The 60,944-nt window shown below is 31.4% G+C and overlaps 4 protein-coding genes and 2 long non-coding RNA genes across 16 annotated transcripts; 5 read left to right on the top strand and 1 right to left on the bottom strand.

Annotated features, from left to right (window-relative positions):
- The first annotated feature begins 2,089 nt into the window (after positions 1–2,089).
- On the top strand, positions 2,090–4,349 carry LOC107935859 (cyclin-U2-2). Of its 7 annotated transcripts, none has more exons than XM_041074336.1 (4): positions 2,116–2,643; positions 2,735–2,926; positions 3,091–3,136; positions 4,184–4,349. In XM_041074336.1, the coding sequence occupies exons 1-3, from the start codon at positions 2,231–2,233 to the stop codon at positions 3,119–3,121; spliced, it is 636 nt and encodes a 211-aa protein (XP_040930270.1). In that variant the 5' UTR covers positions 2,116–2,230; the 3' UTR covers positions 3,122–3,136; positions 4,184–4,349. The 7 variants fall into 7 exon arrangements, 5 of the variants coding, with proteins under 5 accessions (XP_016723976.1, XP_040930271.1, XP_016723977.1 ...); XM_016868489.2 differs by having other exon boundaries at positions 3,091–3,167; XM_041074337.1 differs by lacking the exon at positions 4,184–4,349 and having other exon boundaries at positions 2,101–2,628; positions 3,091–3,186.
- A 5,658-nt stretch (positions 4,350–10,007) lies between these two features.
- LOC107935861 (uncharacterized) lies at positions 10,008–11,303 on the top strand. Its single transcript, XR_001694290.2, has 2 exons — positions 10,008–10,590; positions 10,927–11,303. It is a non-coding gene; the product is annotated as an uncharacterized lncRNA (long non-coding RNA).
- Positions 11,304–13,810: 2,507 nt separating this feature from the next.
- On the bottom strand, positions 13,811–29,106 carry LOC107935866 (uncharacterized). Of its 2 annotated transcripts, XR_005899402.1 has the most exons (5): positions 28,929–29,106; positions 28,489–28,840; positions 21,426–21,498; positions 20,175–20,232; positions 13,811–13,895 (listed from the first exon to the last, which is right to left on the bottom strand). It is a non-coding gene; the product is annotated as an uncharacterized lncRNA (long non-coding RNA). The 2 variants fall into 2 exon arrangements; XR_001694293.2 differs by lacking the exon at positions 13,811–13,895 and having other exon boundaries at positions 15,813–20,232.
- Positions 29,107–34,400: 5,294 nt separating this feature from the next.
- On the top strand, positions 34,401–35,770 carry LOC107935868 (putative expansin-B2). Its single transcript, XM_016868496.1, has 4 exons — positions 34,401–34,645; positions 34,743–34,855; positions 34,941–35,128; positions 35,275–35,770. The coding sequence occupies exons 1-4, from the start codon at positions 34,459–34,461 to the stop codon at positions 35,606–35,608; spliced, it is 822 nt and encodes a 273-aa protein (XP_016723985.1). The 5' UTR covers positions 34,401–34,458; the 3' UTR covers positions 35,609–35,770.
- A 2,410-nt stretch (positions 35,771–38,180) lies between these two features.
- On the top strand, positions 38,181–39,086 carry LOC107935870 (tetraspanin-7). The gene is made up of 2 exons (XM_016868497.2): positions 38,181–38,705; positions 38,796–39,086. The coding sequence occupies exons 1-2, from the start codon at positions 38,181–38,183 to the stop codon at positions 39,084–39,086; spliced, it is 816 nt and encodes a 271-aa protein (XP_016723986.2).
- Positions 39,087–40,855: 1,769 nt separating this feature from the next.
- Positions 40,856–46,077, top strand: LOC107886019 (putative nuclease HARBI1). Of its 4 annotated transcripts, XM_041074335.1 has the most exons (5): positions 40,870–41,065; positions 41,152–41,213; positions 43,511–44,230; positions 44,997–45,327; positions 45,406–46,077. In XM_041074335.1, exons 4-5 carry the CDS (start codon positions 45,052–45,054, stop codon positions 45,892–45,894), a joined length of 765 nt encoding a protein of 254 aa, XP_040930269.1. In that variant the 5' UTR covers positions 40,870–41,065; positions 41,152–41,213; positions 43,511–44,230; positions 44,997–45,051; the 3' UTR covers positions 45,895–46,077. The 4 variants fall into 4 exon arrangements, 3 of the variants coding, with proteins under 3 accessions (XP_040930267.1, XP_040930269.1, XP_040930268.1); XM_041074333.1 differs by lacking the exons at positions 44,997–45,327; positions 45,406–46,077 and adding an exon at positions 44,315–44,813 and having other exon boundaries at positions 40,856–41,065; XM_041074334.1 differs by lacking the exon at positions 43,511–44,230 and having other exon boundaries at positions 40,871–41,065.
- Positions 46,078–60,944: the final 14,867 nt, after the last annotated feature.

The following is a 60,944-nucleotide window of genomic DNA, read 5'->3' as shown; positions in this document are numbered from 1 at the left end:
ATGCCCCCATTGGGTTGAGGATATGGTATTAATAAAGCCCAAATTCTGTTTATACATAGAGGTTAAAAGTCGGCTGAAATCATTGTGGCCGTTGTAGCACAACTTGGGTAGGCTATCATAGTCATGCAAGGAGCCTTTAGGTTTGAAAAAAGTTCTGTTTCTAATAAATGATCCGTTTGTTAGCATGTCGATAACCAGGGTTTACCCTTAAAAGAAAAATCGAAGTTTATATTATATTGATGTAATTCTCCTTCTAACATTAATAAAATATCGAAGTTTAAACTATATAGATGTAATACTCTCTCTTCAAATTTGTAAAACAAGATAGTGATACAACAAAAATTGTGGGGGGAATTTATTTGCAACAAAACTGTGGCCCAGGCCAGATTTTCGAGTCAGAATTTTGATACTGTTTTTGAGTGAAGAATGGGATGGGTCAGTGACTGTCCCTTCCAAGTAAATAAATTCTAAGTAGAATTTGATAAAAATCCACAAGAGAAATGAATGGACTGGGGTTTATGGTACTTGGATTTATTTTTTGGGGACAAAGGACTTCGAAATTTACAGTTAACCACAAATTTTGGTAAGATTTATTTATTTTTGGTGGAGCAGACGCTACACCCCAGAATCCCTCACTAAATATTAAAGATTAAAATATAAACCCAAACTTATATGAGATTGTTAATAACTCTGTCCAATGGTGATTAATCATAATGTTGAAATGTTTTAGCGTTTCGCCACTTGCATTGGTACTAATGGTTATAATACTTCCTTTTAAGGGTATTATCATCATTCAGATGCACTGATTTATATGTCAAAGACATTATTATCCTTAAGATAGCAGTTGCGGGATAAGTTGAATTTAGTGTCGGTGTGGTTCAAGTAAGATGCAAATCAAGTGGAGATTCTAATCTCAGATCATGCACGTGGTACAAGTAGAAAGCTAAGATTTTGATGTCATTTGGTAGAGGAGTCAAATATCTAACATAAACACACAAGAAATTGAATAGGACACTGGAGGCTTTTGTGGTTTTCAGAAGACACGAATCTCAAGGCCAGTACAAGTACATCTACAACTATAAATGCCGTCTAGTACTTCTTATGGGTCCAAACGAACCTACTCACCTCTTTCAATGCCCATCCTTTCCCTTCAACCCGCTGTCGGCTGCCTCTTTTTTTATTCCACCACTGGATATATATGTTCCAGATTACACAAAATTGGGTTGTTTTTTTAATGTGGAAAAAAGCTTAGCTGCTTTGTCTCTACTTTCAACTCCGCCTTTGCTCGGAGGAATCACTCAAATATTTAGCAAACTTGTACTGATAGAAGCTTGGCTTCCACCCACCTTCCAATTGATTTTTGATTAAATTTAAATTTAAATTGGATCTTATTATTAAACAAGTTAATTATTTCGATATTATTTTTTTTCCATAAAAGTTGTTATATTCGCCCAAAAAAGACATGTATCAAATTTATTATGTTAATTTTTTTTTGGTAAAACACTAACTATTTAAATTAACTCAGTTAAGACTCTTTGTTAAAAGATAAATGAGTCTACTTATCATCTAGTGCTCCAAGCAATGATGAAGTTAGAGTAAAACAACCTACAACACGAGCAATGCCACGCAACACATAACATAATGGCAACCAACTTGCAATAATAATATTCATTTAGTATATGATATTTAACCTCTATTTTATTAACACAATCATCCGATCTGTCACATGACATTAAATAAAGGATAACTCACTATATAAGTTCATGTACACAAGATAAAGGGGTCTATCCAAGTTAATCCTCTTCCTCCTTACTCTTTTTTCATCCTTTTCATTCGGCGTTCTACCTTACACGAGTGAAATACACCTTTTCTTTTTTTATCAATATTTAATATCAATAAGATTCAAACTTAAAACTTAAAAAAAAAACAAATTCATCCGGCTTTCTACCCTACACGAGTGAATGTGACTTACACCTTCTTCTTTTTTTTATCAGTATTTGATATTAATAAAATTCAAACTTAAAACTTTATTTGAGACATATCGAGGTGTTGCTTAAATTATAATACCATTTCTCTCTTACTTTATTCACTACCCCATCTTTCTTTACATTACCAACTCAACGGCTGCCCCCTATTATAAATACTCATTAAACATCACACAGCCTGGGTATCCCTTCATTTTCCTCCTCTTTAGATTTCACGCTTATTATTTTCGTAACATTTTGAACTCATGGAAATGACTGCATCTTCCCTTACAATCTCTCCAAGAAAGCTTCGATCCGATCTCTACTCTTACTCCTATCAGAATGATGCAAAAACCCCACTGGTGATGTCAGTCCTGGCTTCTCTTATTGAGAGAACAATGGCAAGAAACGAAAGGATAGCCAAGAACTGTAAATGGGCATTGGCAAAAGATTGCAATAGCAGAGTTTTCGAGTGCCAGGAGACACCAGACATGACGATTCAATCCTACCTAGAAAGAATCTTCCGTTACACCAAAGCCGGACCATCCGTTTATGTGGTGGCATATGTATATATGGATCGGTTTCGCCAAGCAAATCCAGGGTTCCGGATTAATGCTAGGAACGTACATAGGCTCCTCATTACCATCATCATGGTGGCTTCCAAGTATGTTGAAGACATGTGAGTATAGTTGTAGTCTAGTTTCCCCCTTCCCATTATCTTCAAAGTATGCGTAGAGTATTAATCTAATAGTATTGGTACTGTTTGGTAGGAATTACAGAAATTCGTACTTTGCACGAGTAGGAGGGTTGACGACCAAGGAACTGAACAAGTTGGAGGTTGAATTTTTGTTCATGATGGGTTTCAAACTGCATGTAAATGTGACAGTGTTCGAGAGCTACTGCAGTCACTTGGAGAGGGAAGTGAGCATTGGAGGAGGATACCACATTGAGAGGACTCTAAGGTGTGCTGAAGATATCAAATCCAAACAAGTTGAACAAAAAAGATACAACTCCATTGCTCGCATTTTGTTGTAATTAATAGGGTTGCTTTTTTATTGTTTTGTTTTGCTTTTGCTTTATTATGTGTACACATTTGATGTATAAATATGTGATTGTTTTGTTTCAGCTTTGAAGTTGGGGCCAGTACAGAGGAGTGATGTATAAACCATATTGTATGTCTTCTGCTTAAGAAATGGAATACAAGTAATATATTATTTGTTAATACTATTCCCATGTTTTCCATTTTTGCTCAAATAATTTACATATATTAAAAAAAAAGAAAAAAGCTTTGGTACAATATCAAAATTTCAATTAATTTTGAAAAGCTTTTAATACAAAAACATGAATATAGATTTAAAGTTGTTAAGGCCAGTTGAGCTCTCATCATCATCCGAGTTAGTTGAAACTTGTGTTTAGAACATTGATTTTATGTAACAAAGTTATTCTTCATTTAAAGCAAAAATGAAGGCCTACATCAGTCTTTGAAATTATGAATAATCTAAAGTTTTCACCAATTATTTTCTATGCTTTAACATTATCGATTGTGGGTCAGTTTACATATAAAGAAGTGGGCGTTATTAATTCAAGGTGCCCGTCAAGTGGGCCACTGGGGAACTAAATAATGCTAGCTATCATTAAGATGCTGCAGTAGGTGAAAAGGTTTAGTCCTCTAAGTCTAACCATGATCATGTACCAACTTGATTCCCCAAAAGAAATGATTTATTCTTAATTTTAGTTTTTATTCTTTTTTGCATTCTTAAATTTTAATTTTAACCTAAAAATAACAATTAAATTCATTTGATCAGAATTTGTTAGTATCCTCACATTATGAATAAGTTGTGAATTTAATCCATATTAATTTATAATTTAATATATTTTAATCTATATACTTTTCAAAATTTAAGCCGCTAAATCATAATTAAAATGACTTAATTTCTTATAAATATTATGTGAAAATAACAAATTAACATAAAATTACACATATAATAATATATTTTTTTATAAAATTTTAAAAATATTAAAATTTAATTAATATCATTTAAATCAAAATTAAAATTTTAAAATTTTAAATATAAAAATTAAATCCACAACCCAATTTGTACATTTTATTTCCTTATTGTTGGATGGTAGGGTAGGCTAAAACAAAAAGGGTGTCATTTCCATTAGGAAAGAAACTCATCTTATTTCCTAACTAATGATATAATTATCTTATCACCCAGAGATAGAGGGACGGTAGGTGGAAGCTTGGCTTGGTGGAAGACGACAATGACATGAGTTTAAAAGAAAGGCGGCAATGTCTCCACTCTCTACACTATAGTCGAGGGTAGCTTACGAGTCTTTTCCACTACTTTATATTAATGGGCACAACATAAATGTATTTCTTTATATTTTTTTCGTTGTTAATTTTTTTTATTTCACAAATTTTAAGATTTCATCGTTAAAAAGTTTAAAAAAAAATTATTTTTGTTTAAAAATATAAGTTGAATTAATTAAATTGTAAAAATTTTCTATAAAAATTTAAAATTCTAGTTAGATTATCCATGATATATAATTGATTAAATTGATAAATTTTAATAGAAAATTAAGAAATTTAAATTGAAAGAGTAAGAAAATAATTTATACAAATAGAGACTAATAGCACGTTTTAACCTAATTTTTTTTATTATTTTATTTCTTACAACTAAGGTTGTCCCTTGTCCTTAATTATAAATTTTTAACACTTATCAATGTGTAAGTTGTTTTGTACATCTCAGAGAGGGAGTAAATTATTATAAGTAAAATAATGGAGTATGGGATGAAAGATTTAGTTTTTTTCAGAGTACTTTTTAACTGGAAATAGGTTTATTTATTAATTTATATTTTATAGGCTTGTGAAAGGATGAAAGGAAAAAGCAAAGAGGATGGAGGAGGAGGGAGAAAGGTTCATCAATTAAAGTTTGCTTTAAAATGATTAATTCAATCAATTCTCAGTTTGAATTTCATAACTTATTTAGAATCCAATCTAACCGCTGGACTTAACTCAAATTTATATCAAACACACAAACCTTAATAGGGAAAAAAAATCGATTGACCAACTTAATATGATGAATTGTTAGTCAATAATACTTAATCAATTGGATATAAGGGAAGAGGAAAGTTTATTGGGCATACTTGATGTTGAAAGATGGGCTAAGTGTGTGACGTTGAACAGTAATACTAATATAATCTTTTGCGCATTTGTTGGTCCTTTGGCCCTTTGCTTTAAATACCAAAGTGAAAGGCTAAATATTTACGAACCTTTGAGGCCCTAAAAGGTTCCTGTTTGGAGTTGAATGATGCAGCATACCAAGGATCCTCACCCCATTATTGAGCTCCAATCTAGGGTATAAATGTGCGATTTTTGAGTTTAATGGAACAAGCCCTTGTGCCATTAAATTCTGTCTCTTCTTCATCACTGTTTTCATTCTTAGTGTTTACTTTTTCATTTTAGTTTTGTTTCTTGATTCTCATGGTTATATGGTGTTCCAAGATTTTAAGTTTTGTAAAAGAGAAAATAGTTAGAGATTTTTCTTATTTGAGTCTATTCTAATTCCACTCGAAAATGGTCAAGATTATATGTGATTATCAAATATTGAAAGATATTGTTGAGGGAAGACTTAACTTATTTTAAATAAGTTTTTAACATGTTGTCTATTTAGAGCTGACAAACCCCTTAATTGATCACTAGATCAAGTGGTACTTTGCCTCCCCTTTAATGACCTAAATCCTATATAGGTTGGGGGATTCAAACCCTATACCATAGCCAAATGACCACCATTTCTTTTGGTTGGTCTAATCCAATCTCGCTCTATGGCCTTACGCTCCAAGTGGCCTTTTCAAGCACTTAAGATCTCGTAAAGTTGGAAAATAAAATCTCGGCTCAACTCAAGGACAATATTGATAGGGGTCAACCAATTATGAATAAATGACATTTTAAAAATTATTTTGAAAAGTTTGCCTCTTGGCACTCTCTCGACTGTCTATTGGCACGTCCTTGGCTTTTTGGTTATTTATGTTGATTTTTATGTTTTTTGTAACACCCCTTAACCATATCCCGTAGTCAAAACAGGATTACAGAGTATTATCGGTCACTATAGTTCAATTACGACTAATAAAGAAAGAAAATACAATTCAGTTCATAAAATATATCTTAAAGTTCCTTTAATGAGCCTTCGAGACTTAAAATGTATGTAAAAAAACCAAACCAGGACTCAATCTGAAGCTTATAAAATTTTTCATAAAATTCTTAAAATTTCCCCTTAATGAACTATACCACACGGCCGTGTGGCCACACCGTGTGGCTCACACGGCCTAGACATGCCCGTGTCTTCTACCCGTGGAGCTCTCTGACTTTTTCCTATGAACAAATTAATTTCACACGGTCAAGACACACGCTTGTGTGCTCAGCCCGTGTGGCAATCTGTTTTGTAGCATTTTAGGTGCAGGGGACACACGACCTAACAACATACCCATGTGCAAGCCATGTGTCTTACACGGTTCAGTCACATGCCCGTGTGCCAGGCCGTGTGGACTCAAAATTATCGTTAAACTTCAAGTTTACCAACCCTGCAATTCAACAACATCAAACAATCCAAAAACCAATTATTCAATCATTTTGAATCATATTTGAATCTAACCAAATCATGACCAACTAGACATTTTATGAACCTATGTAATGGATCTTTTTAAATAATTCACATACATTATCAATTAGTTCAAATTTATTTCAATTAAGTCTATTCATACAATATATCATTACCAAACTTAATTCTACTTATTTCATCATTATAATGACGGTACTAAATGATACAAATAAACATCCTAGGTACATGCCATTACCAACAATTAACATATTTCACCTTATTGAGTTCGAGATCGACCTGGGATGCTGATTTGACGGTCTGTCTTTAACCTAACCTGCGCACGGAAACAAATCATACGCTGAGTGTGAACTCAGTGGTATCTCTATAATCCGAACACTTAATAATATTAAAATGCAACATTTACATAAAAATCATATATCCTTCACAGTTATATAATTATTCAATACATAGATAAATTCCTTGTAACTAATTCAATTCTTATTATCTATTAATCCGAAATAGGTTTTCACAATAAATTCACAAACCATTGAACAATAATACTCTTCATTCATATTCAATTCAAAGATACTTAATTCATGTGTCTTTTTCATACTTCAGTTTACTGTTCAATATCAATAAATATTATTCAACGATTCAATTATCAATCAATATTCTGTGTTTATCCATTCTAGTAACAGTCAGTATTCTCAATATTAATCACTTTATCAATATTATTCAGTAACGATCAATTGTTCAGTGACAATCAATTATTCAGTACCAGTCAATTATTCAGTAACTGTCAGTATCATTTAATTGTTCAGTACAGTAATTTACCCCTTATTAACATACTCAGACCTAGACGGATACACGGAACCAACCTACATACCAGGATAGCATACAGTGTTTCATCGGCTGGAGCCGAAATACATCGTAATGGTAACAGTAACAATAGTAACAGTAACGGTACACAGAGTACCTCATCGGAACGAATCCGGAACAGTAACAGTAGTCGACACTTATCGTGTCTCATTGACACAAAGTCGGAATATCCGTGAACACTTCTAATCCTATGGCATGCCAACTATATCCGACTTAGCCCGATACTGTTAATAGGGTATTTAACCAATTTTCGGTTTTCAATCAATATGTATATATTTCAATTAATCACATAATTTAATAAATCAATACAATTCAATATAATTCAATTCACTTTTCATTAATATATAATCAAATTCCACAAAAAACACATTCATTATTATTTCACCACATTTTCAAGTCAATTCATTTCAATAATAAACACAATACCAATAATTCACATTTTAATTATTTACCATAACATTCATTCAAAATATAACAATTAATAATAAAATTCACTCTTTAATTCCAATCAATATTTATTACTATTCAAATATTTACCTTTAAATACTTACTATACTTATCAAGTAATAAATTCAACATTTAAGTATTAAGTTCAGATTCTAGAAATACAAATCGTAATTTCCGAGCTATCTGTAACACCTCTAACCCGTATCCATCGCTGGAATGGGGTTACGAGGCATTACCGATCATAAAACAATTCAGAACAGACTTTCTTTACAAGGTTAATCATCTAGTAAATTTTTTTATAAAGCAACTAACATGCTTCTGTCGAAACCATTTTATTTTTGAAAACAAACAATGGGGATCGACGTTTTAAAACCAAAATGTGAAGTTGCCACCAATCTTTTCGTTTAGGTGTGATTGGAGCACCTAATAAAACATTTAAATTAATTTTGGTCTACGCAAGTTCAAAAATGGGTTCGGGAGCCGGTTGCGCATGAGGAAGGGTTAGCACCGTCACTATGCCCAAAATTGGTACCAGATTGATCAAGTGTTGTCCTTAGGTATAGGGAGAATTTTTTTTTTGAAACATGACTTCTTTTTAAAACATTAGAGTAGCTCAAACTGGTAGTCAAAATTCTCTCGCTTTGAAAGTATGCAGTATCATATCTAGCACGATTGGACACGATCCTTTATACCTTCAAAAATACAATTGATTTTTGACTTTCAAGAGCTTGTTCGCCAAAAAAATATAAAATGATATCCAAATACCTGGTTCGACGAAAAATCATACCTAGCACGGTAGGGCACGATTCCCCGAATTCCTAAATATCGGATTTTGCCTTGTTTTAAAATCTTTGAGTAATAAGGAAAATTAAGAGTTAGCTTAAAACACCTTTATTTGTTTTAAAATGAGATGGAACATTTGAGGTATTACAAGGAAACATTTGTAAAAAGAAATGAATAAACATGAGATAATGTGCACAAATAAAGTACAATAAACCACAACTAATAAATTCAACAATTAAGTACAATTATTTTAAGTGAAATGTAACCAAATTCTTAATTATGGATGGAGAACAATTGATAAAACAATGACTAAATAATATACAACAACAATAAATATGGCACAATATAAAACAATCCACAAAGCATGTACAAAATAAAATGGAAATTAGAAGTCAATGTAGTATAAGACGATCTCAAAATAATGATGAATTAAGGAATACATAATATACATAATACATAAGTTGACATATTTGCATAAAAACTAGGGATATATAATTATTGAAATAGATATTATAGAATGAAAGTTTGAATCAAATTATATGCAAAATATTTTAGACACAAATCCATTTAAAAATTGATAATGTACATGGTAACTTAAATAAAATATAATATGAAAGAATAATAAAATACATGATAAGATATAATACACATAACGGATTCACGAAACATGCATATATAAATAAATTTAAGAATAATTATTTGTGAAAATAGTATGAAATTAATAATGCTTATAAAATTAAGTTAGCTTATAAATTATATATGTACCATTATACTTAAAAACATTTAAAAGAGATACTAAATAAAATACTAAGATAATATAATATAGAGAAGCATTTCAAAATAATAATTTTATAAACACAAAAATGAATTTCCCAACTAACCTTACATACATAATTAAATGAATTTTAAAACAATAAGTATTTTAAATAAGAAACCATTAAAATAATATATGTACAAATATACATAAAAATATTTCAAAAAAAATCTTATATAAATTATTAAAATAATATAATGTAAAATAGCTTCAAAATAATGATTATATAAAGTGAAGAACATAATTTAACATATATACATATATGAAGAACTAAATGAATTCTCAAAATCATAATGAACAGAAGACTTGATTTAAATAATATAGGTACCAAGATAACAAATTTTGAGTTAAATACTATGCAAAATAAAAAAGCTACAACCTAATTACAAATAAAAATATAGAAAAGAAATATTAACATAGATCAAATAAAAATAAATAAATGAATTTTAAATAATATGCATCATAAATTAAAATCTCAATTAAATTAATACATGTACAAACGTTGAATGTATGGTAGGCTATACAAATAAAACTAAATTAAAATTGAGTTAAAATACGAAGGAAAATTTAAAAATAAACTATTAGAATCAAAATAGGGACTCATGCGCCATGCTTGAAAATGTATAAGGACCAGAACTGGAAATAATCCACGTTTCAAAACGCTGAGCTTAGCCGTGGATCAAATCGCAATAGCATACAAATTCCCAGACGAAATTAAAAAAATAAGTGTAGCACAGGTTGGATCCAATTGAAGATTGGTTTAAGAGAGAAGGATCAGACATGGAAATTTCCCATTGGAGACAAAAAAGGGTGCAGATCCGACTTTTGAATCGGGTTTACACGCGGACCTTCCCTTTTCAAACGGCGCCGTTTTTTACAAAGGTTTTAATGCTTTTTTCCCTTCTTTTTTTTCAGATGCAGCCATCCTTTTAACCCAAACTAACAGCCCCAAAAATCAATTTGCTAGAGTTTCCTGCATCCGCCGAAGCCACCATTTCATTTGGTGGTCGATGGCATACCAGCGGTGATAGATGATGCCTTTGGATCCCCTTCCAACTTCGATCTCAACGAAGTGAACAGAGATCAATGGCCGATTCGCAAGGTAAGACTTGCTTTTCCCTCCTCTTTGTTTTAAAATGCGGATGATGAAAACAATGGAAGGAAAATAGATGAAAATGACAGAAAAATTAAAAAGACTAAGAATATTACCTTTTCAGAAATTGTTTTTGAAATTTTTTTATTCAGTATGCGTATAGTATGTGTATATGCATAGTGTGCGTAAGTCCTCATAGATTACAAGTGAGGCCTTTTTATAGCCTGATTTTACAGAGAAATAATGAAAAATAGGAAAAAATTACATTATCTGTCATTTGTTGTAAATTCTGTTATTTTGCTCTTTCTCGTGCGTTCTTTTGCTGCGTTTATTTCCTTGTCACAGATTCTGTCGACGTGGAGGCGTACGGAGAAGAAACCACCCTTGGAGAGGTGGAGGTCGTGCATGAGGATCCCTCGTGGAAGGCCAGTCCTCGGGTGCTAATCCAGCATCTTCCAGAAGCTTCTGGTGTTTCCCGACTACTGACCTTCTTTTTGGGTCTTGGATTCAGGGATTTGGGCTATTCAATTGGGTTTTAAAAAATATATCTAGGCTGGACTGTATTTTTTTGGGTTAAATAACTTGTAAATGGGCATTGACTTATTCTGGGTTGTTTATTGTTTTTGTTTTTATTTTTTATTTTTTATTTTATTTTGTATGGTCCCGGGCGAATTGGGCATATTACAGCTTCAATTCTATAATTCATAAAATTTCCAAGATTATATTTAATCAATACAATAAAGAATCATGAAAATCGAATGTTAAATACGTAACCAAGGATATGTCATTCCACATACCAATCATATATGTACACTATAACAACTATGGCACTCAAATAGTTTAAATATAAAATATCTTATTATCTTACTAATTTTATACACATACTAATTAGTAAGCAAACATACATCATTTCATCTTATAAAAGTGATATATTCCATTATAGCATTTGTTTACCTAAATACAACATTTGCATATCATAAATACATATAATTAACAATCCTCTTAGCATATGCCAAAATATCATCAACTCAACCAAATAGGCCACTCAAATAATTTATCCAAAATGTTCAAATAATGTGCCATTTAAAAACGACACATAATCATATTCATTTCATGTCTAATCGGCAACAAAGATCTTCTAGAGCATATTAATTGATTTTCAAATAATTATCAAATCTATCTAATCATACCTATCATTATTTTATAACTTAAGCATACTCCAAAGTACCACATATACTTTATATACATTTTACTAATTAATGCATTACCTATTATAACTCAAATACAAACATCATTTACTTCATAAACTGAAACATCACCTTTTATCCTTACACATATATACCTTGAGTTAATAAATATATCATACCATTTCATCTCATGCAAAAATATATATACAGGTACTGAATCACCAAGTTGACCATAATCCTTTCATATATTTTCACCAAATAACCGAGTACACAAGTACATTATACTAGCTTCCAAATCAATTCATGATACAATTTATATTTCACAAGAATAAGTCAATAACCAAATATAAACATATATTCCATACACAAATCTTATCTACCGTGTAATAAACATATCAAAATAAACTTTTTCTATATTCGAATATAACCTATCATCCTTTAATACCAAATCATGAATAACACCTTAACCAAATTAACAACCAATTTCACTTATACTTTTATCTATCCATATGTCATAACCGAATCAACTAAATGCACATATCCAAAATCACCAACGACTTCAATGCACAAAATAGATATCACAAATACCATTCATTCAGGACACATAATATAATACCCAAATGAACTTAAGCCATAATCAAACAAAACCGTAATAAAGCGTTGAAGTTAGGCCATTTTCGCATGGCTTAAATTATACAAAACCAACATTCAACATTTCAAATTACAATCTAGCCTATACATGCCATAGGTTCGAAAATTTAGCTTATAAAATACCGAAGACAGTCGATAGTGTGATAAGCTTCTCTGACGATTCCCGAGCTCGAAACCTGAATCCAAAATCTATAAATCAGAGGTGAACATGAACACACACAGAGTAAGCTTTCATAGCTTAGTAAGTCACAAGCAAATAAACAACTTAGTTACATAATCAAATCATTTAAACTAAACCAAATTATACTATCATAGTTACTTTGAATCTTAAGCTTACAATTTCATGTATTTTATATTTACTTTCACATGTATATTATTCATGGCCGAATGAACATATATATATTTTAACAAACTATCATTCAATTTTCAAGCCAAAATATCTTTACCATAACTAGTACATATACTCTTATATGCATAAATTCATAGGTCAAAGGATAATAATCACATACATATTTATATTATATGGCCGAATACACATACATATATATAAGCAAAATATCCTTCAATTTCAAAGCTAAATATCATTATGTGAACACATATACTTATACTCATGAATCAATATACTACTTCTTATGTGTAAGCATAGTAATGACCAAATGAACACTTTTATATATAAAGATACATTAACAAACTATCATTCAATGACCAAGCCAAAACGTCTTTATTATACCAAATACACATACACTTATACACATATACTCGTAAGTCAAAGTATAACAATCATATATATATTTACATCAATGGCCGAATATACCCCCAATTGCATATATTCAAAAATAATTTCAACAATGTTCATATTATTTATTTACAAGGCCAATTACCTTTTTCACATTCACATATATTCTTAGTTCACTTCAAGCATGTTTTGCAACAAATATTAAGTAACTTACTCACTTTATTTCAAATAGGTAATAAACCAATTCATACCTGATTATTTTAGCTCACTTTTTCACATTTGATCACAACTTATCGACGCCTAATAAACTATTCGGAATTGGGTAGGACACTTGGATAATCACACATATATCGTACAATGCCAACGTCCCAGACGCGGTCTTACATGTAGCCACATATTGAAGCCACTGCCCCAGACAGGGTCTTACTCGCACATCACATATCAAAATCCTATGTCATGACATATGTATCCTAACTATTCCTAAAGTTCATACGAGGCTTTCGGACGTCGTAACTCGGTCGAAACGAATTCAGGAATATGGTAGTCAAGCTCATATACATTTGGCTATTGTAGATATAAATTCACATATTTATTTTTAGCATATATAAGTTACATTTAATTAAAATTAAGTATGTCTATTTGCTTATAAACTTACCTCGGACGATGTAAAATGGAATGGGATGACTAGTCGACAACTTTCGTTATTCCCCGATCCAAATCCGATTTCTTTGGTTCTTGATCTAAACATATTCAAATTAAGCTCATTCAAACATATTTTCATTCAATTTAGTCCAAAAACACATAAATGATAAAATTACCATTTTACCCCTGACATTTACACTTTTTACAATTTAGTCCCTATTGCACAAAACACAAAACATTCAAAATTTCAAGATGCCCATGTTTGGCCGAATATTCCTAGTGTTCATACAAGCCCATATATTTCATTTATTTCACATTTTAGTCCTTCAAATTATTTTTTTTCAATTTTGTCCTAAATACTCAAAATCATAAAAAACTCCAATAAAAAAATATGTTAATCTAAAACATATCTTTCATATTTCATCATCAAACAACAAAAATCACAAGCTATCAACAATGGCACAACTCAAAATATTCATCAAAATCAAAAAGTAAAGCTTGGGTCTTGAAAATTACTAAGCAACGATCTCAAAAACGTAGAAATTATCAAAAACCGAGTAAAAACGAACCTTGAATCAAGCTTGGAAGTTGGCCGAACCTAGGTTTCTTTTTATTTTCTCTTGTTTCGGCCAGAACATATTATGAACAAAAATAATGGCTTTCTTTTCTTATGTTTTATGTTATATTGTAACATATATTAACCATTTTACATTTTTACCCTTTAATAATAAATAAACAAAACATATATTCTAAGGTCATTGTCGTACACACCATAATCCCATGGTCTAATTACATTTTAGGTACTTCAATTTAATAAGACAATAGCAATTTGGCCTTTATACAAATAACCATCAAATTTTCATTTTACGCGATTAAGTCCTTTTATTTAATCGGACACTCAAACGACAAAATTAAATCACGAAAATTTCACACATGCTAATTCACACATAATAAACACAGAAAATAATTTTTAAATATTTTTCTAACTCGAATTCGTGGTCCCGAAACTACCGTTCCGACTAGGGTCTAAATCGGACTGTTACACTATCCCTCGTCGGCTTTGCTTTTCCTTGCCTAGCCGAGATTTTCCGGCACAACGCTAGCTACGAAAATCAATTAAATATTATCAATACATTACCATTCAATTTACATATTGAATATTTCAATTTTTATTCAACTTTCTTCTAAATTCCAATTTAGTCCCTAAACCGAGACTAACTTTTATTCTTCACATTTAACTTAATATTTCCATTCAATTTCCACTTTAAACTAATTTCACAATAAAACTATAATTTTGAAATTCTTTCAATTTAGACCTTACTATTCAAAACTTATGATTTACTTTACAATTCAATCCTTATTTCACTTCTAACTTAAAATTCTATCAATTCAACCCCTAATTCTTCAATTTATTCAACGTGAACAATATCTAGAAATCTAATAACTTTCAAAATATCAACTTAATTCCATCAAAACTTTATTCCAAAACTTCTAAAGCATCAAAATTAAGTAAAAAGGGCTTGATTGACTTGCCTATTAAAGTTTAAAGCTTCAAATCCCAATTTTCCTTTTATTTTTCTTTCTTTCCTTCCTTTTCCATGTTTTGTCTCATATTCTGTTTCTTTTTCTTTGTTTCCTTCTTTTTCTTTCTTTTATTTACTTTATATATATAATATAATATAATATAATAATAACAATAATAAAAATCTATAATAAAAATCTATTTAATAACAAATACTTATTTTACATTTGTACACACATATAATTTACATTTTTCTATCATCATCACTACACACTTGTCCTTATTTTATTTATTTTCTTTATTTAATTAATATACAATAATAATATTTACTTAAATAATAGGTAAATACATACATGTATTACAAATGTATGTACAATATTTATTACCCATGTATTTTATTTTTATCACACACTTAGTCCCTTCAAGTTTCTTTATTCTATAATTAAACTTTTACACTATATTCAATTTTATCCTTTTATCCAACTATCCTTAATTTAAGCTAATTCACTTCATTAAACTTTAATTAACCACTCATTTAACTTCGTAAATTTTTATTTATAAATATTTACGAATCTATTTTTCAGAACCGGAGACCCGAAAATGCACTTTTTTTATAACAGAAAAATTTGGGTCATTGCATTTCTCCCCCCTTTAATAAATTTCGTCCTCGAAATTTACCTAAAAGAGAGGTGGGGGTTCAGTTATCTCACTGTTTCTTTTGGTTCCCGTGTTGTTTCCTCAGTATTATAACTTTACCTTTCAATCTAGTACCTCAATCGGTTCTTTTTCTTCATACAATGAATCAGTTCAAATTTCAATATCCTTTGCCGAGGTAACATGTGTAAGATCTGATCTATATCTTTTGAGTACCAAATCCTGAAAAATCTCATAAATTTTCTGTAATTTCAGAGGCGATACCAATCAATACGTTACCGATCCGACCTTTCTACAATTTCACATAGCCCAACAGAATGAGAGCTCAATTTCCTTTTTTCATCCAGTCTTCAAAGTTTTCTTCCACTGTGAATTTTAAAAAAAAACCTTATCATTAGCAGAATACTCGATATCTCGACATTTCAAATTCACATATGATTTTCGTCTGTCAAAAGCTGTTTTCAGTCTATCTTGAATCTTCTTGACAATATTTCCTGTTTCCTGAATCAATTCTAGCTCAATCATTTTTCTTTTACTCTACCCATATAGAATTTCTGATAATCAAATACTATCTTTAAACTATCTCGAATCACTTCCGCTTTTCCTCGATTTCTCGAATCAAACAACTCTGCATATTCTTTTTTTTTTCACCATATTCAATCAAATACTGTGCAGTTTTTTATTCATAATCATACGAAGCCTCATACAGTGCTGAAAGCTGTTATTGCGTACCTAGAATTTCTTATACTTGTTCTAGAATCAGAATGTGAACCATGTATCTCAATCAGAAATAATAAAAACTGACATACCATGAAATCTGACAATTTCATAAACCTATATTTCAGACAATTATTAAGTGAGAAACTTATTCATACTGAAATAAAATATGCAGATTTTGCCATCCTTTCGATGATTATTAAGATATTATCTTTCCTTTTTCGCAGATAAAGATAATTCTAATTCAAACCTATAAGAATTCTATCCCATTTCCATTCTGATATCATTACTAACTGTAACAGTTCTAAATTCTTTAGTACAGCTTCTGTTTCTAAATAGTAGACAATCATCAAATTCAATCTAAAATTTTAATCAAAATTCATTTGTATACTATACATTTAATCTTGTTATCACGTTTCTGAACTTTGCAGATTTGTTGTAGAGAAGTCAGTTTAACTTTTATCTCAACTAAAATTGAGCCATCTTCAAATGATAACAGTCAAATGTTCATAGCTTGTAACACAAAACAAAACTTTATGTTCTGAGTATACACAACTTCATTTGCTTCTCCTGGATAATAATCAATTATCATATCTTGATCTTTTAATGCAAGGACAATAGCTACCACTTCCAAATCATGTATCAAATAATTCTTTTCCTGTGATCCTAACTTTCCAAAAACATAAACCATTCATTTACTTTCTTGCATCAAAATACTGTTATCCCTAAAAATCACAAGTTTCTTCACCAGATTTTAGACTAAACCTGAACTAGTGCTTCAGTTAACTGAGCTTTCAACTAATCAAAACATTGCTGACATTTATCAGATTATTCCAATTCTATATCTTTCTATAGTAACTATATCATCCAAAAATCGTCTTCCCAATTTCTAGTAATAATCGACTAGTCTCAAGAAACCTCTGATTTCAGATATACTTTTCAGTATCATTTCAAGTACAAAATCTATAGCAAACCAGCTTCTTCAATCAACAGTAGTTCGGGTAAATTTTCTAGAAACACATGAGAATTCTCTCACACTATTGCTACTGATTTAAACCTTAACTTGAATACTTTAATATCCAATACATAAGCAAAGTAAGTACCATAACTCTTTTTCCAGCACATTTCTGTTTTGACATGATCAATATCTCAATAGGTAAATCATTCAACCTTCTCTGATTTAGAATAAAACATTTCATCATCCTAATTTCGCAATATAATATACTTCTGCCTATAATTTACTACAGCATCATGCAGAATTAACCATTCCATTCCCAAAATCATATCAAACAATAATAACATCAAATCGAACAGAAAATAGTATCCTAGTATCATTATCAGACAGTTCCTGTAGATCTTATCAGCCAATAAATATTGATCTGGAAAATTTGATACTTCCACTATAATTTAGTGAACTCAACAGGCAAGTCTTTAGCAAATACTGAATTCATGCAATCATAGGAATAAGCCAAACCAAGGTCAATTTAGAATAATCATATTAGTGTCAATAAAGAAGAAAGTACCTGTAATAACATTCAGTAGAGATAAATCTTGTTTTATACAATTAACATATACCCTGGCTGATGTTCATTCTCCAGATTTTTTAGTGAATTCCTTTGTCACGCTTCGACTATCGCTCGTATTTCCGGAGTTATAAAGTAATCTACCTCTGGTAGCTGTGTTACTCAGTCTTGAAATCTGAATAATATATTTTTCAACTTTCTTCAAGTAATCACTAAGATAATAATCAAAAGAATTATATCCAACACATATTCAACTCTTTATTCTACATTTTTCAGCTTTGTGTCTTCATTTAAACCATCTTCAAACCATTTGTACGTTACAGTTTCTGTCGGAATACAACCTCTGGTATATTTATTCAATCAGACAAATTCCCTTCATACACAGTTACAGTCATATAACTCTGTTTAAGCTTCAAGAATTCTTCACATCTCTGATCAAGAAATCTCTGGCTGATATATATATTTCTTTCAGAACACATTTTGGAAAATCTCTAAATAACCTTTTCTTAATTACAACATAAATCAGTATTTTCCACCACTGGTAAGCTGAGTCTTTTAATAGAAATATTATACATTTTTAACATTTATTCGGTGAACAAAACAATTCATTTACAATCCTAATAATATTCTCTAACAAAATTTTAGTTCTTTCAAGATCATTTTCAGCTGAAATTCTCAATTCTTCCACACTATATTTACGGAATATTAACAACAGATACCTTACCTGTTCAGACAAGTTCTGTACCTTGAAGCACTTCGGGAACCGATTGAGAAACAGGAGGGGTAGATGTCGTAACAGATACTGTTTCTTCTACTAACTGAAGAGCATCAGTTATAATTTTAAATAATTATGTACAATCTCTTTCTTTGTTATTTCATCAGTCAACATTCAATAATTAATTACTCATTGAGTTAATACTCAATATTACCAATTCAGTTTCTATCTAATTCACAAGACTATTCGTCTCTAGTATACATTTCGTAATCAATACCATCGATATGTTCATCTAACATTTTCAACTATGAAACAGAAACAAACAATTATATCATCATCCCATCTCGACTCAATTTCGAGCTCGATTTAGTTCTAGAATCGACTAAACTTGAATAGCTCTGATACCACTAAATGTAACACCCCTTAACTCTATCCCCTAGTCGGAATAGGATTACAGAGTATTACCGATCACTATAGTTCCATTACGATTAATAAAGAAAGAAAATACAATTCTGTTCATAAAATATATCTTAATGTTCCTTTAATGAGCCATCGAGACTTAAAATGTATGTTAGAACCAAACCGGAACTCAATTGGAAGCTTATAAAATTTTTCATAAAAATTTTAAAATTTTCCTTTAATGAACAGTACCACACGTCTGTGTGGCTTATGTGACAGGCCCGTGTGGCTGACATGGCCTGGACACGCCTGTGTCCTCTACCCATGGAGCTCTCTGACTTTTTTCTATGAACAAATTAATTTCACACGGCTAAGACACACGTCTGTATGCTCAGCCCGTGTGGCAATCTGTTTTGTAGCATTTTAGGTGCAGGAGACACAAGGCCTAACAACATGCCCGTGTGCAAGCCATGTGTCTTACACGGTCTAGTCACATGCCTGTGTGCCAGGCCGTGCGGACTCAAAATTAGCCTTAAACATCAAGTTTACCAACCTTGCAATTCAACAACACCAAACAATCCAAAAACCAATCATTCAATCATTTTGAATTATATTTGAATCTAACCAAATCATGACCAACTAGACATTTTATGAACCTATATAATGGATCTTTTTAAATAATTCACATACATTATCAATTAGTTCAATTTTATTTCAATTAAGCCTATTTATACAATATATCATTACCAAGCTTAATTCTACTTATTTCATCATTATAATGACGGTACTAAATGATACACATAAACATCCTAGGTACATGCCATTACCAACAATTAATATATTTCACCTTATTGAGTTCGAGATCAGCCTGGGATGCTGATTCGACGGTCTGTCTTTAACCTAACCTGCGCACGGAAACAAAACGTACTCTGAGTGTGAACTTAGTGGTATCTCTATAATCCGAACACTGAATAATATTAAAATACAACATTTACATAAAAATCATATATCCTTCACATTTATATAAGTATTCAATACATAGATAAATTCCTTGTAACTAATTCAATTCTTATTATCTATTAATCCGAAATAGCTTTTCACAATAAATTCACAAACCATTGAACAATAATACTCTTCATTCATATTCAATTCAGAGATACTTAATTCATGTGTCTTTTTCATACTTCAGTTCACTGTTCAATATCAATAAATATTATTCAACGATTCAATTATCAATCAATATTTCATGTTTATCCATTCTAGTAATAATTAGTATTCTCAATATTAATCACTTTATCAATATTATTCAGTAACGATCAATTGTTCAGTGACAATCAGTTATTCAGTATCAGTCAATTATTCAGTAACTGTTAGTATCATTCAATTGTTCAGTATAGTAATTTACCCCTTATTAACATACTCGGACCTAGACGGATACACGGATCCAACCCATATATCGGGATAGCATACAGTATTTCATCGGCCGGAGCCGGAATACATCGTAACGGTAACAGTAACAGTAACAACAACAATAACAATAGTAGTAATAGTAGCAGTAACAGTAGTGGTACACAGAGTACCTCATCGGAACGAATCCGGAACAGTAACAGTAGTCGATACTTATAGTGTCTCATCGACACAAAGTCGGAATATCCCTGAACACTTCCAATCCTATGGCATGCCAACTATATCAAACATAGCCCGATACTGTTAATAGCGTATTTAACCAATTTTCGGTTTTCAATCAATATGTATATATTTCAATTAATCACATAATTTAATAAATCAATACAATTCAATATAATTCAATTCACTTTTCATTAACATATAATCAAATTCCACAATAAACACATATTCATAATTATTTCACCACATTTTCAAGTTAATTCATTTCAATAATAAACACAATACCAATAATTCACATTTTAATTATTTACCATAACATTCATTCAAAATATAACAATTAATAATAAAATTCACTCTTTAATTCCAATCAATATTTATTCCTATCCAAATATTTACCTTTAAATACTTACTATACTTATCAAGTAATAAATTCAACATTTAAGTATTAAGTTCGGATTATAGAAATACAAACTGTAATTTTCGAGCTATCCATCGTCGACTTTGTCTTTTCCTTGTCTAGCCGAGATTTTCTGGCACAACGCTAGCTACGAAAATCAACTAAATATTATCAATACATTACCATTCAATTTTCATATTGAATATTTCAATTTTTATTCAACTTTCGTCTAAATTCTAATTTAGTCCCTAAACCGGGACTAACTTTTATTCTTCACATTTAACTTCTAACTTGAAATTCTATCAATTTAACCCCTAATTCTTCAATTTATTCAACATGAACAATATCTAGAAATCTAATAACTTTCAAAATATCAACTTAATTTCATCAAAACTTTATTCCAAAGCTTCTAAAACATCAAAATTAAGTAAAAAGGGCTTGATTGACTTGCCTATTAAAGGTTAAAGCTTCAAAAACCCAATTTTCCTTTTATTTTTCTTTCTTTCCTTTCTTTCCCCTGTTTAGTCTCATATTCTGTTTCTTTTTCTTTGTTTCCTTCTTTTTCTTTCTTTTATTTACTTTATATATATAATATAATATAATAATAACAATAATAAATATCTATAATAAAAATCTATTTAATAACAAATACTTATTTTACATTTGTACACATATATAATTTACATTTTTCTATCATCATCACCACACACTTGTCCTTATTTTATTTATTTTCTTTATTTAATTAATATACAATAATAGTATTTACTTAAATAATAGGTAAATACATACATGTATTACAAATATATGTACAATATTTATTACACATGTATTTTATTTTTATCACACACTTGGCATTCATTTTGGCTTATTTACTTATTTAGTCCCTTCAATTTTCTTTATTCTATAATTAAACTTTTACACTATATTCAATTTTATCCTTTTATCTAATTATCCTTAATTTAAACTAATTCACTTCATTAAAATTTAATTAACCACTCATTTAACTTCGTAAATATTTATTCCATTTTTTAGAAACAGAGACCCAAAAATGCACTTTTCTGATAACAGTAAAATTTGGGTCATTACATTTTTAGCGTTTCGCTGTGAGGGTTTCTCTAGTTTTCTTTGAGTCGAGTATACTAGTTGGATATCGATCAAATCGAATGGACAGGGGGTATGAAGAACTTGAGTATTGTTGATGGAGAAGAAGATGGGTGGAGTGTTGATGGTGAGGAAGAAACTAAAAATTCGACCTATGATCTGTGTCTTGTAGGTTGTTGTTTGACTGACAGTGTGGTACATTTCCTAACCAAGAAGAATACAATGGCCAAATTTTAGCATCCTCTTAGAGGGGTACAAATTTCATATCCGGAGGAAAAATGCTATCTTTTCAAGTTTTTCTAAGAGGCGGATATTGCGCAAGTGGAAAATGGAGCCCCATAGACTTTTAATAATCATTTGTTAATCATTCATTAGTTGAAAGAAGATGAGGACCCGATGCAGATCCCTTTAGTGTTTGCGAATTTCTAAGTCCAAGTGCATGATTTGCCATCGGGTTCATTTTCAGAAGTGGTGGCAAGGCAATTTGGGAACTTTGTTGGCAAATTTATTGAATATGATACGTAGCAGGGGAGTGGGGGAATAGAGAATTTTTTTTATGATTCGAATGTAATTGATGTCCAAAATCTGCTAAAGAGGAAGAAGAAATTAATTTATCACCGTCAAGGCATATATATGCTACTTTTAAATATGAGAAATTAACGTTATTTTGTTTCATTTATGGTGTGTTAGGCCATGGTGATAGCTTTTGTCCTATTTGGCTCAACCATAATGGAAAAGAGGTGCAACTGGGGTGGGATCTCTCTTTGTGTGCGCTGTCGAAAAGGGTATCTGTTGGCGGTAGTATTTGACTCCGAAAGGAAAGAGATGATGGATTTGGTGGGGAAAATATGGGAAGGTGAAATTTGAAGAGCAATATTGGAGTGGATAAGAATAAAGATAATTGGCAAAAGATAAATCTTATTTTAGGATTTAATTTGAAGGGTCTATTTTGTCAACAAGAGTTTTACAGCGAATGAGTGGCTAATGGGTTGGGCTTAGCATCAATGGAACATGAGGAAGAAAACCCATTAGAGATAGTGGAAAGAAAGAAGAGGCCTAGGCTTGAAAACATGAATTCCTAAGTTTCAGGTTCACTGAATCATGTGGAAAATATTGTTGTAGGCAAGCCTGCCAGACGCCATGAAAATGATCAATTGGAACGTTCGCGATTTGGGGAATCCGTAGAAAGTTCATCGATTACAACACATGCTAAAGACTTATCATCCCCAACTTGTCTTTTTTATGGAGACAATACTCAGTACCAACAATAATGGAAAATGTAAGGATGACATGCGGTTATTAGTGTAGAATTAATATGTCAGAAGAAGGAACATGGGGGGTTTAAGTTTACGATGGAAAGTTGGTTGTTCAATTACTCTTTATAGTTTCTCAAAAAACCATATTAATTTCGAGACTTAAGAGAGTTAGGGAGTCCAGTTTAGATATGGAAGGGATTTTATGGAGCCCCTGACAGTAAAAATAGAGTAGAGTCTTGAAATTTATTAAAAAAATCTTGAAAGATCTTAGAATTTACCTTGGCTTGTAAGTGGGGGTATTTCGAGGGAGGAAGGCCGAATCGAAGAATTTAGAAAAGTTTTGGAAGAATGTTGTTTAGAAGATATTGGTTTTTTGCGTTCTTGATTCACATGGAAAGGAAATCTACTAGAGGCTAATATTAGAGAATGACTTGATCGAGGTATTGCGATGGTAGAATGGGTGCAATTGTTTCCCAATTTTCTCTAAAACACTTGTCTCATTCTTTTGTTGATTACTGTCTGCTACTTATTCAAACTAATCAAGGGAGTTTAGGGGAGGAAAAATTAGTTTGGGTTTGAGGTATGGTGGAGTATGGAAGATTCTTACAAACTCAAAATGAAGAAATTGTGGGAGAATAGTTTAGGAGATTTAACTGACAAATTAAGGATGGTAAGTACGAGATTAAAGAATAAGGCTGAAAGGGTGAAATCGAAAAGAGGTGAATTGACTAAGAAACTTGGTAAAATGCTGTAGGAGTTGGATAATCAAGAGAGAACTGATGAGATGTTAGCCGAAATGATCAATGTGAAATTGCATTTTAGTCTGGTGGCAGAGAAAGATAAGAGATATTGGAAATAGAGAGTGAGGGCAAATTGGTAGAAAATAGGAGATCGAAACACCTCATTTTCCCATAATTTTACTTCATATAGGCATTGCAAAAATAAGATAAATGGGTTGTAAAATGAGGAGGGTCAACTGCTTACAATACGTTTTGAAATAGAGAGTGTGGCGTGAAATCACTTCTTGATCTCTTCTCGACTAAAGGTACTTATAATATAGATTATTTATTGTTTGGAGTCAAAGTATATGTTATCGATAGTATGAAAAGGGGTTTGATGGCCTAATACAAAGGTGAGGAAATATGTGAAGTTTTGAAAACAATAGGTCGTACAAAAGCTTTGGTTGAAGATGACTTTCCTGCTTTATTTTTTTCAAAGGTATTGGCATATAGTTGGGGGAAATATTTGTGCTTTTTGTCTAGACATTCTGAATGAGGGTAAAATGTTGGAAACACTAAATAAGAAGAATATTGCCTTAATTCCAAAAGTGGACAATCCCACAAGTTTGAAAAATTCAGACCAATTAGTTTTCGTATAGTGCTGTATAAGATTATTGCAAAGATAACAGCAAATATATTACAAAAGATTCTTGAGTCTTGCATCGATGAAGCAAAAAGTGTTTTATTGCATGGTAGACTCATTATAGATAATGTGCTCCTAGCTTATGAATTGTTACATACTTTTAAAAAAAATGGATGGGGAGAAATGGTTGCTTGGCATTGAAATTAGACATGAGCAAGACTTACAATCGAGTGGAATGACCTTTTATTGAGAAAATGATGTTGAAAATAGGTTTAGCAAGACCTTGGGTGGAGTTTATAATGCAATGTGTTAATTCAGTATCGTACTCTATCATTATTAATGATGAAATAAGTGAAAATTTTAAGCCCGAAAGGGGGTTGAGACAAGGAGATCATTGAGTCCGAACTTATTTTTATTTTGCAGTAAGGGTCTTTCAGACTGATGAGACATGTTAAACATGAGGGATTGGTGAAAGGGGCAAGAATTAGTCAAAAGAGGCTACAAATAACGCACTTAATGTTTGCAGATGATTATATTTTATTTGGGGAAGTGACTAGCATAGGAGCTAGTATTATAAAAGGCATCCTAAAGGAGTATGAAGAAAACTAGGGCAGTGTATTAATTTTGACAAATCTACGACTTTCTTCAACACTAATGTTTAGTATTAGGATAAATAACTGGTTTTTACAAATCCTTAATGTTAGGATGTCCATGGAACTGGAAAAATATTTGAGGTTGCCAAATATAGTGAGTGGTGAAAAACAACAAGCTTTTCAAGTATTGAAAGATAGAATGAAAAGTATCCAGCATCGCTCACAAGGAGGTAAGGATATTTTCATTAAATATGTTCAAGTTATTCCTACGTATTCTATTCAAGTCATTCCTATGTATTCCATTTTATGCTTTCTATTCCCAAATTCTTTTTGTGTGGAGTTAGAAAATATTATTGGTAATTTTTAGTGGTACAAAAGTAATAACAAATGTGGAATTCATTGGTGCAATTGGAAATAGTTATATGAATTAAAAAAGTATGAAGGTATGGGATTCCATTGCCTAGCGAAGTTTAATTTGGCTTTGCTTGCTAAACAAGGTTGGGATGATTAATTATCTGAATTCTTTGTTAGCGAGATCACTAAAGGCAAAATATTTTCCGAATATGAACTTTCTAGAGTCAAGTTTAGAGAATCTACCTTATTATACTTGGAAAAGTGTGTAAGCCATAAAGGGCCTTTTTGCGTTTGGAATGTGTTGGAGAATTGGTACAGGGGTGATAAGCTATAAAAGTAACATATTTTAATCAAATTCTTAATGTGTTATTAGATGATTAATTATGTAAATTAATGAATTTGATGCTTCAAATTCTTTAAATTCATCTTTCTATACTTAGGAGAGCCTTTGAGAATGAAATGAGCGAAAAATGAGCCAAAATCAAACAAATAGAGCTATTTTCAGGATCCACATGGCCTGGGCATTTTCACACAGGCTAGCCATACGCTCGTGTCGATATTGCACCTTGCTTCCCAAATAAGCGAAAAAACCCAATTTTTAGGCTTTTTGAGCATTCTAAAGTCTATAAATACCAATTAGGAGAAAATCTAAGGAGGCACTCAGAGAAGATCGAAGAAAAGACTCGAAGAACGCCATCGAAATCAACTCGGAAGCAGATCTCCCTCAAGATCGAAGATCTCCATTTAATTTCTTTCGAAGTTTTATTGAGTTTCTTTATGTCTTGTGGTTATTCTGACTTTGAGATTTTTTCATTCAGGATTATGAACTAAATTCCCTAGATACCTAGGGAGGATGAAACTTATGATGAATTTTATTATTTAATTTCTGTTTTTATGCGATAAATACTCGATTCTTGTTCTCAATTATGTATGCTTATTTCGTGTTTTAATATTTTTAGATATTAATTCATGTTTAATATGCTTATTTCAATGGAGCAAAAGTCCCTGTTTAAGAGTAGATCTAGCATAATTGAGTAGAGTTGCATGCAATCCTAGAAATAGGACGACATAAATCTACTAGATTAGAGTAAAATCTAATAGGGGAATCCATAGATTGAGTTAATGCGACAATAGAGGTTTTAATTAGAAAGAGATTTCAATTAATCAACCTAGAGTCAGTTATTCTTGCTTTCGAAAGAGATATTAACATAATTTAGAGATTTCTACGGATCAAGACACAAGTGAATAAATCGTTTAATTCAGATTCATAATAATAGGTGAAGTCTAGGTGGATTCTTTCCTGGGTATTGTCTATCTCATTGGTTATCTTTGATTATTTTCCTATTTCATTCTCTGTTGCATTATTAGATAAATTAGATTAGTAAATTTAGATTAAAAGCAACCAGTCCAATTTTTCGGCTAAATAATAGAAAAAATGGTAATTACTAGTACTTTTAGTCCTCGTGAATAAGATATTCCCTACTCACCATAACTATACTATTGTTCGATAGGTGCACTTGCCTTAGTTGTATTTATTATTAGTTTAGTGACCATCAAAGGCCAACAATTTTGGTTAGAGATGATGTTTGGATTCCTAGGAATTCAAATTACAAAATTCAACAACCTATTACCAATCAAAGTATATAAACTGTGGCTGATTTGATTGATCCAACCACGAGGAAATGGAGAGAATGAATTATTCGATATACCTTTGGCGAGGCGAAGGCCTGAAAAATTTTGAGTATTCATTTGACATAGTTTCTACATGAGAATTTCCTGGCTTGAAGTGGTTAGACGTCGATGGAGTATTCAGTGCGTAGTGTGTACAAATTGTTGTTACAAGAAAATAATGTGGTAACTACAAATGGGGCCAAGTTATGGCTATCGGATCTGCCCTCCAAGTTAAAGATTACAGTATAAAGAATTACAACGAATTATTTACCTACTTTTGCTAATCTAAATTACAAAAGATTAATGGGAATACAAGAATGCCCTAGATATGTGAATGGAATCAAAATAGTGGAACATGTGTTTCGGGATTGTCTAAAATCAAATGAGATCTGCTAGCAACTGGGCATTAGGTGGCCAACAATGTTATCAAATATGCACATTAAAGATTGGGTGAATCAGTTTTTCGAAAATAATTCAAAATACCTTTGTGAGATCTTTTGTTGTACTTTGAGGCCTATATGGGTTGAGAAAAACCAACTACTGCATGAATGCAAACATAGAACGACCTTTGAGGCGACAAATTTTATCAGGAATTATTTGGGAGAAATGGATGGAATCAATGAAAAATAACAGTAACACAATGTATGTAAGCACGATTGAAGGTGCCAAAGGACCAATTTGTTAAAAAAAATTCTGATGCTACATTTTGTAAGCAAAATAATAAATCACGCTCTAAAATTATCATCAAAGATACAACTGGCAGAGTGCTATTTTTAAAAAACTTACTGCATGATAACATACCTTTACCATTTGCGGCTAAGGCATTGGCATGTTTATAACAGTTGAGATGGGGTTGCATGTGGGATTTACTATGGTGGAGATAGAAGGGGACGCCTTATAGATGATTCAGAGGCTACAAACAAAGGGAATCTAAATGTGAGTAATAGGTTCTCACATCTTAAACGCCAAGGCTATTTGTGAAAGATACCAAGCGTATGTCTTTAAACATGCGCAGAGACAAGTGAATGGTGTAGCACATTTACTGGTTGTAGAAGGGTTAAAGAGAAATGCAGAATCTTATTTGATCGGTAAGGTTTTTCATTTTCCAAAAGAGGCAGTTGACGAAGATTTTGATAGCTAGGTTAGGTTTTTCCTGCAGATCGAAATTTAACTGATTAGAAATGGAGATGGACGACTATACTCACTTTGGGCAAGCAAAATAGAAAACAGAAGAGACTCACATGTTGTTTCACAATTTTGGCATCAGTGTTGTGATTGGATCAAAGGCCAGATAGCAAATATTGGGCCAATTTGAAGATTATTTTTCTTCTTTCAGATGGATCGATATTTTCCAAGAAACAAAAAAGGAATCTGAAGGGACTTAGTTTTTTTTCAGATAGTTAGGGATAAGGAAACGCCTGCTTGGGTGGTTGAGTTACTTTTCTTTTTCTTTTTTTACGTTTTTTATTGAGTTGTCTGAGTTAGTTTTTTGCTTTGTTTGTGTTTGGGCTTTAAAGAATCGGGCCTTGTTTATTTTTATTTATAATCGAGCCATTCTTTTTCAAAGAAAAAATATTTCAAAAAAAGTCAACCTCCCTCAATAGATGTCATATAAAAAAATTGTAAATGTTGCCCTCAAAATGTTAGATTAGATTTTGTATATTGGTTCTTTAAAATTTGAACATTACAATTGCCCCCATAAAATGTCTAGGGTGACATACATCCTTGATGAAATAATATACCACGTGCCTAAATTTAATTGGTATAATTTTGAATTCCATAATATGAAAACTACGAAGTTAGTTCTTTTATTTTAATTCTGTTAGAATTTGGTTTTTATAGTTTACAAAAATTGGAAAAAAATTAGTCCAATTGAATAACGCAATTACACAATGCCATTAAATTGTTAACTTGAGAATTAACAATTTAGCAATTTATATTCATAAAATTTAACAAAATAAATAGCTCAACAATTTATATGCATCAAATTAGAAAAAAAAATGGTTGAAGCACATATGTTTTCCATCAAAAGGACAAACTTTGTAGTTTTCATAAAATATGGTGACTAAATTCGGATATTAGACCAAGAATAATTAGAGACAACTTTTGCTGGTTGAAGTTGTTGGGTTCAAATTCTAGCTTATTCATCAATTTCAATCTTAATTGTTGTAGGTAAAATGACCAAATAGGGAAAAAGACAAGGAAATATTGTAGGTATCAAATGATGTTTATAGTGGTTTTTCGAGGGGGTTTTCTTATTCTAAAAGGCATATGAAACAAATTAGAAGGTAATGGAGAGTTGTAAATGGGTGAAGAAGAGTCATCAGTGTTTATGACCAATGAAACATGTAGTTGATATATTTAATCAAAACTTTCAATGAATTTCCAAATTTTATGATAGCCGAAATGAGACGCAAAACTTTAGTTGAGAAAGAGAGCAAGAAAGATAGGGTAAGATAGATGAATATATCACTAAAGGTTTGAAGAAATTTAAGCCTTTTAATATTATTTGAAAACAATATTAAAACTCATATATACATTTTGACTATATTAAAAAATATTAGTTATATGAGGTAAGGGTTTATTTTTTTTTTATTTCTACTTTTTTGGGTAAACTACATTATTAGACACTATACTTCAAGTAAAAATTTGTTTTGGTCACTTAATTAAAAGAATTACAATTTGGTCATTGTACTTTTCAAAATTATTTTTTTTGTCACCTAATTGTTAAGTGATTCTTTTTTAGTTGGTATAATAACAACTTTAGTCCTTAATTTATATATATATTTTTGTCAATTTGACCTTGATTGTATATAAAATGATAAAAATTGAAATTCTTTTTATAAAAAAATAGAAATTTCAAAAATAAATAAAATTTTCAAAAACGGATAAAGTGAGAAAATGAGGGAAATTGCTTTTAAACCCTCTAGGTTTTCTCTTTGTATTATTTGTATAGAAATGTCCAATACCCATTCTTTGATAAAACATAGAAAAGAAAAACATTAAGCAAAATTATTAATTCTCTGTTTTTATCTCTTTTGTTTGATGCTCTTCAAGGACCTGAAACTTGACTCGAAGATATTATTAACTTTTTGTTTTGCTTTTTATTTGTTATTAGATTCCATTGAATGATAATTTTTTTTATTTCCCATACATATTAGTTCTTCAACAACAACACTTTCTAGATTTTATTTTTCTAAAATTTCTATATATAATATTCTTTTTATATTATATTAAGAGTTTTTTTTATATTAAACTAATGTCAAATTGACAAGAAATATAAAATTCGAGGACTACAATTATTATTATGCCAACTAAAAAAGTATCACTTCATAGCTGAGTGACAAAAAAGAAAAAAAACAATTCGAAAAGTTTAATAATTGAATTGTAACTTTTTTTTTTAACTATGTAACTACAATAAAATTTACCCATAATTTAATGATTTTATGTTAAATGTTTGAATGATTTGGCGAAAAAGGAAGCATATTTATGAATCATGGATGTCTACTCCAATCCATTATTTCAATGTCAAATAAAGTAATCGTATCCTGTTTTTGTGATTAATGTAGCAAATAATACAAATTTGTTTTCAACTAAGCATGTGCAATTCTTGAATAATTTATCATTATTTTCAAAATCCACTTGGAAAAGACTATGAATTGATATGAAAATATTGAGTATTGTGACCCACATTTGTGTGATAGAGAAAGAGTGTTAAGCTACCTGAACATTTTCCTTTCATAATTAGCTTCATTGTCTTATACGCTAATAGCATTTTATCATAACTTTCAAACGTTATTATATTTATTTTTTACTTTTTACTTTTTACAATAATGTATTTTTCCATAACCCCACTCATTACCATGTATATCTTTATTGACCACCTATTATTTCAAATTTTAGTTCTATTCTAAATTGAAATAAAAATAATAAATTTTAGCAATAAAATGTTTTATTAAATGAAAATAATATTTAATAAATTGTAATTTTTATTAAAAAAAATACTATTCCATCCCATTAATTAATAATATTAAAAAATTTAAAGATATGGTTTGGACAAGAAATGAATTTTAATTCAAATTGAAATGGTTTCTTCTTGTTCCAAGTATATATCTTCAGCATGAAAGTGATGGCCATGTGTATTCTTATTGGGAATTAAGGATTCACCATGTGAGCCATTAAAATAAACTCCCTTCATTAAGTGAAATGATTCATTGTTTTATTGAAGAAAAAGTATTAAGCAAATTTCATAGAGATATAAAGCCTAATTTCCATGTAAAACAAAGCATTGGATCACAATCACTCATTGTCACCGCTTCTTTTTTAAATTTAACAAGCCCCAAAATCCCCGCCAAATATTACGTGCCGTCGTATTTGAATAATATAATTTCCTGGACCGTTGGATTTGGATGGTTCAACGGCTCGTAACCATCATCAACGGCAAAATTAACGAACATGTTTTTCCGTTGCCTCGCCTTTCAAAGCCGCAAATCTTGTGTGACTTGGGATTTTTAATTGGAAGTTAATTAAGTGTAGTTCCTTGAATTAGGGGGGGGAGGGGGACTTCGACTGAATGAATGTACGATAAGACGAGGGAAAACTGTAAAATCACCATATCAGTCCCTGTATTATATTTTAGATTGCGTACTGAAAATGAATCTGCTTTTTCCATTAAAATTGTGCTGTTAAGTACTTACTTTGACCTTTTAAATATGACATAGCAATAAATTTAACTTTTGATCTTTACACTTTTATCTAATTTGCCTCTAACTTTTTTTATTTGAAGCAAATTGACTCTCAACCTTTCATTGCTAATTGTGATAATATTTTTATTACGTCAGTAAATAAATTAAAAAATTATAAAACGTTACAAAGTCATAAATAAAAAATATTCACATTAAAAAAAGAGAGTTTATTTTTAGAAAAAATAAAATTTCAAAAATTATAAGAGTTTACATGAATCATTGTTTGATTAAATTGTAGAGTATAATATGTCAGTGTTTGTGTGTAATTTTTTAAAAAGAAAAACACTTAAATTTCTTTATTATAAAATTATATAAGAAATAAGCTCATAGTTGGCTTGAACTAGCTGAGGTTGAAGCTGCTTTGAGATTTTACATTTAATTTTATAGCTTGTAGAGATTTAAAGTGAAAATGGTGACACCTCATAAATTGTGAGTGGATATATTTATATGCTGCCTTTAAAATTATTAATATTTGGTGGAAGGAGAGCTAGTTAAGCTTACAAAGTTATATACTGCATTATATTAGAATATAAAAAAATAACAATTCAGTTGGCTAATTTCAATATTTATTTATGCTCTTTAATTTTTATGAATATTTCATTAATAAAAAGTTGAGGGCCAATTTTCTGTAAATAAAATAGTAGTGGACAAATAGTAAAAATGAAAGGTTAAATTTATATATAAAACACCAAATAGGCATTCGCTCAGTTCATCCTATGTATAAAGGACCATTTGACTTAAGTTTTCAATAAAAGGACTATAGTACAATATGAGATATAGCATTGGGGCTGCTGTGGTATTTTTACCGGAAGAAGCAATTAAACTTCTTAAACGGACCTATATATCTATTGCTAACGTGGGGCACGTGATAACCGTCCTAGTGGGTCCCCATTATTGAAACATAACCGCTTGTGGGCGATTGGGTCCTACCTTTATTACACAAACCCTGCATAGGGCACAAAAAACATTTTGTCAATATTTATTTGCATAAGTCGTAACAAGTTTTATCTATTTCATTTAAATACAATATAGCTATTCTTTCTACTACATACAATATAATGTAAATATTGAATATCAAAGGGTCTAAAAACACAAAGAATACTTTTAAAAATCAGATTGGGGCAACCAAGCTCCGAAACAACCAAATCTGACTCATCTATCCATGTTGGACTCTGTTAATATGCTATATGGTGTACATCATTTTAACTGACTTCAATCAAAGCTAATGCATTACTTACTTCTTTTTTTTTTCTATCTTTTTATCTTTTTCATGTATTGACTTGATGATCGGAATATTTATCATCTCAAGTGTGGTCTAGATTTAAGTCACTTTACTATTAATACTTTATTCTTCCCTTATAATTTACCAAGAAATAATAATTATTTTACCCTTCTCATTTAAAGTACACTAATAAACAAAGTATAACCTTATTAGGGTATATCTAACATGTGAGTTAGAAAAAATTCTCAAAATAAAACAACACATTATTGCTTCTGTATTACATTGTATATGAAATATACATAAAAATACAAATACATGCAAACTTCCCGACATACTTCATTTTCACAATAGATCCTTTGAATTAATTAATAACTTGTGAACATAATACAAAATTCTTATCTTTTATGTTTAGTAATATTTATGTCACTTTTAATCTTAGTAAAAGCAATGGTGCCGCCTATTCTAGCTGATGTCTTCAAAATCTTTTATATTATTTAACCAAAATTTTTATTTCTTACTAATTTTTTTTTTATAAAAATACCTTCTTACAAAAAGTCCAATCAAGCAGTATAGTTTATTACTTATTTCGTATCTCAAGGATCTTCCTTTTGACTTGTCCCCGAAGAAAATAATGGTTAAATCCTCCACTGTTATTACACGTGTCATTTTCTAAGTGGTTGCATTAGCAACCATGCACTACGCTTGGCTCTATAAATACCTTGTAGTTCTTCTGCTAGAGCCATCACAAAACTTAAAACTTCTCTGCTACCTACTAGCAAATTTCTTGGATCGAAGTTTGTGTTCATGGCTTTCACTACTCTTGGAAACATGTGCTCCCTCTTAGCTTTTGGAGTCACATTTTCAGTTTTATTTAACGGTTGCTTTGGATTCTACCCTAAGCTCCTTAATGTCTCATTGGCAGCATCTGAGTATGCTTGGTCCCCAGCCGGCGCTACATGGTATGGCAGCCCCACAGGGGCTGGAAGTGATGGTAATGACCAGCATGGGCAATGATTGTCACCATTTACACTAATGTTTTTTGTTTGATTATTTCGTCAAGTTTAACCATTTTGTGTGTATGAATGTAGGTGGATCTTGTGGCTATGGAGGAAGTGTGTCGCAAGCTCCATTTTCGTCATTGGTATCGGCTGGAGGACCTTCTCTGTACAAATCTGGCAAAGGATGCGGTGCCTGTTATGAGGTGCACTAAGACTACTCTCTCATGCAAAGGGTTTCAATATTATCATTAATGGTAGTGTACTTAGACATATGTACGTGTATTTCAGGTAAAATGCACGAGTAATTCAGCCTGTTCGGGAAACCCTGCGACCGTAGTAATCACAGATGAATGCCCCGCCTGTGTTTCAGAGTCGGTTCATTTCGATTTAAGTGGTACTTCTTTTGGTGCCATGGCTAAGTCTGGTCAGGCTGAGAAGCTCCGTGATGCTGGGGTCTTGCAAATTCAATATAGAAAGTAAGAATTTAGTTTTAGTCCTCACCTACCTTTAATGGATAAAAAGTCTTTATAGCCTTGACGAAATGGGTTTGATAGAGTTGAAGAATTCAATCTCTTTTTTTTTTTTTTTAATTATTCTGTTTGTTGACGAAATGGGTTTGCAGAGTTGAATGTAACTATCCTGGAACGACCATTGCATTCCACGTCGATGCGGGTTCCAACCCTAACTATTTCGCCACCCTAATTGAATACGAAGATGGAGATGGTGACCTTGCCTCGGTTGACCTGAAACAGGCGCTTGACTCTGACACCTGGCAACCCATGCAACAATCCTGGGGTGCTGTCTGGAAACTCGACGCCGGTTCCCGGTTGCGGGCACCCTTCTCTATCAAGCTAACCTCACTCGACTCTCGCAACACCATTGTGGCCACCGGTGTGATTCCGGCGGGATGGGAGCCTGGGAAAACCTATAGATCAGTTGTTAATTTTAAAGTCTAATTTGGTGATATAATCCGTATAAATTAATAGCACGTGTGTATAAGTCAACATGTGTCATATTCTTCCAAGACTCAAGTTTTAATTGCTTGATTGCATATGTTTTTGGAAGAAATATTAATACTATATAGTTCATAGCTTTAATCTTATGAGTAATTCCGTTTCTCTTTTCTTTTTCCAGATATCCGTAGTAGTAAATTTTAGTTCAGTTTGAATCAACTCCAACTGTTAACGGAGATATAGTGAGACAATATTATGCTGCGCATTTAAGTAATAATTAAATTAAAAGGTGTATATATTTGACATAAATGTTTATATAACAACTAAATGAAGTATTGGTTCATACTTGGGTTTCAAAAAATTGATAAGTGAGGATTAGAATCATCTCTAGAGATATTGTAATATAGTTGCTAAGTGTATGGCGAAGGAAGCTAACGGTAGTTTGAATTAATTGATTATCTTTAATAATTCACTTATCGTGGTGTAATGAATTTTGGAAGCAGACATACATCATGCGTTTGTTTGCGAAAGTTGTTGTTAATTAAGCTAAATAGTCCTTTAGTCTAAGCTACTTTCTCTTACTAAAAATAAAAGGAACTATTAGTTTATCATATTGAAAGTTTAAAAACTCATATATCTAAGTTTGAGTCCCATTTACTGATTTTAAATGTAAAAAATAAACATAATAATATAACTTTATAAAAATAATAATTTTATAATTATTCCAATTCAGTTGGTGTTCAATCACCAATTAAATCATAAAATTTTAACTGTAGTATAAATATCCCATAATATACAGATAAATGGTTATGACTATTAATTAAAACATTAATAAAGGTAATTTTTACTAAATTACTGAATAAAAGTTCTTAAGCAATTTATTAATAAAAACTAAGGACAAGAAACTTGTGCTAACATAAGTACATAAATAACCATATTTATTTTACTTATTATTTTGTAAATTGGCATAATAACTTCTTTGATCTTCCAACTTTATAAAAAAAAAAGTTATTTTAGTCACTCATTTAATTTTTTTTTACATCTTTTAACTCTCGAACTTACATGTTTTATCAAATAATTCAAAAATGGATAAAAAACTTAGCCTTTGTTAACTTTACTGGTATGACATACACGTAGATTGTCACGTGGATGTCATGTCATAAATTAATTAATTTTTTAAAATTTAAAAGATATATATTTTTTAATTTTTATACTTTTTTTATATAATTTTAATGCATCAGTATAAAGTAAAAACGTTAACTTTTCCATCAATTTTAAAGTAATTTGACAAAAAAAAAGTTTAAGGGTTAAAAAAGACAAAAAAATAAATAAATGACTAAAATAATTTTTTTAAAATTAGAGAGTCAAATAAATCATTATACATTGTAAATAAAATAATATTTATTTCGATTTGCTACCTAAATTGTGTAAACTCAGAAAGTGAATCTTAAAATATTATTGAGTATTGAATTAATTGTATTATTTACATTAAATATTATAATACATTAAAAATATGAAAAAAAAGTACCATCCTTCCTTGATTGTGATTAAATTAAATTAAATATATTGGTTCCAAAGTAATTTGGTTTTATTTCCCCTTGACAGAAAAGAAAAAAAGAAACACAAGTGAGGAAACATTCTTTTCAGCCTAAATCATGGTGCTATTTAAGATTTCTTTTTTGAGGAAAATGGACAAAATTCATCTTTAAATTAAAGGTTGTTTATGCAATTAAAATCCAAATATTGACTTTCCATAAACATATGATTCATTTTTTAAAACACAATAATATTGTATACATCTAAATGTTATTTCTTATAAGCCATTTTCATAAGAATTAATTGCATTAAAAATTATGATTCCTTAAATTTTAAAATATTTTAATTATATCTTTAAACTATTGCTGTTATATCAATAACATCCTTTCGTTACTAAAACCATTAATTTAGCCGTTAAATGATGTCTTAAATTCTATGTGACATAATTTAAAATGAAAAACTTAAAGAAAAATGAATATTATAAAAATAGATGTTGTAAAAATCTTGGTTTTGAGGTTTTCGAAGCTTTTATAAAAATTATTGTTCACTCCTTTTCTTGCTATTACTTCATTTTTATTTTTTAATTTTAAAAGTTATGCGACAACATACTACTTTTCTTTAAACTTTTAATTTTAAATTATATCATATAAGATTTTACATGCCATTTAATGATTAAAATAATGATTTCAATATTCTGAGTGATATGACATCAATAGTTTAAGATGTAACTAAAACATTTTAAAGTTTAAAGACCAAATTAAAATAAAAAAATAATTTAGGGATGAGTAGTGCAATTAACTCTTTTTGTAAATACCGCAGGGTTGTAATTAAGGGTGAGTCTAAAAAGTTTTCACAAACTCATAATTTGTATTTAAATATCCAATTAATATCAATCTTGAGTTTGGTACTCGGACAATTTTTAACTCTTACTCTAGCATATTTATATCCACCCAGAACCACTTCCTTGAAGTAGCTTGTTTCCCTTCATTTTTTCTATGATTTTCCCATCATCCAAACAGAAAAAAGACTCATCACACCCATGTCATCTTTCAATCTTACCAACGACTCACTTCTGGGGATCCTTAACATCATAAAATTCTTGTTCTCAATCACTATCCTCTTGATCGGAATCTTGCTAAGCGAAAATGCCGCCTTAACGGACTGCGACCGTTTCTTCTACAAGCCGCTTATCTGGTTCGGAGTCTTTCTTCTGCTTGTCTCTGTGACAGGCTTTATCGGGGCCTGCTTCTACGACCACTTGCCACGCATGCTCTGGGTCTACCACGTCCTCATGTTTCTCCTCATTGTAGCCGGCATCATTTTCACTATTGTCGCTTTTGCGGTGACTAATAAAGGTGGTGGTCGGTTGTTACTCGGTGCTGGATATAAAGTGTACAGGCTGGGAGATTACTCTAACTGGCTTCAAAATCGAGTTAACAACAACAGGAATTGGAATAAGATCAAGACCTGTTTGGTTGAATCCAAGGTTTGCAGTGATTTATATTCCAAGTATTGGGATGTTAGTTTCAACAAATTCCATCAAAAGCCCTTGAATCCTATTCAGGTACGATTCCTTCATATTTCATGAAACCTCTCCACTGTGCTATGAGTTTTATTATTATTATTTTTATTATAACTTTTATATTAAATGCAGACTGGTTGTTGTAAGCCGCCAAACGGATGTGGGTTTACGTACGTGAATCCAACACGTTGGGTGGAGGAGAATTGGCAAGTGTATTGTGAAAATCCTGATTGCAGGGCATGGGAAAATGATCAAAATATACTATGCTACAATTGCGAATCGTGCAAGGCAGGGGTTTTAGACAACATCAAGCATTCGTGGAAGAAGGTTCGGTGGTTTTACGTCATATGCCAGATGTTGCTCATCATTATGTATGCAGTTGGTTGCTTTGCTTTCAGAAACATATTGATCGATGAGAGTTGACCATGCATGCTGATTCTTATCCATGGTTGAAGCCTTGAGCAAATGGTTTTGTTATTTTTTAGGGTTAGGGTTTAGATATGGAAAAAGAATCAGCATTTTATCATTTATGATGGTCTATTTTGTTTATTAATTTGTTCCTTTATTGGTCCCTGTTTAACTGTTAGGGTTTCGATACTTTCTCGCATTTATTTTAATGCACTTAAGGCTGCAAGTTTAATCACGGTTTGGGTATTGGACATTAAGTATTTTAAATTATTTTTTATTTCTTCCGAAATTTAAAGGTTCTATGACATGGAGAGAATGATATATGGATAAGAAGAAAGAGTTTCAAGTATCCATTTCTAATTATTTAATAATATTTTAATAATTTTTTTATGTTATTGATATATAATTTTGATAAATTTTTTAATCTGAATTCTGAACCTATACCTAAACTTTAAACTTGAAATCTCAAATTTTGAACCGAAAGGCCAATATTAGAGTTTAGGGTTCGAAGTTCTAGGTTAAGGTTCTGGTTCTGGTTCTGGTTTAAAGTTTAATATTTGAGGTTCTAATTTTGGTGTTCGGTAGAGTTAAGGGTTTTGGGTTTAAGTCCAAAAAATTACTAAAATTATGTATTGATGATGTGAAAAAAAGTTGCATCAAAGAATTGTATAAAAGAGGGGTGCCACGTCATCTTGTAACTCTTTTCAATTACTTAATGACATTTCAACAATTTTTTCCATGTTATTGATATATAATTTTGATAATTTTTTTAACTTGAACCCCGAACTTTAAACTTAGAACCTAAATCTCGAACTTTGAAATTTGAACCCCAAACCCTAAATCAAAAGACCAAGTTTAGGATTTAGGGTTTGGGTTCAGGTTAAAAAAATTACTAAATTTATTTATGACATAAAAAAATTATTAAAATATCATTAAATAATTAGAAAATATATAGAATGATGTGGCACCCCTATTTCATACAATCTTTTTTCATTGAGCCGGTGGAATGAAGGCTGGCATGCTAATTATCACCCAAGGTTGAAGCCTTCACCAACTGGTTTTCATTAATATTTTAGGGTTTAAATGTGGGAACATAATTAGCTTTTTTTGTGTGTTGATTTTGTTCAATAATTTGTTGCCTTCCTTTTTCTGGCTGCTTTACTTCATTAATGAAAAATTACTGAAATATTTCAAGAGAATAATCTATTTATAATTTTTTAAGGAAATTATTTTTTTAAGAAAGTTGTAAAAAAATAAGTCTTTTAGGCACAAATAAAATAGTAGCACATAATTAATTTTTAAAGATATAGAAACCAATTATATATGATATCATCTCTAATTTAATTTAACTTTAATTAACTTACTTAAAAATAAGTACAATTTTAGGAAAAAACTGTAAACATGTTAAATTAAATTAGAGATAATATCATATATGGTTGGGCATATAATAACCTTTGTATGTCTTTAAAAACTAATAACGCGCAACTATTTTATTAATGTCTAAATTTAGAGTTATTTAATATAAGTCACTAAAAAAAAGTAAATTATTGTAACTTACATGGTAAATATTTTATTTTTACCTTAGAGAGTTTATGTTTAAGCAAATTACATACATATCCTTAGTTGTATTTTATTTTACATATTTGATTTAATTTGTTTGTTTAACTTGTGTTTCTGGTAAACAATGGCCCAAGCTTGGTGACTGCAACCTCTTTGCGAGGAAACATCCCTTCTCTTGAAGTTATATAGGGCTATTTGCGGAGTTACTTATGCTGTGTTTGGTAACCATGAAAACATTTTCCGGAAAATGTTTTCCTAATTTTACGCTGTTTGGTTACATGAAAATATTTTACATAAGTAAAACGTTTTCAGAAACACGGTAAAATGGGATGCTTTTTATGTAAAATGTCTTACGGATTTTTTTTCCGTAAGACATTTTCCAAACTCTCACTTTCCCTTGCGCCGTTCATCTTCCTTCTTCTTCATCCATCCAGGTATTTTCTACTTTTACTTCTTCTGTTCTTCTTCTTTCATTTTTCCTTTCGCATAATCTCTTCTAATGGTAGCTTTTCGGTCTTAGGTGCTTTCTCTTTCGTATACAACTGGTATCATCCTTGCGTCGTTCTTCATCTTCTCATCCAGGTAACCTTTCTCCTCTTCTTCTTCCATTCTTCATCTTTAATTGAAAGTGTAAAAACGTTATTTAAGCAAATATACAGAGGACAGGAGCATTTAAGGGTTTAGACAAATACACCAAAAACCTCACGCTTAGGCTTCTTGTTTTTCCCTTTTCTGCTAATACCCACTTACCCCATCTCTACAATCTGCTTTTTTTTTCATGTGACAGTTTAAAACATTGAATTGAAGGTTATTGACTGGATTTTCTATTTCTGGATTTTAAGCAGTTTAAAATTATATATGCTTATCTCCATTTGTTTAAGTTAAATGAGGTTAGTTGATTATCACTTGGAAGTTGTCAAAAAAAAAAAAACTCCTTAAATCATGAAACAAAGACATTTGTGGAAACATTAATGCCATAGTGATGAACTTAGAGATGCTGATTAACGATCTTGACAAACTAGCAGAGGGAAAGGGAGCTCAATTCAGAGGAGCTTACTCTTAAAGAAAAATACCCAGCAAGCTTCCACTAAAAAATCCTAATAAGGTGTGGAGGGTACAACCCCTCCACATGCTTAAGACTTCATGGAGTATAGAATTTTAAAGGATATAAAAAAATACAGGTTACATATATCCTATTCCAGGTGCTTGAAATTCTAAAATTCCAATTTGGAAATCTTCAAATTTTCAAAACGTTATATGATTAATTTAGGAAAGGCAGTAAATTCATTTTTATGGAATCTACAAATCAAGTTAAAATGATTCTATGGCCGTTCCAAAGCTAACAACATAGTACAAAATCTAACGAGGGACCTCAACTAATAGTCTTTACAAGATAGATATCTTTTAGTGATATATAGACTAATTCCATTTTGATCTGCAGGAAAAAAAACAGTTGATAAATAGCTTAAAATTTAGACTATTACACAAGAAACACAAGGCAGTATGCAGTTTATTTCTGAGTTTATTTGTGTTTAGGCAGTATGCCTTTGCAAGTTATATGACTAAAATGCTGTTAAAAGTAGTAGTGGTTTTCTTTATTTTTTATCTCTATTTTTTCTTTTGTCATTTTGTCTGAATTGATAATTATTGAGGACGAACTTTACTTACTACTTTTAATCATTTGTAACTGTTTAAGCTTCAAATTTTGAATAACAAAGAGGTATTTTTAAGGTATCTTATGATGGCCATTGCATTCAAAGCTACAAAGATTGGAAGCTTTAAAGTGAGAACTTGGAATAGCATGGAAACAATCACCTAGAGTGACTTGTGGGAATTAGATTTTTGTCTGGTTTGAGGTTTGTTCAACAGATAGGTGTAATTTGGGATTTTAAGGTTCTGTTTGTTGCGATCTGTCTATGTTAATGTTTTTAGGATGGGTCATTTTGTACCTGCTGATTACTTTGTTTTTATGCAGCTTTCATAGTTGTTGTACTAGCAAAAAAAAACAATAATTCAAATAATATATATTTTATTTTTTAAGTTCATGGTTATTGGCAGTGTCTGAATATGCTTACTAGATTTATCATTTTAAAATATGATTTATGATTAAAAAAAAAGTCATGTAAAAGTGTGTAGTTTTTTCCCTTAAGCAATCGGTAGTTCAATTGTCTTTTGGTCTACTATTGTTATCATCACAAAATTAACTTGTAATGGTCTCAATTGAAAATTTTTGTCAATCTCATTTTGTTAATAGCAGAAACAAAAAATGAAACCATATATATATATATATATTATAGTAAAGGTTCCAAGTAGGTGCCATTGTTTGTCCATTGGGTTTTTTTCCACTGCCATTATAATTGTGCCATAATCTAACAACTATTGGTAGCTTAAATTGATCTTTAAAAAACATACATACATATGTACGCATGTAGTCTTATTATTAAGAATAGAGATCAAGTTCAATTGAATATTGTATATAACCAAATTGAATAAAATCGTTTATTTATCAGTTTTCTTAATTTTTTTTAAAAATATATATTTATTCTATAATATTTAAAAATATTCACTAATTGGAAAATAAAATATAATAACCACAAATATGTGTAGGATGCAAAATTTGTTCTATTTGGTACTACAGATTATGATAAATATGTCTTGAATTATGCCTTTTTTTGTTATTATTTATGTTGGGTTTGGTTAGTTAACTCTATTCTTTTTAGTCATGGTAACTTTAGGCATTGCTTGAGTCATTGCTTGAGAAACTTATATATATATGTATGCACTTTAGACAAGATAACTTTTGTCATATATGTGCCCTTATGAAAAGTTTATGTATTTTTTGTAGTGATCAAATATTTGTGTGATATTATTTTGTGTAGATGGATCGTAATCAACATCAAAATGCAATTGTTGGAGTCGTGGCTTCAGTTTTAGCTTTTGGGGCTCTCTGGATAAAAAATTAAAAACTAGGAAAGAAATTACTTCTCACCCTCGTGTAAATCGAGATTATGAAAGAGAAAATTATATTAATAGTATTTTATATAGTGATGACCGGCATTGTATTGATATGATAAGGATGAGACTGGTTGCATTTTTTAATTTGTGTGATATTCTTAGTAGAAATAATTTGTTACAATCAACTAAATCGATGAATATTAGGGAGCAAGTAGTTATATTTTTACATATAATTGGTCATAATGTAAGGTTTCGAGTGATAGGATCTAGATATTATAGATCAACTGAGACAATTCACCGTTACTTTAGGGTTGTATTGAGAGCTGTTTTGAAATTGTATAAGCTAGTTATTAGATTACCTGATGAGTCAACTCCTAGTGAAATTAGAAACAATCCAAGGTTTTATCCTTATTTTAAAGATTGTATTGGAGCATTAGATGGAACTCATGTTCGTGCATCCGTTCCACTTAACATTCAAGGAAGATTTCGTAGCCGTAAAGGGGGGACGACACAAAATGTATTGGCTGCCATTACATTTGATTTGAAATTTTCCTATGTTCTAGCTGGTTGGGAAGGTAGTGCACATGATTCTCGTATTTTAATTGATGCACTTTCACGCCCAAGAGGATTAAAAATTCCGGAAGGTAAGAATTATAAAACATTAAATACCAAATAGTTCTACTAAGCTCATAATTTATTAGTAATAATTATGTTTTGTCAAATTGTAGGTAAATATTATCTTGCTGATGCTGGATATGGCATTCGTAATGGATATATTACCCCATATCGTGGTGTTCGATATCATTTAAAAGAGTTTAGTGCTCAGGGGCCTGAAAATGAAAAGGAACTCTTTAATCTTCGTCATTCATCATTGCGAATCACTATTGAACGTGTTTTTGGGATTTTGAAGAAACGGTTTCGTGTATTAGATGCTGAACCATTTTGGAATTTTCAAACTCAAGTAGATATAGTTTTGGCTTGTTGCATCATTCATAATCATATCATGGGAGTTGATCCTAGTGATTTACTTAATCAAGAATTATACGAGGAGCCTGAGTCTGATTTGATAATATCAACTCTTACGGAGCGAGAAGAAAGAGAAGAAGCAAGAGAGTGGTCTGCTAAGAGAGATGAAATTGCACAAACTATGTGGACTGATTATAGGGCTAGAAATATTATGTAGGTTTAGGGCTTAGGGTTGTAGTTTCTATATTATGTATGTTTTATTAAATTTTTTTTGTTAATGTTAGATTCTGAAATTTTAGTTTATTATGTTTGTTGGATTCTAAAATTATTATGTCTTGATTTTGTTAGATATTGATTATGTTTCAAGTTTGTTAGATATTGAATTTATTATGTTTTAAGCTTGTTGGATATTGAAATGATTGACAATGACAATTATTAATGTAGAATGGGTAAGGGCAACCAAGAAGGAACCTCCAAGCAATTCAGGTAGACAAAACCGATGGAACATCTTTTTCTTGAAATTTTAGCTGAGGAGGCCCAGAAAGGAAATAAACCTTCTAATACTTTCAAAGCAGCTTCTATTAATCGAGTTGTCGAAGCTATTTTTGAAAAATTTCAAGTCCAATGCGATGCAGAACATGTGGAAAATCATTTGAGGACTGTAAAGAAACAGTGGCAGATTATATGCACAATTCAGGGTGAAAATGGTTTTGGATGGGATGATAACATGAAAATGATCACATGTGATAGAGCGACATATGATGTAACAGTAATGGTAATATATGTATGTATATGTTAAGTATATTTCAATTATTTTTTACTTGTTATTCTAATTTTATATAATATCCAACAGGCACACAAGAAGTATGAACCATTTTTGAATAAAAGCATTGATCATTATGATGAAATGGCTTTGGTTGTTGGCAAGGATATGGCAACAGGGAGTTTTGCCCGAACATTTGCTGACATAGATTTGGATGATGATAACATAGGTTCAGTGCCTATAGACTGCGAGAATGAAGCGACTGAAGAGGTAAGAACAAATGTATCTTCATCTGGCACATCCAAACGTAAAAGAAAAAAGGCTCAAGAAAGTGTCGAAGATGAACAAATTAAACTTGTGAGTGAACAACTTGGCGAAATTGCTAATGTTTTGAAACAATTTACTGCGGATAAGACACCTCATCTTTACAAAGAAGTGATGTCAATGGAGGTAGAAAGATTTGATGATGACTTCCTTTGTTCTGTGTTTGATTATTTAGTGAGTCATGAATCTGAGGCAAAAGCTTTTTTAGTTAAAAGAAAGAAGCATAGAAAAATTTGGCTTCAAAAATTTTCTTAAGGTTGAAGATATTGATAATGTGGTGTAATATTAGTTATGCACTTGGACAATGTTGTTATAATGTGCTGTAATATTAGTTATCATATGGTGTAATATTAGTTATGCACTTGGATAATGTTGTTGTTATCATGTAGTGTAATACTAATTATGCATTTGGATAATATTATTAATTTCTAGTATTAATTGTGGTTTGGAAGCTAATTTATAATTATTCAATCCTTGTTTTTTATTTTTTTATAACACAATTACAAATAATTATTTGACTTTGGTTGTTTTCAATTTAGAACGGTTAATATTCTAGTTTAATAATTGAGTATTATTATATATTTAAAATAATTTATTTATTTATAAATAAATCATTGCAATACATGTTAAAAACAATTTAAAATATAAATGTATTAATATATATATATATAAAATAAATTCAATCAAACAAAGAAAAGATAATAAATTCTTTAAATATATAAATTTTTATTATAAAACAGCTCTTTAGGAAAATATTTTCAGGAAATTTGCCAAACAACAGAAAATATTTTACACAGATTCATCCAAACACCAGAAAAGTAAATCATTTTCCAAAAATTATTTTCCAGAAAATCATTTTCCAGAAATCATTTTCCGGAAAATATTTTACCTGCAAACAAAAGGAGCCTTAAAGAGAGATGTCTTATGCCTCTAGGTATTCTTACCTATCCACTTGTGTTGGTTTTAGGTATAGTTTTTGTTGAAGGTCGTTCGAGTTTTTCCTGAGAGTATAACATCAATTTAGTAAGGTGTTTGATCTATACTAGACTTAAGATCTCTTACAGAAATGGCGTGACAAACTATTCAAGCATTAATTCAGTTAAAAAATTACTAAAAATAATTTTTTTTATTTAATAAATTATATCATTATGATGGTATTTTTGTCCTTTTATAATTTTATATAAAATTAATAAAAACTCACAAATAGTAGTAGACCCAGTTCAAAGGCTAAGTAAACACTCAAGCCCAAAGTCCCATCTAAAAATTAGAGGGTTAGGCAAAAATATTAGACAAAAATAAACTTGAAAAAAAATAGGTCTATTTGAAATATTGCTCGAACTAAAACTTAAAGATATAAGGCTTGAGCTGCCCCTTTCCTTTCTAAGTTTATATTATATTATATATGTAATAATATATACTATTATAATATAAACATTAAAAAATATGCTAATTTGTCTATAAAGTTTTAATAAATAAAAATATTAAATATTAAAATTAAAATTAAAATTATTATACATTTTTAAAATAAATAAAAATAATTAGAAATTCTATTGCACGTGTATATGTGTAGAAATCATGGATTTAGAACACAAAGATATGTTTAAAAATGACATACAATAAATAATAAAACGTATAATTTGAACCTAATTAATAGTAACACATGAAATATATACAATATTAAAATAAAAAAATAAATTAAATTGTGAGTAAAGTGAAATTTAAACACATAAATACATCAACTTAAAAATACTAAATGAATACAATCGTTTATCATGGTGTTTCATCAATCTAATTGAGTTGGTGTCGAGTTAATTTATGACACCAACTCAATCAACAACATTATCTATATATGCAATTTGATGGAGGTAATAAGATGTGCATAATCAAATTAAAATGTATAAAAAATGTAAAATTAAAGTCGTGGTTAGTAGTAAATTTAAGAGTTTTCTAATGCAATTGGCATGGGTTTAAATCCTATCATCTACATATTTTTCATTATTTTTTAAATAAAACGACTAAAGTACCGTTGAACAATATAACTTATTTTATATATGAAAGGATGTTTTAAAAAATTTCTTAAATTAAGTTGGTATCCAATTGATCCATGACATTAACCTTAGTCAATAATTTAAATAATAGTATAAATATGGGTAAGCTTAAGAAAAAGCTTAGGTTACCATATAAATATCGGAGAGCTTGACCGAATTTTGAATCCTATATTCAATTCGGGTAGGATTTAAACAAATGTAAAATGTGTAAATATTAATATATGTTTTACCCAAATTCCCATTAGAGCTGATCATGGGCCGAGCGGCCCGGCCCGGCCCCGAATGCTCGCCCGAAAAATGGGAAGGTTTGGGTAAAAATATAGGCCCGAAAAATGGGTTTGGGAAAAAATGAGGCCCGTTTAGAAAACGGGTCAGGTCTCGGGTAAGAGTTTTTTGGCCCGAGCCCGGCCCGGCCCGAATTATATATTAATATATTTTTTATTTTATTTTTAATTATTTTAAATTTTTAATATAACAATTTTTTATTTTATTGTTTATTTGTGTATTGTTTTAAGAATTGTTTTAGTATTATTTTTATTTGTTTTAATATTTATTTTTATGTTTTTAAATATATTTAATTTATTATATTTTTAAATTTTTTTATTTAATGAAATAAGAAAAAAATTTAATATGGGCCGGGCCGGGCCGGGCTCGGGCTTAGTAATTTTATTTCGGGCCGGGCTTGGACAAAATTTTAGGCCCATATTTCGGGCCAGGCCGAGCCGAGCCCGGGCCTAGTAAACGGGCCTAAAATTTTGTCTGGGTAAAACCCTAAACCCTAAACTCTAAACCCTAAAATTTTATCTGGACCCGACCCAAACCTGGCCTGACCCGGCCCATAATCACCTCTAATTCCCATCAATACCTCACATTTCAAAAAATTTCTTATATAAATTTTAATTAACATATTTTTTCACCTATGTGGTGTGGTGGGTCATATCAACGATGGAATGATTGAGACTTTTTTCTTTTTCTTTCTAATTTTACAATTTCGACTTTCGAGCCTTTCTCGCATACATTTGAGCCCACTTCTTGGAGCACTTTGTAAACTTATATTGGGTTCAAGCTGCAAGTCTAATAGTGGTTTGGACAATAAGTACTTCGGTTTAGAATCGTTTTCTTCCATAATTTACAGCTTCTATGAAATGAAGAGAATAATATTAGGAGCAATTTATTATTTACCATTACCGATAAAATGTTTCAGCTGAACAAAAATTGAGGTGCAAAGTTTGTAATCAAGCAAAAATAATTACAATTCAGCTGGTGAAATACAACATAATATGCAGAGAGAATGCGACATTATACCTCAAAATGCCATGAAAGCGTTGTTAATTACTGCTTTTCTTACGAGAGGCCAATTTTAGCCTAAATACTTTTACTACCTTGAACTGTAAATATGGATAAAATGCTTAAATGTTTCGATAGAATTGCAGATTACTGACAATCATTTTGACTCAATTTCAGTCTAAGAACTTGAGTTAATAAAGTAAAATAAACATATATGTATTTATCTCAAAATTTTTTTTCTTAGGCTACTTATATCATGATATGTTAAGAATAACTATGATGCACAAAAGTGACTGATATTTTTTCTGTATATCTGGCTGAATAATAAGCTATGGTATATATACAATTTAGTAACAGCTGATTAACTAATAACTAACCTTTGACTAACAACATCAACTAACTACTAACTGTTACAACCGCTTTATTCTTTAATATGCCTCCATCTTCCTAACTTCTGCGGTTTGTTCACATTTAGCAATAACTTTGAGATGCGACCTAAACTTTGTGAACAAAGGAGCTGACAAGGGTTTGGTGAAAACATCCGCTATTTGTTCTTGTGCTGGAACATGCCCTACAGTTAACTTTCCAGCAACAACTCCAGAATTATCACACTAGACTGCAGCTTTTCTAGAAGGAAAGACATGCAACTTAGACAAGAGAGATTCTAGCCAAACTACTTTAGTAACAGTATGAGCAAGGCCGCGATATATAGCTTATACAGTTGACCTGGAGACAACTTGCTGCTTCTTGGACCCCCAGGCCACAGGATTCCCACCAAGGAACACACAAAACCCTGTAGTAGACCTCCTATCATCCATATCAGTTCCCCAATTTGCATCTGAGTATCCTACTAAATCCAAGTTGGGAGCTGCAGTAAAATGAAGACCATAATCCACCGTACTTTGAAGTTACCTAAGAATACATTTTACAGCCTTAAAATGTTGGTCTAGAGGCTTGTGCATGAATTAACAAACTCTATTGACAAAAAATGTAATATCAGGCCTGCTAATGACCACATATTGCAGAGCTCTCACAATACTCTTGTAGTTAGATGCATTTTCAATTGCACTACCAACATGTTGTGATAAATTTGTTAAAGTAACCATAGGTGTAGGAGAGCCTTTTGCTTGATCCATTTGAGCTCTTTTTAAAAGATCAAGAACATATTTGTGCTGATTCAAAAACAACCCCTCAGTAGTAGAAAGAACTTCAATTCCAAGAAAGCAACCAAGAGGCCCCAAATCCTTCAATGAAAGCTTTCTATCCAAAGTTGTGACAAAATCATCAATACTACCTTGATAATTACTAGTGACAATGATGTCATCCACATACACAAGAACATACAAAAGCACACCCTCAACTCTTCTAACAAAAAGAGAACCATCCGACTTGGCTAGAACGAAGTGAGAAGCAAGCCAGAAATCTTTCAGTTTTGAGAACCAAGCCTTGAGAGCCTACTTAAGACCATACAGTGCCTTTTTCAGTTTGCATACCAAAGTTTGATAACCATGTTTTTGCTCAAAACCAGGAGGCTGTACCATGTAAATTTCCTCAGATAAGTCACAATTAAGAAAGGCATTATTAATATCAATCTGCCTAAGCTGCCGGCCAAATTTCACTGCCGAAGTTAAGACAACTCAAATAGTTATTGGTTTGACAACTGGACTGAAGGTCTCGTGAAAATCAATTCCTGCTTCCTGAAGATACCCTTTGACCACCAAATGACCCTTGTATCGAGTGATAGTGCCATCCGAATGGCATTTAAACTTAAATACCCACTTGCACCTACAACTTTCCTGTTAGCGGGTAAGGGAACCGAGTCCCATGTTTGGTTTCTTAGCAAAGCATCATATTCTTGCTGAGCTGCCAGTGCCCATTCCTTGCTCGACAAAGCCTCCTCAATTATGACAGGCTCAGTGACAGCTAACTCTACAGAAAACACCCTTGGTTTAAAAACACCACTTTTGGACCTATTCTACATGGGATGAGTTAATAGGAGGGTCATCCAATGCCATAACAACCTAATAGTTGATAAACACCGCTTGTGAGTCCCTTGGAGAAGCCTCAGCATGAGGAGATGAAGAGAAAGGATGAAAAGATGGAGTAGGTCTAGAACTGCTAGTTGTATTGCCTGGCACGATGTCAGCAGCAGACCTCAACTACAAGTTAGTGGATCTTGAAGGAATAGGCATAGGGGGCGCACCAAGATTAGGCTGAGGCAAAGGAGAGACCACAACTGGTACATAAGATTATTGATGTTGGAACTGAGGTTGAAAACCAGAAGATACCCAGCTACTACATGAGCCAACAGAAGCAGCAGAGGGAAAACAGGCTTCATCAAACACCACATGCTGAGAGATAAAGAACTTACCAGTGTCATCAAGACACTTGTACCCTTTGTAAATAAGACTATAACCAAGAAACACACAGGGCCTAGATCAATACTACAACTTATGAGTGTTAAATGGCCTGAAGTATGGATAGCACCTACAACCAAAAACCCTAAAGTGCATATAGTTAAGCAGAGCTTTATGCAGGAATTCATAAGGAGACCTTCCATTGAGAACATGTATGAAAAGCCTGTTAATGAGATAGACAGCACTGATGAAGACATGAGCCCAAAGATGCATAGGGACACTGGCTTGAGCTAACTAAGTCATCCCAGTATCAACGATATGTTTGTGCTTTCTCTCCACCAAACCATTTTGCTCAGAGGTATGAGGACAAGAGAGACTATGGTGAATGCCAAGCTGAAAAAGGAATATTGGAAAGGAACGAAACTCTCCCCCCAATCAGTTTGAAAGGATCATTATGTGACAGCCAAATTAAACTGCAACAAACTTTTGTAGATGAAGAAATTTCTCAAGAAACTCAGAGTTGTATTTAATAAGATACGACTAAGTGTATCTAGAGTGTGCATCAACAAATGAGACATAATAAGAGTGACCTTCAGACGCCACAGAAGCTGGCTTCCAAAGATCAGAAACAATGAGCTTAAACAGACCTGAATATACAGTAGTAAAAGGAGAAAAAGGAAGCTTATGAAACTTGCCAAGTTGGCATGCTGAACAGATTGAACTCAACTTACAACTGTTGGAAACTATATTATTCTTTTCAAGAATTACAGTGACAATTTTATTACAAGGGTGGCCGAGGCATTTGTACCACAAATAAAAAATAAGATGACGAGAAACATGTATTGTAACAGCCCGATTTAAGGTCTAGTCAAAATAGTGGTCTCGGGACCACAAATCCAAAGTCGAGTAGATTATTTTATTATTATTTTGATTTTATAGCATGTTTTTGTAATAGTGCATGAAAAATTTGGTGAAGTAATTTTAGCATTTGTGAGCTTAATTGAGAAAAATGACTAAATCACATAAAATGCAAAAGTCTTAAACTGGTAGCTAAGGGTGCCAAAATGCCATGTATCATAAATTGGGAAGTTTTAAAGAGAAATTAGGCTATTGAATAGGTGATGACCGGCCATAAGACAAGGGAATCAAGATAGTCAAAGAGTAGGTGGAGTTGGTGACTTATTTTTGACCAAAAAGAAATAAAATAAAAGAAAGATGATATCATTCTATTTCCCCATTTTCTTCTCCACTGATTTTCAGCCATTAAAGGGGTTTTGAAAGCTTAAAATTTTTAGCAATTTGCAGCACTCACAAGTAAGTGATTTCCATGTCCTTTGTTAATGATTTTTGTACTTATGAGACCCTTGAAGCATGAGCTTTCAAATGAGGGGTCTATTTTGCAAAATAGTTGAAAGTCTCGGGTTTAGCCATGAGAGCATCTAGGGTGTTTTCTAAAATTTTATGGAAGAATATGAGTCTTGGGTGTGACATAAACAACTTTCGTGAAAGGTGTTAGCATGAAAACACTTAAAGGGACCATTTTTGCATAAGTTGTAAAATAGATGAAAAATGTGTGAAATAGTGGGAATTTGGAGTTGCTATAAGATTTAAACAGGTTCAGATAGTCTTGAGAGATAAATAAATTCGATAAAAATTAATTTTCAGGCCAAGGGGTAAAATGGTCATTTTGCAAAAATCTATGGGCAAAATGGTCATTTAGCCCAATTGTGAATTGTTGAGTGCTTAGGCTGATAAAGTGACTTAATAAGTACATTTTGTTATTATAGATCAAGAAATACTAAGTCCGAACCTAGACCGGGGGAAAGCCAAGCAAACCGACTAAACCAGCTAGTCGCCACATTTTGTAATCCAAGGTAAGTTGTATGTAAATAATACAACTACATTGTTAATTATATGTGCTTGAATTATTACAACATAAATTGCTTGATTGTGAAATTGAGAATGTATAATGATAAATGAGATAGTAGAATTTCCATTGGAACCTTAGGAAGTAAATTTGATATTCATGCCATAGCATTTGGGTCATTCGTGTGTGAGCTAGTGTAAGACATGTCTGGGACATGCATCAGCCACACTATGAGAGCCAGTGTAAGACCATGTCTGGGACATGGCATCGGTATTGAGATAAGGGCTAGTGCAAGACATGTCTGGGACATGCATCGGCCTCGAGACATAATCCAGTGTAAGATATGTCTGGGACATGCATCGGCTACGAGATGATAGTCAGTGTAAGACCATGTTTGGGACATGGCATCAACTTGAGATATGAGCCAGTGTAAGCCTGTGTCTAGGACATAGCATCGGCACCTTACCTTATGCTTAAGGGTTATGTAATATCCGGTAGTATTCTGAATGGTTCAACGAGGAAAGTATAACCGTGTTGTGAGTGGTACAGGTACCTAATTGGTACGTATGAGATATAAGCTCAATATATAATATGTGACTTGTATGGATGGTAATGAGTAAGTTATGCTTAGGCCTACCTTGATGTTATGAGCATGTTGATTATTGATAAATTGTTGTTGTTTACTTACTTATATACAACTTGCTAAACTGTTACGCTTACTCCCTTCCCTTTTCATTTCCTTACAGTGCCACCTAACTAGCTCAAGGATCACCGAAAGTCAGAGATATTGATCACATTATCAACTGAAGCATTTGGTATAGTTGGGTTTATATTTTTGAATATGACATGTATAGGACTTAGACTTTATTATTTTGAGTCATTGAGGTTTCGCCATATGTATTGGCTTGGGTTGGAAACCCTTCAATTTGTATTAAGCCTTAAATGATGGCTAACATCCATTTTGAATTTATAAAAGATGCATTATCATGGTTGGATGAATGTCTATTGTGGCTGATTTGGTTATAGGAATTATGCTTGTTTTGGTATTGGTTGCTTTTATGTAAGTAAGGGTGGCAAAGAGGCTTAGTAAATAGCCTGATTCTGTCCACATGGCTAGACACACGGGTGTGTGTCTAGGCCATGTGTGACACACGGTCAGCACCATGGGCGTGTTGTCCAGTCGTGTGTCCCCCGCACGTAAAAATTTCAAGTCAGTATGCATGATAGTAAACATACGGGCAAAGACACGGCAGTGTGTCTCAACCGTGTGAAGGGCGCGGTCTAGCACACGGGCCATCAACACGACCATGTTAAGTTGGTCACACGGGTGTGTGCCCCTTTCACATGAGTGTGTGGCCCTATGTCAAGTGACATTTTTTCTATAGTTGCAAAAAAGACCCAAATTGGTCCCGAATGATTTCTGATGTGTGTTTTAGGCCTCGTAAGCCCATATTAAGAATATATTGGTAAGTTTAAGAAAGTTTTAAATTTTCCAAGTCATGAAGACTCAGAATTGGTTGTAAGTATGAGTTTAAGATAGGTAACACCTCTTATTTCTCCTTGGCATAGGATACGGGTATGGGGTGTTACATGTGACCCTAGATGAGCAGCATGAGCAGTGGCTGGAGAAGATAAAGTAGTCCTGAACCTTCGAGAGTTTGCTAGATCAAATTGATATAGACTATTATGAATGCGGCCGACCAACAAGATGCTCCCTGTCTTGATATCCTTCACAAAGCAATGAAAGGATGAAACTTAAAATAAACTTGATTATCTTTTGCAAATTGAGCAACATACATTAAGTTTTTGCAAATGCGAGGAACACGCAAGACATTTTTCAAATGAAAAACTCTACTATTAGTTGTAAAAAAGCTTGAGCCATTATGAGCCACATGTACTGGCACAACATTCCCCATGAAAAGCTTGTTGTTACCTGTGTACTATGCTGCTTCCTATAAATTGTCCAGATAATTAGTAACATAATTGGATACTCGGGGTACCAAACCTTTGCATTCAAGGGACTCATGGGAAACTGTCCTTGTTTGGAGACTGCATTAGCTTGCAAACTAGAACCTTGCACATTGCCACTGTGAGAACAACAATGAGGTCCACCATATGGAAAATTGGAAAAACCTTGAAACTGATGATAATGCATCTGCATAGACTGATCGAAAACACCTTCAAACGATTCATCAAATTGATAGTAGCATTTCTGTACCGTATGACCAATCCGACCACACAACTAGCATTGAGGCTTATTATGAACAAACTTTTTACCTTGATCACTGCCTCGAGAGGACCTACAATTACCCCTGTAGGGTAGCCTAGAAGCTTTATCAAACTGACTTGTGCTGTTATCAGTAATACCACGTTGCTAAGCAACACTCGCTTGAAGAGACACACTTGAAACCAAATCTTGCTGTCGAGTCTCACAATTAATGAGCATTTTAGGAAGAAGATCAAGAGGAACATCCATCACAGAAGCCACAATTCGAATAGACTCGTACTCTACTGGCAGACCAACAAGAATAATACTAATCTGTTTTTACTTAGAAATTACATTTCCTACAGCCAGGAGAATGTCACACATGCTTTTAACCTTGGCCAAGTATTCTTTAATAGTTAACTGCCCTTTTTTTTATTTAGAATATAAGGAATTTCTTAGAGTAGAGATCGCCAAAGTAGACTTAGAAGAAAAACGACGCAAAATAGTGCTCCACACCTCAAAGCTTGATCGGGTACCAGTGAGATGTACCAAGATATCATCACAAATAGTGGATAACAGCCAAAAAGCTAATAGCTTGTCTTGCTGTTTGTGAAACAAGAACTCATGTTGGCAACCACATTACCATTGTTATCAATAATTGACTGCGGAGGAACACAAATTGTTTCAAGAACAAAGTCTTGTAGGCCATACCCTTCAAGAATTAACATAACTTGTTGTTTCCATAACAGAAAATTATGCTTACCGAGTTTTATGGTGTCATGCTTAGGAAATTACTGGATCTTTCTTAAGAAACCACTACCAGATTGAAAGAAGAGCCATCTGTTGAAGCAGTTGGATTAAATGACTAACTGTTCTCATCATTATTGCCAGAGATATCCTCTGTTGCCATGAATAAGATACAAAGAAAGAAAGAAAAAAAGGAAAAAAAATTACTATTGCTCAGATACCATGTTAAGAATAACTATGATGCACAACAGTGACTGATATTTTTTTCCATATATCTGGCTGAATAACAAGCTATGGTATATATACAATTTAGTAACAACTGATTAACTAATAACTAATCGTTGACTAACTACATCAACTAACTACTAACTGCTAACTACTCAATCTGTTAACTACTAACTGTTACAACCGTTTTATTCCTTAATATGATAACATGATTTTCATAATCTTGACACAATTTTGGTAATTTTATATAACTTTGGTAACATTCCATAGAGCACCTGTATAGAGATATATTCAAATTAATTTATGAAGTTTCCTGAATTTTGAGGTTTTAAGTGTTTAACTATTTTATTTTGATTTATTTTTTGATTATTCGTAGAATAAGCAAAAGACTCGTAGAAAAAGAAACTTGGAGATTTGTTATGTATTCACCTTGACTCGATTCTCTGACTGGTCAACTCGGTTCCCGTAACAACCTACAATCCGGTCAATAAAGCATAGCTTATTAATATGTATTTGCTACCATACAGTTCGCCTGCATGGATTCGCATCACCATGCAGGCGAACCCTGTCCTGGAAACACGTGTTGACTTTATAGTAGGATACGTGTTGACTTGCATGGAGGCCTACCAAATCATAATACGTCAAATCATGGAATTGTGCCATATAAATAAGAAATTGGCTTCCATGAGGAGGATACACAAAAACACTCAACAAGATTAATTTTTGACAAGTTTTTATGATTTGGATTTATTGAATAATCTTAACTTAATCCTATTTCAATGTTTGAATTAAAGATCTATATGAATTATTTTAGCACTTGAAGTTTACAAAAGTTGGGAATATGCCCAAAAATGCCCTTGAAGTTTATGGCTTGCCCAAAAACCTAAAAAAAACTACTTTAATTCATTAAGGTTGGTTTTTTTTCCTTGCATTTATGCAAAATTTTAACCTTTAAATAAAAAATATTAAGATTAGAAATAGACCGAACAGAAGTTTTAATTTTTCAAGTTCGTGAGGTCTAATTTATTTTTATTCTTTAGCATTTACATATCTTTTGTTTTATTTACAAATATTTAGGTTTGTTGAATATAAACATCATATTTGATAGTTAGGAATATTTATTATGCCATTTAGAATTTTTAGATTTGTAATTGTTTAATTATTCTAATACTTGTGACAAATAGTACAACTAAGTATAAGTTAGATATGCTATTCATGTTGTGTATATGATCTGACTTGAATATGTTGGAAATATTGAGATATTTAAAAAGAATCAAATCTCAAAATTCCTCAAGAAAAACCTTGAGGCCCTTGTTTATAAGCCAATATATTTTATTGGGATGGTAAGAACCAAGTTGAGAGAATGGATTCGTGCATACAAGAATTGGGCCTAAAAGGCTAATGTAATGTAAATTGGTGGATTTCTCCTATGCATGATATGTCGTCGTGTCCAAGCTTTTTATTTATTTATTTTGGATATCTTTTTACTAAGTTTTTAAGAGTACAAGAAAAGTAAATTACTTAACTAGCAACAACTATATTTAGCCAAGTCCAGATTCGTTGAACTATTTTTAAACTATTTTTAGCTAAGTCAAATATACTTTTTCCTCGTTGTCCAAAAAAAAATTCTACTTTTTACTCAAGTTACTTTGCTATTTTGAGCCAATTGAAGTCCTGTAAATATCCTAGTTCACTTTCTTAATACATACACTTTAAAAGCTCTATCCTTCTCCTTTTGCTAGTCTTTTTCATCCTTTTGAGATTGTTGAGTATTTTTCTAATGTGAACTATTGTTGATTCCTGATCCCGTTTTATAAAGGAAAAGCTTGTTGAATCTTAGGAAGATAGGCTATAGCGAAAGATCTTTAAGGGCAATGTTTAACATGCTTCAAGTTATTCAACTCATATTTTAGATTCATCAACTTGGTGTAATATTTTCCAACAATCTTAAGGATAGTTACGTACATGGATGTTGTTCGCATTGTTGATACCCATGGTCGTTGTTGCAATTATTGTCGTGGTGCTGCATGTTCCATGTTTCCCATAAACATAACATGTGCCTACTATTTGATCTACTATAATTTGATGTGTCAAATTAGGCTCCGTAATACGCTTAAAGAGCTTATTTTTGAGCAATTTATATGACTTTGTTTTGCTTTTACTTAGTTTCAGTTCTTTGCATAAATAAGTGATTAGTGTGTGTTTTATGATATTTTGAGACCCAAGATGACCAATTGGCATTCGAGGCATTTAACGAGGTTAGTGGATGATGTAGAGAGCCCACGATGGCCCAAATTAAATGAGAACATCACCGAGAATGGGGTATCACATCGAAGCATGAAAGTCATGATACCCTTAAAAGTGTTGAAATAAGAAAGTTCAAGCCACTATAGTGGTATTGCGATACAAGCCATAGGGTATCCCGATACCTAAGGACCCCCATTTCAAGACTAGAGTTGATATTGCGATACTTGGTTCTAGGTATCACAATATTACAGTTGAGGGAGACAAAAAATGACCATAGGGGCAATCCTTGTCCAACATGTCCCCCAACCAAAATTAGACATTTAAGGGTAATTTGGTCAATATTTTTGTATGTGAACTCTGTTGAAATAGGCCAAATTGTCTGAAACAAAGGACACACTTCACATTTTTAGGTTTTTAGAATTATTCTCTTCATATTTGAGGGTTTAGTTTTCTTCTTTATATTCTAGGGCTTCATTTCTTTTTTTTTTCTGGTGTTTCTTGGTTTCTTTTAGTCAGTTACTACTGTAGCTAAGATCAATTTGCTTATCTAGTTCTCAAACCCTCTTGTAGTTACAATCTAATTAATTAATTGAATTACATTTATCTTTATTACATTTTCTTTGTTAAAAATCATTCTTTAGTGTTATTGTTTACTTTTCTTACTGCCATTGTTCTTATATCCAAGCTTTTGCAAGAAAGCTTGGGTTTTTATTGATTTGCTTAAGGTTTAAGTTAATGTTATTCTCATTTTATTTCTTACTGATTTTGTGTTTCAATATGAGTACGAATAGCTAAATATTAGGGATTGGTTGATGGAAATGTTGGGTAATTAATTTTTGGTTCATGGACTAAATTACAAAACTGGACTAAATTGAATAGACTTAAAAACTTAGTATTGATGCCCCTAAGGGAAAATCAAGATAAGTGAGACTGAGAAGAGATCTTATTGGACACCAATTTGATAAGTTAGGGGTTAGTTGGTGAGGTCGAGAGATAAATTGGATTAATTTGTTGAAATTGGTAAAGTTGAGGCCGAGAGGTAAAATGGAGCCAATTTAGGAGTAATAACAATTTAGATCTTAATTTGAAATTCAACCAACCACATGGAAATCAACCAACCACTCTTTGTTATCATATTTATTCTCATTTGATAGTTGTGTAGTTTGTTTTCTTTACAATTTAGTCATTTGCAATTTTTAGATAATTAATTAGTATTATCACCATTCTTGAATAACCTACCGTACTATAGTATATAGTGAATAGTTGGTTAGACTTTTTATTGGCATGTTTGTAGCTAGAATTCACTTAATCGCCAACTCTTTTGGATTCAATCCTCGAAGTACTCCTATACCCTGTTGTACAAATTATATTACAACTGACTTGTCTCACTTGCAGATATCGCATGTAATTATTTGAGTTTGATTGTTGTTTTAGTGTTGATTCTCGCTCAATTACGGTGCTCGCGCGCCGAGGGTTGGCGAGGCAGTCACTATTACTGTTGTCTTGGTACTTGTATAATGCTGTTGATATTCCTGTTGTTTGAGATTCTCATGCATCAATAACTTGTATAAAAAAAAAAGGTGAGATCTAAATATTTTCAAAAGGCTAAAGTTGATTTAATTGTGAAAAAAAAATGCATATTGATCGCATGTAAAGCATGTTATTCATGTAATCAATTATTTGAATGAAGCATGAATCCATGATTTTATGTTCTATGAATTTATTTATAATTATTAGAAAATTAGTAAGCGTTTAATAAAGCGAAATTCTTAATATAGTAATAATGTGAATTTATACTAGAAATATGAATACACTCCACATAAAGTTAAAAATACTAATAAATTATAGAATTGTTGGTTACGTTATAAATTATATAAAATTTATATTATCTCACATATAAGGCACCAATCCCACTCCTTTTACAATAATTTTTAAAAAAAATATCAATGCACTTTATATAAAGTTAAAAATACAAATAATTTTACATTACAAATTGACTTTTATTGAAGTGAATACGATTGAAATTATTTCTTTAAAATTTGTTATATATTTTCTCCTTTTACCTGCTTATGATTCATAATATAGAAAAAAACATAGTGAGACAGTTGATAAAAAAAAACAAAGAGATGTCAACAACCAACGAACTAACACCTTTTTGGAAGCAAATGGAGATGATAAAAAAGAAGAAGCTAAATCTAGTGATAATTGTAACATCCCTTAGCTCGCCAATAGACATGACGCAAAACACTGCGACAACGATAAGGTCCTTCGAGGCGATACTTCAAGAGAGGTAAAAAGGTGTAAAACCATAGCTCAGTTAT

Source organism: Gossypium hirsutum, chromosome A08, assembly GCF_007990345.1.
Source record: "Gossypium hirsutum isolate 1008001.06 chromosome A08, Gossypium_hirsutum_v2.1, whole genome shotgun sequence".
NCBI lineage: Eukaryota > Viridiplantae > Streptophyta > Magnoliopsida > Malvales > Malvaceae > Gossypium > Gossypium hirsutum.
This window is presented reverse-complemented; position numbering and strand designations above follow the sequence as displayed.

Bases quoted from the DNA above. Each gene is read 5' to 3' on its own strand.
- LOC107935859 (XM_016868487.2), top strand. From the start codon at position 2,231: ATGGAAATGACTGCATCTTCCCTTACAATCTCTCCAAGAAAGCTTCGA. The intron at 2,644-2,734 runs GTGAGTATAGTT...ACTGTTTGGTAG, and splicing joins TCCAAGTATGTTGAAGACAT to GAATTACAGAAATTCGTACT.
- LOC107935868 (XM_016868496.1), top strand. From the start codon at position 34,459: ATGGCTTTCACTACTCTTGGAAACATGTGCTCCCTCTTAGCTTTTGGA. The intron at 34,646-34,742 runs GTAATGACCAGC...GTATGAATGTAG, and splicing joins CACAGGGGCTGGAAGTGATG to GTGGATCTTGTGGCTATGGA. The intron at 34,856-34,940 runs GTGCACTAAGAC...CGTGTATTTCAG, and splicing joins GATGCGGTGCCTGTTATGAG to GTAAAATGCACGAGTAATTC.
- LOC107935870 (XM_016868497.2), top strand. From the start codon at position 38,181: ATGTCATCTTTCAATCTTACCAACGACTCACTTCTGGGGATCCTTAAC. The intron at 38,706-38,795 runs GTACGATTCCTT...TATTAAATGCAG, and splicing joins AGCCCTTGAATCCTATTCAG to ACTGGTTGTTGTAAGCCGCC.
- LOC107886019 (XM_041074333.1), top strand. From the start codon at position 43,699: ATGATAAGGATGAGACTGGTTGCATTTTTTAATTTGTGTGATATTCTT. The intron at 44,231-44,314 runs GTAAGAATTATA...GTCAAATTGTAG, and splicing joins AGGATTAAAAATTCCGGAAG to GTAAATATTATCTTGCTGAT.